The sequence below is a fragment of the Camelus dromedarius genome, chromosome 1 (genome assembly GCF_036321535.1).
Source record: "Camelus dromedarius isolate mCamDro1 chromosome 1, mCamDro1.pat, whole genome shotgun sequence".
Taxonomy (NCBI): Eukaryota; Metazoa; Chordata; class Mammalia; order Artiodactyla; family Camelidae; genus Camelus; species Camelus dromedarius.
Genome location: NC_087436.1, coordinates 6,315,044 through 6,387,132, shown reverse-complemented (window position 1 = coordinate 6,387,132; position 72,089 = coordinate 6,315,044). Strand labels below are relative to the sequence as shown.

The window sequence follows — 72,089 nt, the reverse complement described above, 5'->3', positions numbered from 1 at the left end:
TTGGCTGTCAGAACACACAGAAGGAGAATTAACAGTACAGCTTATATCAAGGAGGGCTGACTCTGCACCCGCCCCTCCAGGGCAAGAGAAGTTAAGATGGGAAATGGAACATGATCAGAAGGGAATTGAAAACATAAACCTACTTAGCAACTATGCCGAGATCAAGAGATACTGATTTGGGAATTTATCCAGACTGTCTAAGCAGATGTCTGATCAGCACGAGGTGGTATAAAATTCTAAATGGCATTCTTGTGAACATGTATGAATAATCAGAATGATTTTTGCAGGGCTGTTGTACATTGTACACTTTTACTAAAAGTTCAAGATTGGGCTTGATTCCTCTCATTTAGGCTTTTATCAGTTCAATTCAACAAAAGACCACAGAAATACTATTGGATTCCAGGCACTGCCCTGGCATTAAGAACACAAAACATTGCTGATGAAAATTAAGGCAGACCTGAAAAGATGGAGAGATTTACCATGTTCATGGTTCAGAGACTCAATATTGTTAAGATGTCATTTTCCCCCAAATCCCAAATAATCTGTAGATTTCGAGGCAATTTCAATTAAAACCCCAGGAGATTTTTTTTGTAGAAATTGACAAGCTGATTCTAAAATTCATATTGAAACACAAAAGGACTAGGGTGAGTCAAACCATGTTGGAAAGGATAATTGGAAGACATGCGCTACCTGACTAAAGAACTGTTGTAAATCTACGGTAGTTAAGACCCTGTAGCAACGGTGGCCAAATCGACCCATCAGCGGGCCATAATAAAGGGCTCAGAAATAGACTCACGTATGTATACGGTTATTTGAGTGTTGACAAAGGTGTCAAGGCAGTTTCAATGGAGGGAAAAACAGTCTTGTCAACAAATGGTGTTGGAACAATTGGATATCCACGTGCCAATCAATGAACTTGGCACAATATAACAAAACGCATACGGCAAATTCATACCTGACGCAAAACACAAATACTAACTCAAGCTGGATTATAGACCTAAACAGAAAAACTACACCTATGGAATTCTAGGAAGAGATCTTGTGATCTTGGGTATTTTAGACATGACACCAAAGATGGTGACCAAAGATTTCTCAGATACAATACCAAAAGCAACATCCGCAAAAGAACAGATTGATTAATTGGATTTAGTCAAAGGTAAGGACTGCTCTCCCAAAGGCACTGTTAACAGAGCAAACCAGTGAGCCAAGAACTGGGAAAAATATGTGCGCTACATGTATCTAATGAAGTGTGTCTACCCAGAATACGTAGAAAGTATTCAATACTTCATAATAAGAAAGTAGTCAACAGATTTAATAGATACTTCATCAAAGATTTATGAGTGGCAAGTAAGTATATGAAAAGATGCTTATCATCTTGTAAATTAAATCCACATTAGGATACTAATTAAGATCCACTATCATTGAAAAGGCTACCTGTGTCATGAATCGGCAAGGGTGTGGAAAAACTGGGACTCTCATAAACTCCTGGTGGGCGTGAACAGCAGTACACCCATGTAGGAGAGCAGTTTGGCGACAGTTAAACATTCACCTACCATATAATCCAGCCATTCTAACCTAGGACAAGAGTCACGAAAGCATGTGTTCATACAAATATTTCAAGACAAACCTTCATAGCAGCTTGGTTTGTAATAACCAAAGACTAGGAGCAGCATGAATGTTTAATAGGTGAATGACTAAACAAACTGTGGCCTAGCCATGCAATAGAACAATACTCAGCATGGGTGAAACTCGAGATCATTATCCTGTGTGAAAGAATCCAAACAAAAAAGATTATGTAGCATATGATTCTGTTTACGTAAATTTCTAGGAAGTGACCGAGGACAGAGGAAAGGCCATTGCAGGGGAACAGGAGGGTGGGTTTGTCAGTGAGGCACCAGGATCCTTTTGGGAGTGATGGATGTGTCCTTTACAGTCCATTGTGATGATGGTTTCTCAGAAGCATAAATATGTGAAAACATATAAACTGTGCACTTTAAATATCTTACTAAAGCTGATTTAAGACAAGGAAAGAATATTAGAATTGTTTTTGATATAAATAAACATTGTTTCTTGGTTTATAAATGGTTAAATTATAGTCATACATTTAATATAATTAAAAAACGTATTAAAGGAGACATTCCAATTTTGTGTCAATTTGATTTCTAATTAAGAAAATATCAAGCTCTAGTTTTAAAAGCTTTTCCCTTTGCATTTTGGAAAGTAAGTGATTTCAGAAGGGGCAAAAGAGCCTGGGTGGTGTTTTACAAAACTAGACAAATCTGGCAGAAAAAAAAAATGCAAAGATGTTTTCTATTATGACAGCCAGCGTCCAGTGAACATGTAGCTGTGACTCTGAGTCCCTGAGAAATTTAAAGAAATATACAGACTGTTCAGTGGGAAGACTGAAAGATTTTATTTGTCCCCAGAAAGCCCCATGTCATGGGAGTTGGGCCAAGTCCTAGTTTAATTCTGACTCAGACAGAGGGTCTTTCTCAAAGATTTTATAAGATAAAAATTTTAAAAAGTCCTTTCCCATGACACACCCGAACACGAACACCTAGAGTAGGAGGTGGGTGTGGAGGGGTACTTCTTAGAAGAGAACAGCCAAGCTAAGTCACAGTGTCACAGGCAGTTTGCTGTGCATCCCAATATGCAGACGCCATATTATCCAGTTTTAACATAAAGAAGCAGAAGGATTTTACAGATGAAAGACACGGGATGTCAGCAAGGATGCTCTAAAATAAATAGCTTGGAAAGCTGAAGAGACTAAAGAAATCTCATGCAAAGATGCTTGGCGTTCCAGCGCAGGGCAGGAGGAACCAGGCTGTTCCCCACCATGGACAGGTGATCCGCATCCCCAGGTAGCAGCAGGACCCCGGAAGTGGTTCAAACACAGCATCACTCAATAGCTGAGCTGATTTTCTGCGGGGTAAGCCAGCTTGTCTGTTACATATAGTACACTCATGGCGAAATACTTTCCTCCCTTTAAAATGCCCTGTACCACACGTTTTGATGGGCAGATTGCTGCTGTCAGAGGGTAATACGCACTGTCCCTCAGCCTTCTCACAAATTATGGTCTAGGGTTGGGTGCACGAGTGTACATACAGAATCCTACAGAAGAAGCAAAGGGAAAAGATGCAGAAAAGAGAGGAATATTAATAACACACAGGTAACGACTCTGTCCTGTAACAGAATCACACTGGTCTGTATAATGAGGTGACTAAGTAGGTGCTTAAAGCATTTTGCAGAGATCCCCTAAAGGAATCATCTGGAGATGTAGAAAGAAGCCCACATAATTTTCACCTTACATGCATGTTTTGTTTTATTTTAAGATTGCAGTTGACCCTGGAACAAGGTGGGGGCTATGGGGGCGCCGACCCAACACGCATTATAACATAGGGTCGTCCTCCGTATACCCGGGTTCTCACACCAGTGGATTCAGCCCATAGTGGGCCAGTGTCATATTTACCATTGAAAAATATCCGCAGATAAGTGGACGCAAGCAAGTCAAAACCGTGTTGTTCAGCAGTCAACCCTAATCCTTTTTTTAATTTGTTTTTTTGCTTAGTGTCATTTTTATTTTGAACTACATGTGGTAAGAAATCATAATCTTCAGATAGAAAGGGGGAAAAGAAAACGTTTATAGGTTGATAAAACCTAAACCAAAAAAGTTAATGGTGATGGAAGGTTTTACTCCATCGTAGCTGGTGACCTCAGTGTTTCCAGCCCCCATTAAAATCTTGTGCTTGATTTTGATTTAATTAATTGAACTTGATTTATGTTTTATCAAACAGTGTGTTTCCTTAAAAATGGAATCTACACACAAAGAGCACAAGAGGGTTACAATGAAAAGCAAGAGTCCGCTCTTCCTAGACCCTCAGTTCCCCGCCTGGAAGCTCGCTCTTCATGTAGCCTGGCAACTTTTACCTTTTCCTGCTTGAATCTAAATATCGTGGCTCTAGGCAGATTTTGCTCTGATTGCTTTCAGAGAGAATGTAAGTCAAGTCACTGGTCATGGTGACACTGAACATGTGACATTTATGCACATTTTGTTTTCTCTTTCATAACAACAGGTGTTGGAGACAATAAAAATTAAGTTGACTAGAATGTTTCATATTGAATAACAGTCCACTTTTATGAGAACTGTATCCCTCCATGAATGTAAGCATTCTCAGAATGAAGGCTGGATTTTTTTTTTTCTTTGAAGCAAACTGAGAAAAAAAGTATTTCCCAAGATCTTTGTCCCAACTGAAGGTTGGAGCACTGCATTTTTGGAGTTGTCTGTTAGCAGTACATGTGTAAAGCAAAGACTCTGTGCTCCACACGTATTTTTGGAGTCCTTTGTTCCCATATTGATTTACTAAAAAAAAAATATATATATATATATATATATATATATGATTCTCAAGCTGAATTAAAACTTGAGAAATTTGTAAATCCACTGAAATTTTTAATGCTTGATTAAAATAACAACTAGTAAGTATCTGGGCCCAGTCCTTGGACTTTTTTTGGCTTCATATCCTGAAGACTCTAAAAAGTATGCCTCTGTTCTCAGACTTTCCGAATCTCTTACATCTGACCATCTACACAGCATCTCTAGTTAGATGTCTAACGGGCATATTAAGATGTCCAACGGGCATATTAAGATGTCCAAAAGGGACTCTTAATTTTCCTTCCAAAATTCCTCTTCCAATTTTCTCCATTTTAATTTGTGGCAACACATCTCTCTGGATGCTGAAATCACAAGACTTCCTATCAACCTTGACTCACTTATCTTTTTCCTCATAAGGAAAAGTTGATCAAGAAACAACACTTAGCCTTCAAAACACATCTTGTAGTGCAGGGTTTCACCTCTCATGGTGCAGTGTTTCACCAGTACGATCCAACAAGCTCACTCCTAGGTATTTACGTAAGTGATATGAAGATATCTGTCCACGCTAACACTTATATGCAAATAATCCAAATTTCATAGAAGCTTTATTCATAATATTCATAATAGTTCCAAACTGGATGTTACCCAAATGTTTATCCACTGGGGAATGGTTAAACAAATGCAATAAATCCATATAATGGAATATTACTCAGCAATAAAAAGGAACAAACTATTGATACATTTAGCAACATATATGAATCTCAAAAATATTATAATCAGTAAAAAAAAAAAAAAGCTAGAGACGGAAGACTATGACTCTGTGGTTTCAAGTACATGACATTTTGGAAGAGGCATTACCGTGGTGATGGGAAGCAGATCAGTAGATGGTTACCAGGGTTTGGGGAGGAGGGAAGGGATTAACTGTCAAGGGGCTCAAGGGAACCCCTTTGTGGTGATGGAAATTTATTTTATGTACATTTGGTCAAAAGATAGCCTCCTTAGTTCAAAGAGGAAACACTTATTTTTAATGTATTATGAACTGAGGAATGTGCTCTCACATATTCCCTTTACTTTAAAAATATTTCTCAGTGAAGTTTATATCCCTTGTGGTCCTTAAAGTATGTAAGTAATTTTCATGTAATGATCGATACTTTAGAAAGGGAGGCATTCAAGGATGTAGACAATAATCACAGTGGAACTAAGATTCTCCCCATCCATAACTATAATTTTAATTTTGCTTAATTTATTCTGCCTGAGATCTGGTTTCTCAGAAAAGGGAAGCTATCAAAAGTTTTATTCTTTCCATCTTGAACTTACAGTTTTCTCATTTAAAGTCAAATATTTACTGTATAATAATATAGAAAAAAGGAAATGAGAGATGGGGGAGGCTTTGTCAGGCATTAACATTTGCATCAACAACTACTCTGTACCATAATAAATGTTAGCGTGCCTCAGAAAAAGTAAAGTACAATCAGATGTCAAGTAAAAATGCACTTCAACATTCCCATCCAAATAATCATATTATTCCTTAATTACTAACTTTGGAAGAGTACTCAATTAAATTAAATCTCCATAAAGTTAAAAACAATTTTTATTGAAGGATACCATAATAGAGAAAAGTGCACTGATCCTAAGTGTATACAGATGGATGAGTTTTCAGAAAATAACCAAACTTGTAAACCACACTAGGATCAGGAAACATACGTATTTTTTGATCATTTTATTTTGGGGTTTCTTGTCCTCTTTTTCTAAATGATTTTAGGAGTTCTGAATATGAGACCCTTGTTGTAATAGGTACTGCAGATATCTTATCCTACTTTCCATAAGACTCTGTGTTTGAAAGAATTTTCAGAAAAACTTGATTTCTCATGTGTTGGAATGCAGCTCATTACTTAACAGCTATTAGATCATCTCTGATATTTCAGTGTGAAAGCAGCCATAAACAGTATATAAACAAGTGGATGTGACCAGACTTAGCCAGCAGACCAAAGCAAGACAGGGGAAAAACAAGAGTAATTTGGTAGATACAATCTCGAATATTTGAGTGTTACATTAACTATAAATGGACCAAATACTTCAATTAAAACTATTTCCAATTTCTCTAGTCTAGGGAAAACACACTAGAACTAAGATGGTCAGATTGTATTAAAAAGAAGCTAACAAGTAATTCACCTTAAATACAAGGCTCAGAAATGTTGAAAACAAAAGGATAGAAAATCACTCCATGCAAACACCAACAAAAAAGAATGCTTTCAGAATAATGACAAACACGGTAGACATTAAGGCAAAAATTATTACTAAAAATAAAGAGGGGTATTTTAAACAATGAAAGACACCAACCACCAGAGGCTGCTGGCCACCCTGTGGACGGGCTGTCTCTGGGTCAGAGGTCTACCCTGCTCCAGGCAGCTGTGATCCAGGTACGTGTCCTGAGCTGGAGAGGCCTGTCAGTGGAGCAGGCATGCTGTGGCTTCTCTAGACAGGTGAGTGCCATCTGCCAGCAGCTTGTTTTGTCTGTGCAGCGCAGTCAATGAGCTCACCTAGCGAATGTTAAGGGACAAAGCTCTAAACAGACCAGAGGGCAAAGTGAATCTCAATACAGTATTTCTTGCATTTTAGAGTTCCTATACACTTTCAAAACATGTCTTGTAAATATAAAATTTTTATAGTATATGAAAGCTGGGACTCACTGATGTCACATTTGTCTTCCCTGCAGACCATTCTGTATTGACTAATCCACAGCTGCAACTGGTACCTGGCCTTAGTCAAAATTCTAAAACTTTAGGATAAAATGGCTCACATGTGACTAAATAAGCTTGAGTCCAAACACTCATTTATTTAAAGTTTAATAGTTAGAATTAACTTTTTGTAGAAAAAGCAATTCAGGAGGATCACCTGACATTGCTTTTGCTTAGCAAATTATCTACTGCATTACTGATTTTGCACTGGCTAGAGAAAACACCTTCAAAACAAAGGGAAGAAAATAATTCATTTTTCTTATACTTTATTTCAATTTTCTTCTTTATTGTATATACTGAATATTCTAGGGTGCAGCTAGAATAAAAACATCACAGCTATTCAAGGAAAAAGTAGGTGATGCAAATAAATACAGTTTGTTTCTGAAAGTCTATACATCCCAACTGTTGTAATTAAGAATAAAGGAAACGTCACATCGGTATTAGAAAATGTCCTGGATAGAATTAAAATTGGGGGATTTTAAAATCTCAACCTTCTCATTAACTGATGATTAGAATAAGATACACTTGTCATTTGGCAAACTATTCGAACCTCAACTGACTTTACTCAATAATAAACATTTCATGGTATTGCAGGTGACAAAGCCTGCAGTGTGGATCATCGCTAAAAGAGGTAGTCACTTTAAAACTTTATTGAAGATGGACTTTCAGCTTTGATCTATAAGAGGGTTATAGTCTACCTTAAGAAGAAATACACCATATACAAATTTGGTGCTAAGCTGTGGCCAGCTCTGCAAAACAGTTCATCATTCCAGCTCAACTATACAGTGTAGCCCCAGCTTGGAGTTCTGCTACCAATAAAGCAAATTATCCGCTATGCAATCCAAACTCTGAAGTGTGCTACCTGACTCTTGAGGGAGTGATAGAGATGCTGTGGCTCTTCACAAGGGCCTCCTCAAGGATGCCGTAGGCTGTCCTGATGCACTTGTTTGCCGGATGAGGAAGCTGACTTCCATCATGAAAGAGTACTGGGTGTAGGACCGAGGCAGGTTGCAGCCTGAAGACACACTGAGGCGGAACAATAACAAAAACTGACAGCAGAGCTTCATCTATGACGCACTGATTCCGCAGTGCTTTGGTGTGTAAGTTTAAGTCTTCTGCGTTCATTTTTTTATTGTACCAAGTTTTGTGATTTTGTGAAATTAGCCAAGACATAAAGACCCTTTACTTGTAGACTAGAACAGCATTGACAAACATACCTGCATCATCAAAGCTGATGTATATTTAGGGGGAAAGTTTGGTTTGACCGCTGAGGTAAACCATTCTAGGCTGGAATCTGTTAGTGACACTGTGACCAGTCCAGTCACATTCACCTATGTTGTCCTTTATGACAACAGACAGAAGCGGGGTCAGCTCCAGGGATTCCCCTGTATCTTCCAGCAACAAAGCCTGGAGATGAGCCTGGGGCATTGCTCCGTTTTGTGCAATCTAAACACACGTATATGTTATGGCTCACACTTGTTAGCACCAGACTGAGGCAATTCACCAGGAATTGCTTACCAGTGTTCAAAAGTCCCAATAAACCAAACTAAATAAGAGATTAAGGGCATTCCAAAGTCTGGTGACTTGATAAAATGGACCAAGTTGCTCAAGGACTTTTAACTACAATGTTTATGTATTGTAAAAAGGGTTATTTAGTGATGGCATAATCAAGGAAGGGGGAAAGCTACAGAAAGTTAATACAGTCACCTTGAGTGACATCTCTGGCAGGGCAAACCCAGAGCCCTCTAATGAGCTATGATGAAATAGCAGATGCAACATTTGCGGGCATTCTGAGGCATATTTAACCGTAAGGAAAAGGCAACAAGAATTGTCTTGCTTCAGCTTACATTTAAAGAGTAATGAAAGACGCAGTGATGAAGTAATACTTGCTCCTTCTTTCTGGTACTTATCAGATAACACCATGGCAGACCCTCTTCCTGTTTGGAGGATGGTGCTGTTTGGTAAATACTGAAAAGGAGGGAGCAGGCATGACTTTGCCCCGTTCATTCAACTCCAGGTGACTGTGCAGGAAAGAAAGTTGGTGTAGTTTTGTTAGAGCAGGCGGATAGCTAGATACAAGCAGAGAAAGGGGGCATGGGCCAAATGGCAGGAAACCACACATCTTATGAACAACGGGCATCCTTGGGCAGACAGAGGAAAGCAGGAACTACCAGACTGATAAGATACCACACATTTTGGGGAGACAAATGTCCTGAAAACCGACAAAGAAAAGTGGGAAAAGGCAGGAATCTCCAGTGTCTGAATGTAAATTCTTGCTCATTATGCCCTCATTTCAATAAAATTAGCCTTTCAGATTAGAAGTACCCCTCATGCACCAATGCCATGACACTTCTGATCCAGACTAAATAAGGACAAAAATCCTTTCTCCTCACAGAAATGTGGAGCTGGGACGAAAATCAGGAAATATGACCCCAAACCCATCCCTCTCCAGTGAATATTCTGCTGACTCATTTTTACACCCTATGTAACCAGCTTGTCAAGGAAACCCAGGGCAGCTGCTCACCTGAGTCTCCCTTGAGAGCATCCTATCACCTAATAATAAATTCTCATCTCTGAATTCTTTCTGCAACAAGACAAGAACCTACTCTCTGGTAGAAGTTTGAGATTAGGGAATAAAAAACAAAAGCAAATTGACTCATGTGGGATTGAATCCATGATTTAGACTCAGAACAGTACACCCCAAATTAGTGACTGCAGCCTTGGTAAAGCACGACTGAATTTCTATTGAATCCCACAGTCAGTTAGGGTTCAGTGGAGATGGAGCAGAAGTGTAGGGACACTGCCACCTCCAGCACCACATTCTAGTGATTATTTAGTAATTTTAACGAGTGAAAGAGGACAATCTAACATTTGCAGAAAAGCAGGCACCAGATATATTTTCCCTCCATTCTGTGGTGTAGCCAATAATGCCCCCATTTTTGTTAATGAGGAGACTGAGACATAGAGAGCTAAAGCAATTTGCCAAAGGTTATGCTTCAGGTCAGTAACAAAGCTGGGATTTAAACTTGGGTCTGTCTCCAAATATTTACATGTTATTCTAGACTAAGAGCGGCCACCAGGCTCACCTTTGGAAATTTAAGAAATACACATGCCTCATAAGTTCCTTTATGGATTTGAGAGGAAAGGAAGGGAACAATTGATAAAACTTAAATATGGACTAAGGATTGGAAAACAGCAATGTATCAATATTAAATTTCCTAATTTTGGTAACCGTACTGTGATTCCAAAAGATAATGCCTTTGTTTTTAGAAAATAAACACAAGTTTATGTATCTTCGTATGTGCATAGATATTCTATATCTTTGTAGAGATAAATACATAGATAGGAAGAATGATAAAATAAATGGGGCAAAATGTAAATAATTGGTGACTCTGGGTACAGAACTGCATTTTGCAAAAATGCTGACAATACTACCTCTCATTCCCTAGTTCTTTCACCGGTACAAGTGCTTTATTTTCCCCCTCTGAGTTTGGGGTGGGGCATGTCTGAGGCGGAAGTGATGCTACAGGACTTTCCAGGCTGGATAATAAAGGCGGTACAGCTGCTGTGCAGCTCACTCCTGGAGCCCACCACGCTCAGAGGGGGCTCACGCAGGTCTCAGCCCGGCTGGGCACTGAGCTCAGAGGGGCACTAACCTGCCAGCCCAGGGAGGCCCCATCCTGGAGTCAGGGCCAGTGGGGTCAGGGCCGTTGCTGCTGCTGCTGCCTGGAGCAAAGCCACGCCTTCTCTCTGAGCCGCGCCCAAAATACAGATCCTGAGCTAACAGAACAGATACTCAGAACTCTGGGCAAAGAATGGGGGGAGGGGGCAGTTGCTCTTTCTTACAGGTTTCAAACGACATGGAAATGGAAAATTCAAGGACACACACTGTCAACCGAGGGGGGCTGACGTGGGATTCTAGAAGGTGAGCGGCCCAAATGAAAAAATGCGCGAGGAGTTGCCATACCGCCGGACAGAGTTCAGCAGGAGACACCACGGGGTTAACAATGCTTTATTCTATTGCCACAGGGAGGTGCGTGCACCTACGATGCACCTGTCCTGCTTTTTATCTGTTCTCTGCCAGCACATGCACAATGTGAATTTCTTTGTTCTTGAGGCTTACAGAATATCTCTAGTCCATGCGTACTTCTGTTTTCTTTGTTCTAAATCTTATATAATTCATGCATACGTACAGTCATTATTTACTGCATACTACAAACATGCTCTCATCTTGGCCTTTGGTCCCACTGCCTTAACTCATCTCAAGGCCAGCTCACACATGCCCAGACCCTACTGTCAGAGCCTGATTTAGTACAGGTGGGCATGTGGACCCTGAAACAACAAGAGAAATCAGAAACAAAACAAAAAGACTTCTTGGGAGATTCTGATATATCTCTTTGTTTATAAATCCCCTGTTCAGTCAAAAAGAAATGAATTGATGATTACTATAAAAAATTATGTTTCAATATTATGTCAAATGAAGTTATGCTGGATTACTTAAGATATTCAATAAATTAATAACATATATAGATGAGTGAATTTTTAAGTTATCATCTGAAGTCTTTTTTAAAAACGTGATATTTCTTTCATTATTTGAGGTTTAAAGCCATTTTTTTTTTTGGTAGGGGAAGATAATCAGGTTTTTATGTTGTTGTTTTGTTTTTGTTTTTGTTGTTGTTTCTTTAAATGGAGGTACTGGGGGTCGAACCCGGGACCTCATGCGTATTAGGCATGCACTCTGCCACTGAGCTGTACCCTCCCCCTAAAGACATTCTAATGTGACTTTTTAGGTTCTTTCCAGTCTGTGTTTTCTCTTGTATGGATACTGGACTGTGGATTTTTTTTCCTATTCTACATGTGAAACTGGCATACTGAACACCTTTGTGGTGAAAATTTGGAGCACATGGGTCATGTTCTTGCTGTAGACCCAGCCTCTAAGAAAGGTGACTAGCCATCCAAACAGCGTGTCCAATTTTGGCATGTCTATGGATCAAGGCCAGCATCCAAGTGGTTGGGCTTCTCAACTGTACCTCGATTATCCTCCTGAGAAAGGGGTAAGGGTTGTGCCATGTTGCACTGACCAGGGACCCCCACCAGTGGATGAGGTAGATATTCGAGGCCCTTGACTGAAGAAACATGTCAGGAGCCCAGACAAAGCCAAATGAAGCAGGCATCCCGCCTGGTCTAGATGCGAGCAGATCCTGGAAGCAGGTGCAGGAGCCCCTTTACATTGGCCAAGGGAGCCGTTCACATCAAGCTCCGGGTTGTCCAACTCCACCCGTTAGTAGGGGCTGGGATCCCACATCCTGTCCGAGGGATTCATCTCCACTGTAGGGTCTGTAGTGTCTCCTCTTTGGTAATGATACCACCGCCTGCCCTGTAGTTCAAGCCAATATCTGAAGGGAAAACCCAGATTTCTCTTCTGTTCTTCAATTCCAGAGCAAATTTCCAAGTCCTTTGGTCTTCCCGGAGAACACTGGGTTCACCAGATGAATCAGAGTGTGAAGAATGTGTGAGAATTTAGGGAACACTGTGTGCTGATGTGTGTTTTCGCAGTGGGCATTCCAGGGTTGTGAGGCATTTGAGGTGAAGATACTCCTTGCTCGTGTGGGTCAGAGCTGCCTTAATGAGAACACTTGTGCATTCTCACAACTGTGAAGTTTCCTTCCCCTTCATTTCGGTGCCCAATAATACTCCTGTACATGTATTCAGTTTTTTGATGTTCACAGGGTATTAATATGTTGGATCACTATGTACATTTAAGGTCATAAACAGCATTTATTACCTTGGTTTAAAAAAAGTTTCACCTTCATTCCCACTCTCAGTGCCCGGGGTGAGGCCTTTGTGGTCTGATTACACGTGCTGCACCGTTACAGTGGCTTCTAACTGGTGTCTTGGCCTCAAGCTGCGGGCTCATTCTGATTCACCCATCCTTCTTCCCTGACTGCAATGTTTAATGCAGTTAAACTTTTGTATTCTGCTCTTGATCAAAGTTTTCCAGTGTTTTCCCCATGCAGGTTGAATTTCACGTCTTTAGGACTCAGGTGGCCCTTCCCAGTATGACTCTTGCCAGTCCTGCTTTCTAATGTAATGTTTCATCTCCTGTCTTCCTGAATTCACCACGCTCTCTCACTCTGCTGTACCTCTGGACAGGCTTTTCTCGGTCAAGATGCCCTCTGTCTATTTGCATCCTGCCTGCCCAGCAATCTCCTGTCAGTGCTTCAAGACTCAACCCAAATACCATCTTCCATGTGCAGCTGTCAGCGAACTTCTGCAGAACTTTGATCTCATCTCCCTTCCAGCTTTTATCATATTCATCCAACAGTCCGTATAGTTTATATATAAACGTATTGAGCATTTATATATATATAGTATATATAGTTTACATATAAAGTATATTGAACATTTACTGTATGCCTGGCAGTATTTCAGACACCAGGGAGAAAGAATGAAATAAAACATATCAATTGATAAGTTCCTGGCCTTGAGTTGCTGAATGACACTTGCAGTTGTTAATTTGCTCTCTGTCTCCTCTCTGGTCAGTATACACACCTGAGACCTTGTCTGAATTATCTTTGTATCCTGTCCATCAAGCACCGTGTCTGGCCCATAGCAGGAACTGGACAACAATTTACAAGTGACTACTGAATGAATAACCTGGTGCTAGTTTCCAAAGGAGAAGCTGAATCAAGGAGAAATGTAATAGGTGTCAAAGGGCGGATTCTTTTCCGAAATCCTTATTTCGAAGATTTCCTTTTAACACAAAGGAAATGAAATATTCCAATGATCCTGTACCCTAAGCCAACCTCTACATGATGGTTTTCTTTCTTTCTTTGTATTTGTATTATTTTATGTCCTCTCCTGAGTAATTCATACATCGTGCTGCCGTTTCTAGGAAGATATATAACTTCTAAGCATTGACGGTCCCAGGACAATAGCGAAGGAACAAATTCCATCGTGCTTGCCTTCAAACCCTCCTTTATCCCAGGGAAGTGCTCCTTCCTCCATAGCTAAACTCCCTTTCAGGGAAGGCTCTGATGTCATGGTATCAGGGGATTATTTACACCCCAGAATATGTGAATATGAATCTACTGGATTTGTCTTGATGCTAGTGGATGAATGGTAAGCTCTGATGCCGAGATAATTTCAACTAGTGGAATGTATATTTTTGATTCTAAGAACTCCCCCCACCTCCCTGAAATCACGAAAGAGAAATGCTTACATGTATATTCTTAGGACCTGTCTGCTATTTGTTTTTAGTGGTCCCCTTGGCAATTTTGAATATGAGTTGGTGGCTGGCAGTACTTAAAAAGTAAAGAACTGAAAAAGTGTGTTTTATCCCAATGCTAAAACACACGGACATACAGACGCGGAGACTGGAGGTTTGAGTGGAATCAGCACGTAGCCGCTCGAGGAGAAAAGCTGGCAGTGGTCACGGAAATAGTTACTATAATGGCCTCTTTCTAGGAAGATGCCCTCAGGTTTGATTTGCTGAAATGATTCTAAGTATCTTTGGAGCAGAGAGAGTCCGTCTCTCCTTGAGCAAAATTACTGTGGGTTTATTGTTTCAAAGTTTTCAGCTATAATGGTTCTATCCAGGACAGAACTGCTTGAAAGGAACAGCCATAAAACCCCTCCAGTGCTTTTACTTTGTAATGCAGTTTTGTCCCGTTCAATCCACTGAACTGTGGCCGATGACAGACACCATTACAGAGTTTCTGCCCTATGAAACAAGAGACATTAAAATTCTGTCTCTTGCGTTCCCGTTTTCTTATGTTTCCATGTTAGGAATATTTTTTCTTCTTTGAGTCCTCTATGTTTTATCAGAAACAAGGACGCTGATTTCAAATGCTGAAAAGGACAGAAAGGATGTCTCTTCTGGGCTCAGTGGATGCAGTCCTGCTGGGAACATTGGGATGGTGCCTGGAATCAATTCATCGATGCAGCCAGCTTGCAGTTATTATGTGAGAGGCAATTTCAATGTCCTGCTGTTGCCGGTAGATGTAGCCGGTGTCCAGGGTTTTGTCCCGTCTCAGAAAGAATTCAAAGACGAGACACAGAGGGTAAGAAGGTAAATTGGGGATTTTAAGGGATGGATAGGACCCTCTCAAGGGGAGAGACCTTAGGTGAGCAGTGGCCCTGAGTTTCTTTACAAGTTGGTTACATAGGATGTAAAAGTGAATGGTGGAATAGTAACTGGGGAGGGAAAGATCTGGGGTCATATTCCCTGATGTCCATCCCAGCTCCACCTTCCCGAGGGGAGTAGGGACTTTGTCCTTATTTAGTCTGGACTGGAAGTCTCATGGTATCAGTGCATGATGGGGACTTTTTATCTGCAAGGCTAATTTTATTGAAATGAGGGCATAATGAGATAAAGGTTACATTCAGACACTGGAGATTCTTGACTTTTCTCACCTTTCTTCGTCAGCCTCCAAGGCCCTTGCCTCCCCAAAATGTGTGATTTCTTATCAGCCCAGAGGTTCCTGCTTTTCTTTCTCTGTCCAGAGACCCCTGGTGCTTACATGATGTAGGGTTTCCTGCATTTGGCCTGTGCCCCTCCTTTCTGCCCAATTCCTGCCATTTGGGCTGCATCTCCTATTCTCTGCTCACATCTAGCTGTCTGCCTGCTCTGACACTATGACCTTAAGAGGAAGTGGGAACTGATGTCACACATTCAGTCATTCATTCCACCAGCGTGTGTGGAGTGAACACCAGTGATGTATGTGTAGGCTCTCCATTAGCTTCTAGACATTCAATGGGAGACAAAATAGTCTAATTCCTAGCTTCTTGGGGCTTCCAGGGAGAAGGCAGATATTAAAAAAAAAAAAAAGAACCTCACCAACAGGTAAAAAACCTATGTTCTAATAAATGCTGTGAAGAAGCTACAAGTGTAAAAACATTAGAAGTGATTCTCATTTATATCAGGATCACATAAATATGATCATGGAAATGTCTTCTTTAAAACCCCCAGGTGACTCGCTGCCACACTTAAAATCAAGTCCAAGATGCTGATGGATGCATGCAAGGCCCCCTGGCTCTGCGGCAGCTCACCTGCCTAGCCTCCCCCCTTGCTCACGCTCTCGACGCGCCTGGGTCCTCTGTCTGCCCTCAACTTTCCAGGCTGGTTCCTGCTCAGGGCCTCTGCTCCTGTGGTCCTCTCTGCCAGGATGCTCTTCCGTGGATTTTTCATGGCTGGCCTCTTCTTGACAAGCAGGTCTCAGCACAGTAGCTCCTCTGTGGAAAGTTCTTCCCTGATTACTTGGTTTGAATGGCCCCTTATCCACCTATCTTTTCACCATCAAATTTCCTGTTTGATTTTCGGACTATTGGACATTCTTGTTTGTGTGTGTGTGTGTGTGTGAGCGCACGCTCCTTTGTTGTTTATTTTCTGTCCCTTCTGCTGGAAGGTATCCTCCAGAAGACTAAGTATGAGACCACAACACTGACCCCAGAACCTGGAATCGTGTTTGGTATGTGAAAACTTTTATTACTCTGTCTAGAACCATCTCTGAGTCACATATGCTAAGTGTAACCAAACCCAGGCCAGTGCTCCCTAAGGTTTGCCATCCAGCTTGAATCAATAACCAAGTGGGAAATTCAGCTACTGATTGATAACCGTTGAGAACTTCTTGGCCAATCCCATGCATACATTTCAAAAAGATGAAATTCAGGACAGAGCCACTGTAGAGTTAAATCCACTTAGGGAAAACAGTCTCCAGAGCAAGCGACAAAATTATAGCCTGGTTAGAGCATCTATTCAAACTGCATTTTCCAAGCGAACACATGCTCCCCCTCTACAACAGATGGAAGTGGCCCGTGTCGAGTCCTAGTGTGTTTTCCCAGAACTGAGCAAGACATTGCTTCAGAGCTTAATCTTAAGATACAGAAAAATATTTCACAAGAAAATTCCTGGAGTTCACTCTCAATCAGGGCATGCTATTTGCTCTAAAAAATGACCCAGTTCTCTATCAATGATTGATATAAAGCACAACAACGATGTTTGTTTCCTTTTAATTTCAAAGGCATTTGTGTTAGTGGTCGTTCCCCTAATTTAGTATTATATGAAAATGACTAAACCACACCTGCTAACATTGTTTCAGACTATCAGTACACCTGCTGTGAACTTGTAACTGGTTGACGTCAAAGCAGAGAAACTAACTTTGGAAAAAAAAAAACCCCAATCTCCAGTTTCCCTTGGGCATCGTGACTGTTTTACTTGATCCGAGTATATTTAGAAGACTGAAGAAGAAACAGTGAGTTAATGTCTTACAAAGAATTAAAAAAAATCTTCAAAGCCAAATCAGAATAGAAAACGAAGGAGAAAAGAAATCCCTCTATGGTTTAAAACCTTAATATGTAACTTGCCGTACACACATGAATAACTGGTAGAAAAGACTCTTGGGTTCATGAGGGTCCGCACTGACTGGTTATCGCTTCCTCTTAAAGTGGGAAGGAGTAACGCCCACTTCCTTGTCGTGGTGGAGGGAGGGCTCACCCAGGCCCCCTCCCCAGGGTCTCTATATCCCAGAAAAGCGCATCCCGAGCGGGACGGCTCCCCTTGTCGGCTTCAGACACCCCAGCAGCCACGCCGGGGCGGGGCCTAGGGCAGTCGCCACGCCCTTACAGGGGGCAGGCCGGGGCCCTGGGGTCGGCATCCCCCCGCGTCACCCCGTGGGGGGCGCTGGCTTGGTCTTGATCGGCCGCCCCTGGGGCGCCGGGCAGACAGGGCCCTGGGAGGAGGAAGCAGCTTTGCCCGAGGACCCTTCCACGTGGATTCAGGAGGGTGGGGAGGAGGCGGGGGGGCAAAGCATGACAAGAAGCTGGAAGGGTTCTCCACCTGAGAAATACGTGCCCCAATTATGAGGAATTCCAGCAACTGGGGCGGTTCTCACTAACTTCTGCTTATGGAAGATCTTGGTTATAGGATCGAAAGAAGTTATTTTGTTTACCACGAGAGTATCACATCTATATTCTAACTAAGAGCGTATCTGGCGTAAGGATAGACAGTTTACTCTTCCCCCCCAAATAAGGCTTTACCAGGAACAACGAAGGGGGCGTTAAAGGGAAACAAAGCATCATGGGGTCCCTTCTCCGGCACCTCCTACCTGGGAACTGACAAGGTAAGGTCCGCTCGAGAGGCGGCCTTATTGCTAACAATTCTGCTTCACCACCGCCCTCCTTCTCTTCTCTCCGTGAACGGAAGCCAGCAGGTCGTGGACAACATTGATTGCTGTGACCGACGGAGCAGATGCGAGAAATCGTTTTCAAGTGTCCGTATCTAAAAATTACAAAAACAAACAGAACCACAGCAAAACCCCCAAACCTTTAAATGGATACTTGAGCTTCAAAGGAAAGGGAATCACCGGATAAATTAAGGAAGATGAAATTCAAAGCCAGGTCAGTGATCAAGATGAGACCCAAGGGTCTGCTCAGGAAGTCATGGCTAGAAGTGGGCGAGGGCTGGAGCCCCACCCAACTCAGGACACCAAGATGAAAAATTAGCACGAAGTTGGTCCTAGACTTGTGAAACCCACCCGGCCCTCGGAAGGAGAAAGCTCCAAATTACTCTTGAAATTCTCCCACAGCGCAGGCGACCGGGACTGCTTTGGAAAGTGAACTCCTCCCCAATATACAGTAAAAATGACAAACAACAAGCAGAAGCCAGTGACATGAACAAGAGTCAGAAAATACAATAAATGGGAGTGTTCACATGCATAAATATTGTAGACGTAAAAGCATCTGAGGGACCATGGGGCAACAACCAAGCATCTAGAAAACAGCAGGTAACTTTGGAAACAAACCAAAAAAAAAAAAAATTACTAAAAATAGTAACATTTACAGAGACTGAAGTTTTAAACACACAACTAAAAGTGTGAACAGCAGAATCATTGAATTGAAGAAGTTAATTGAAAGATTAATTTAAAAAAAAAAGCACAGAGAAAAATTAAACCTAGAGGTAAAGAGATAAAAAAAAATATGGAAGGGGCACTAAGATTTATAGAGGAGAAAACAAAACAGCCCGATGACATATGCATAAAATTCCAGGAAACAAGGAACAAGAGAAAAGGACAAGGGGTGGTATTAGAAGACAGGGTGGCTGAGAACTTCCTAGAATCGAAGACAGTTCTTGGGTTGAAGGAGTACACCCAGATCTAACAGGAAAGAGAAAAATAAATTACATCTAGCAAAACCACAGGGAAATTGCAGAGTCAAATAAGAGGAGGAAAAACTTTGTCTGCCAGAGAGAAAAGCCAGCTAACTCATAAAAGAAGGATGATTAAGCTGGCAACGGATTTCTCAGCAGCTGCAGGCAAGGCGACAAATGAAGGAAATGCGTTCAGATGTCAGAACTGTTGTTCACCTAGAATTCTGTACGGCTACACTCTAACCATAAGGCATGTTCATCTACCCACACGCGGAATTAGCCAAGGTGACCACTGTGTAAAGTATCAGCTTCTGCAACCCTAAACAAAGCAGACAAGAAAAGTTGTGCCTGCGGGGGAGTTTTGGATTTTAAACAACACAGTGTAGATCCCCAGCTAGAAAATCTAATCCCACCTGGGCTGGGGATGGTCACAGACTTCCCCGCATCCCTGGTGATGAAGCAAAGCGTTGCCCCAGTCCAGCTGCGGAGTTGACCTCTTCTTACACAGGTGGAGGAAAAAGATCTGAAGCAAATGTTTTATACAGATATCTATAACAATTAATAATTATTTTATACATAATAAAATATATGATGTATTATGATACAAGATACATCATTTATAAAATATGACAACCATAAGTAAATAATAAACTTGGTTCATTTTAGACCTTTTATTTATAGGTCAAGTGCTATTAAATTGACAGGGTCTCAGATTTGCTAGTGTGCACTTATTTCTCCTGATACTTAACTATATTTTTCAACAGGTGATATCTTAGCAGGGTCCATAGTTACTACCACATTTTTGTTATTTTTTAGACTGGCCAATGGATGGAAAGATAGAAATTTCTTTTTTTTAATTGAAATATAGTTGATTTACAATTTTGTGTTAGTTTCTGATGTACAGCATAGTGGCTTAGTTATACACATATATTCTTTTTATTATAGGTTATTATATGATATTTAATATAGTTCCTTGCGCTATATAATAGGTCCTAATTGTTTATCTGTTCTTTTTATAGTAGTGTGTATCTGTTAATCCCAAACTCCCAATCTAATCCCCCTTTTCCCCTTTGTTAACTGTAAGTTTGTTTTCTATGTCTATGAGTCTGTTTCTATTTCATAAATAAGTTCATTTGTGTCATATTTTAGATTCCACATGTAAGTGTTATCATATGACATTTGTCTCTGTCTGACTTACTTCACTTAGTATGATAATCTCTAGGTCCATCCATGTTGCTGCAAATGGCACTATTTCATTCCTTTTTTAATGGCTGAGTAGTATTCCACTCTCTGTGTGTGTGTGTGTGTGTGTGTGTGTGTGTGTGTGTGTATCACATCTTTATCCAACAAAAATTTCTTGATAAGAATGTTGAGATTGGCAAAGCTTCTACTTTCCAGGAATATTTAAACTTCTTTCAAAGACATTAAATTTTTCCTTAAAAATGGTTACATTTTTATCCTCTTAGGAAATCACAATGGTGATTAATTGCTATTGTTTTTTAATTCATTATGTTATAAAAATGTCATTGAATAGCCTTTAGCTGAGATATTTGACTTTATTTATATCTCAAAAGAAATAAGTTGCTTAATTCTTAACAAAACTTTACAGATGGGCTCAAACTTCAGATATCCTCTCATTTGGCCTAATCTCTTTTTTCAAACAAAAGGAATATCCTATTTTTTTTTAAGTATCAAAGAAGTGTCTTTGGAAAGAAAATTTTCTCTAAAATTTCAAATAAATCCCCAGTCCTTCTAAGGCATCTTCCTAGGCATTCATAAGGAAATTACTTTTCACGATACTAGGCTAGGAGAATTCTGCTTGTGGACCAATTTCAGAAGAACTTGTACCTTTCTCAGGAAATTAGAGTTGTATTTGGGGTACTTGCTGCAGTAATTGTGCTACTGTAATTTTTTTGAGGATAATGAGAGAAGGCAGTGGAGTGATTTGACCTGGTACATCAGTACATCAGTATCAGAGCAGCCTCCAGACTCTTCTTGGGCTCAGATCTCCACTGAGTTTCTGAGACAAACAGTTACTTCTCTTGCGAGTACAGGGTGGGGTTGCAGGATTCCACAGCAACAGATTCAGTGCCTTTTACAGAGTGAGTTTTTCCATCTTGTGCTCTCTGCCTCACACAGAGAAAGATGCGGGCATCTCGCTCTCTAGGTGGATGACCATTTGTGTTTGGAAATGCATTTCATTTTAGGCCAAGGATGTAGTAATATTGTGAAAATAAAATAGCATTATTTCTCACATCTGGTTTGATGCGTGTATTTTAATCAGTTTTTAAAGCCATTGCCTTTTCTCTGTGTGGAAGAGGTTTCAGAGTTCGTTATGCACACATTCCTCTAAAAACTGAAACTAATTTTAGCCCTTAAGAATTTCATGGAAGTAAATTTGGTATCTTCAATACATTTGTGAAACCTAATAAAATTCACGTTTAAATTGGTACAGTGTTTTGAAATCTTTCTCCTCCTTGATTGAATTGAAACTATTTTCTACTAAGCCTCAAAAACAAACAAACAAACAAACAAACAAATTAAACAAACCCTGGGAGAATGGAAGTAGCAAGTTCGTACAATGGCTTCCCAGGTCTTGATTATAATGCACTTTGTCATTTAATAGTTCTCTTAAAATAGAATAATTAAGAAGTCTGGGTTATGTGATAGAATATGAGAAACTTTAGCAAAACCTTGATTATCACGTCGCAGGAAATGTTGCATTGCGAATCAGTACAGGGATTTGACAAGACCCCCCCTCCCCCTGAGCCCCTCCCCACCGTGGCCCCACTGCCAGGGTGACGGAACACGACCCTTTACCCTCACCCCTTCTGCTGCACCACTGGAGACTAGAAGCAAGATACCCTTTATACTCCTTTTCTCATGTTTCTCTTCCCTGCCGATTACCAGGTTGCTTGTTTGTTTGTTTGACTTTTTTTTTCCCTTTAATTGAAGTGTAGTTGATTTCCAATGTTGTGTTAGTTTCGGGCATACAGCAAAGTGACTCAGTGATGCATATACGTATATTGTTTTTATGAACTGTGTTCCGTAAATGTTCAGGATCTGTGGGTCAAGAGCTGACTTTCTTTTTCTGGAAGGATTATTTCACACGGAATCCTCAGGATACGGTCTGTTTCTCTAAATTCTACTCTAGATTAAAAACAAAACTCATGTACTTACCTTTAGAAAAAGATCCACAAACGTCCAAAAAGAAGACCTTAAAAATGTTTCAACTTTACGAAACTTATGATATTCAAACTGTTTTATTTAAAATGCTTAACTCCCAAAATACCTGTCAAAACTATGACAGGGATACATTTACAGTGACTTCCATCCATTCATTCCACTGGTTTTGCCATAAAAAGTGGAAACCAACTTGGCATTCCCTTTCTGAGTGGCTTATATTTACTACAGGATTATTCAACATAAGAATTTACAAATCAGAAATAGACTCATGGACGTAGAAAACAAACTTATGGTTACCAAAGGGGAAAGGATGGGGAATTAATTAGGAATTTGGGATTAACAGATCCACACTACTGTATATAAAATAGATAAACAACAAGGACCTACTGTATAGCACAAAGAACTATATTCAATTTTTTGTAATAATGTATAATGGAAAAGAATATGAAAGATAATAGATATATTCTGAAAATATATGTATATCTGAATCATTCTGCTGTATACCTGAAACTAATACAATCTTGTAAATCAACTGTAATTCAATAAAAAAGGAATAGAAAATCCAGAAATAAACCCATGCATTTACGATCAATTAATCTATGACAAAGGAGGCAAGAATATACAATGGCGAAAAGATGGTTTCTTTGACAAGTGGTGCTGGGAAAACTGGACAGCTACATGTAAATCAATGAAATTAAAACTTTCTGTAATACTATATACAAAATAAACTATTGCTTTGCAACAAACCCAAACTAAGTAACTTCCAGAGTAATGTGTTATTTCCAGGGTTCCTGTGGATGGGCTGGGAGATTCTTCTGTTGGCATCATCTGCACTCAAGCAGGCACTGGAGGGGAGGACCACTGGGGTGGCTGTGCTGCTCTGTTCACTTGCCCTTAATCCTCAAGGAGGCTGGACCAGGCTTTCGCTGTGGTTCCAGCAGCCTTCCAATGGGGCAGGTGCCACTGCACACACGCTTACCTGCCCTCTGACTGTAGCCGTTCCTTTGTCGAGATCTCATGGCTTTGGGTAGTGCGAGGAGAGGTCTGGTGGGGCCACTAACGTAACAGTCAACCACAGGCAGTACAGTAGGTGATGGTTCTGAATCAAGGTTAAATTTTACCGATACGTTAATCATATTGTTGTGAAGCACAACATTCTAGCCTTAAGCAAAAAAGGCTGAAGTAGTTAAAGATAGTGTGACATGATTTGTGTCATGATGAGTGGAATGTACTTTCGGATACTCTAGGGAGAGAGGGAAGGAGGGAAGGAGGGAAGTGGGAGGGAGGAGGGGGAGGAGGAAGGAGGGAGGGAGAGGAAGCCAAGGGAACAAAATGTCAGCAACTGTTGGATGAGGGGGACGTAAGTGTCTATGTTACTATTTGTTCAAATTTTCAAACCTGGGTTTGTTGTCCAGATGGTCAGCAGGTTTGAAATTTTGCAAAACAAAACTTGGTAGAGTCCATGAGCGCCCCTGGCAAGCTTGTGAAGAGCCAATCTGCTCCTCCTCTGCCTTTGAGATCCTGGATCCTGTAGGTCTGGGATCAGCCTGTGCAACAAGGACTAAACTGACTCTACTAGTCCATGGTCCACGCTTTTAGAAACATTAAGTTGCTGGAGAGTAGTTCTTGTTGCAGAGAGAGTTTCTTTGACAAGCTGGTTACATAGAGTGTAAAAATGAATGGGCAGAATACTCATTAGGGAGGGAGGGGTTTGGGCTCACATTCCCTGATGTTCAACCCAACTCCACCTTCCCAAGGGGACGAGGGATTTTTGTCCTTATTTAGTCTGGATCAGATGTGTCATGGCCTCAGTGCATGATGGGTACTTCTAATCTGCAAGGCTAATTTTATGGTAATGAGGGCATAATAAGCAAAAGGCTACATTCGGACACTGGAGATTCCTGCCTTTTCCCACCTTTCTTTGTCAGCCTCCAGGACACTTGTCACCCCAAAGTAAGTGGTATCTTATCAGCCCAGAGGTTCCTGCTTTCCTCTGTCTACCCAGGGACCCACATTATTTACAAGATTGCAGTTTCCTGCCATTTGGCCCATGCCCCTCTTTCTCTGTTCACATCTAGCTAGCTGCCTTTTCTAACAGTAACCATCACCAAAACAACATAAAAAATAAACTGGGAAAAATGTTTATCAAAAATTATACCACAGACAAAGGATCCTTTGCTACACAAAGGAATCCTCCAAGTTAGAATTTTAAGTCTCGAACCATCCTAGAAAACATTGTCAGCAGGAGCAAGAAGAAAGGTCACAGGGAAGGCAATACCAATTGCTGGCACACAGGGAGAGAACTGATCAGCTCTGCCCACGTGTTAATGAGCACTCAGACACGCTTAGACACTAGTGCCATTTTAACCACATTACATCCGGAAAGCATTAAGAATCAGATAAAAATCATTTTGGCAAGTATGTGGAGAACCTCAGCAGGGTTAAAATTCAGTTACAACTTTTTGCAGAGCGTTATGGAAATACCTATCAAATTTATAAGTGTGTATCTGTCTCATGATTCAGTTATTCTACTGGGACTATGCCTTGTACATATACACACATAAGTGCCTAAAATATCTATGCAAAGGTACTAATGTTGGCATTCTATTTACCTTTTTGTAACAAACACAGGAAATACTCTCTAAGACCCTGCGTTCGTGTGCGTGAGAAGGCTAGAAATTGAGAAACTGGGGGAGAGAATGAAAGAATGAATTAAGGTGCTATTTAGTTTTTAGTTTCATATTTTTGTTTTTTAATTGGTTTCCAAGAAACTTGTTTTTTTTTTTTTAACATTTTTTGTTGATTTATAATCATTTTACAATGTTGTGTCAAATTCCAGTGTTCAGCACAATTTTTCAGTCATTCATGGACATATACACACTCATTGTCACATTTTTTTCTCTGTGAGTTATCATAACATTTTGTGTATATTTCCCTGTGCTATACAGTGTAATCTTGTTTATCTATTCTACAATTTTGAAATCCCAGTCTATCCCTTCCCACCGTCCACCCCCCTGGTAACCACAAGTCTGTATTCTCTGTCTGTGAGTCTATTTCTGTCCTGTATTTACGCTTTGTTTTTGTTTGTTTGTTTGTTTTTGTTTTTGTTTTTTAGATTCCACATATGAGCGATCTCATATGGTATTTTTCTTTCTCTTTCTGGCTTACTTCACTTAGAATGACATTCTCCAGGAGCATCCATGTTGCTGCAAATGGCATTATGTTGTCGGTTTTTATGGCTGAGTAGTATTCCATTGTATAAATATACCACCTCTTCTTTATCCAGTCACCTGTTGATGGACATTTAGGCTGTTTCCATGTTTTGGCTATTGTAAATAGTGCTGCTATGAACATTGGGGTGCAGGTGTCATCCTGAAGTAGATTTCCTTCTGGATACAAGCCCAGGAGTGGGATTCCTGGGTCATATGGTAAGTCTATTCCTAGTCTTTTGAGGAATCTCCACACTGTTTTCCATAGTGGCTGCACCAAACTGCATTCCCACCAGCAGTGTAGGAGGGTTCCCCTTTCTCCACAGCCTCTCCAGCATTTGTCATTTGTGGATTTTTGAATGACGGCCATTCTGACTGGTGTGAGGTGATACCTCATTGTAGTTTTGATTTGCATTTCTCTGATAATTAGTGATATGGAGCATTTTTTCATGTGCTTTTTGATCATTTGTATGTCTTCCTTGGAGAATTGCTTGTTTAGGTCTTCTGCCCATTTTTGGATTGGGTTGTTTATTTTTTTCTTATTGAGTCGTATGAGCTGCTTATATATTCTGGAGATCAAGCCTTTGTCGGTTTCACTTGCAAAAATTTTCTCCCATTCCGTAGGTTTTCTTCTTGTTTTACTTCTGGTTTCCTTTGCTGTGCAGAAGCTTGTAAGTTTCATTAGGTCCCATTTGTTTATTCTTGCTTTTATTTCTTCTAGGAGAAAATTTTTGAAATGTATGTCAGATAATGTTTTGCCTATGTTTTCCTCTAGGAGGTTTATTGTATCTTGTCTTATGTTTAAGTCTTTAATCCATTTTGAGTTGATTTTTGTATATGGTGTAAGGGAGTGTTCTAGCTTCATTGTTTTACATGCTGCTGTCCAGTTTTCCCAACACCATTTGCTGAAGAGACTGTCTTTATTCCATTGTATATTCTTGCCTCCTTTGTCAAAGATGAGTTGACCAAAAGTTTGTGGGTTCATTTCTGGGCTCTCTATTCTGTTCCATTGGTCTATATGTCTATTTTGGTACCAATACCATGCTGTCTTGATGACTGTAGCTCTATAGTATTGTCTGAAGTCTGGGAGAGTTATTCCTCCAGCCTCTTTCTTTCTCTTCAGTAATGCTTTGGCAATTCTAGGTCTTTGATGGTTCCATATAAATTTTATTATGATTTGTTCTAGTTCTGTGAAATATGTCCTGGGTAATTGGATAGGGATTGCATTAAATCTGTAGATTGCCTTGGGCAGTATGACCGTTTTAACAATATTGATTCTTCCAACCCAGGAGCATGGGATATCTTTCCATTTTTTAAAGTCTTCTTTAATTTCCTTCATCAATGGTTTATAGTTTTCTGTGTATAATTCTTTCACCTCCTTGGTTAGATTTATTCCCAGATATTTTATTAGTTTGGGTGCTATTTTAAAGGGGATTGTTTCTTTACTTTCTTCTTCTGTTGATTTATCATTAGTGTAAAGAAATGCAACTGATTTTTGAACGTTAATTTTGTAACCTGCTACCTTGCTGAATTCTTTGATCAGCTCTAGTAGCTTTTGTGTGGACCTTTTAGGGTTTTCTATATATAGTATCATGCCATCTGCATATAGTGACACTTTTACCTCTTCTTTTCCAATTTGAATCCCTTTTATTTCTTTCTCTTGCCTGACTGCTGTGGCTAGGACTTCCAAGACTATGTTGAATAGGAGTGGTGATAGTGGGCATCCTTGTCTTGTCCCAGATTTTAGTGGGAAGCTTTAGAGTTTTTCACCGTTGAGTACTATGCTGGCTGTAGGTTTGTCATATATAGCTTTTATTATGTTGAGATATGTTCCCTCTATACCCACTTTGGCGAGAGTTTTTATCAGAAACTTGTTTTTTTGATAAGTAAGCAAACCCACTTAAACAGAATCTGCATTCATTCTGGAGAGAATTTAGATGGACATCGTAGGTTACCTTAAAGGAAGAATCAGAATCTTGTTGTAGAAATGACTTTCTCTTATTGTAGTTTTAAACTCCAGCCAATATGCATAGCAATTTATGTTGATGTGTTTCTCTCTCTCGGACAAGTAAACTGCATCAGAATGGACCATTTTGGTCCTGCTGGATTTTCTCAAAAGTTGGCTTGAGTGAATAGTAAGTCAAAGAGCTGGGACTCAAGAACTCAGAATAGCACACCACACCTGAGGATAATCCCACTTTATCCCTTTGATTCTTGACCTTGAAACCTCTTTTCAGGAGGAGAAATCAGTCCCACAACGCCTCGAAGTTAAGCCGCGATCAGGCATTTAGAATTTTTGCAACAGTCATGTAAGAGAGACTCATATCTACCTAACATAGTGCAGCAACTAGGGACAGCCTGGTTTCTGCACAAACTCTCTCCTTTATGACAGTATCCAATACCAAGTCACCTTCCGACCCCCGTGCCCCTAAGAAAATGCACAAAAATCTACTGGAATACACTGGGTATCTCCTTGCCACATATTTAAGAGCTTTGCCATATTTCCATGTTAAAGTTGCTGGTTCTATTACTAAGACCACACCTATTGGTGATTTTGAATTTCAGACCTGAGGTCCTCAGTAGGGAGCACCCCAAGATGATGTAGGTGAAGAGACAGGATTCTCTAGGACTTTGGTCATTCATTTACAAAAGAAGGGAAATTAAGAAGATTCTGGAGAGCATCTCAGTTTACGATTTGTGCATTTCAGACACGTCCAACTTTCCCCTCTCCATGGAATGTGTTTCTCGGTAATTTTCCACAAGGCATCTCGGAGCTGAAGCAGACAGCAGGCTTATTTGCTAACCCCCTTTACGTCAGATGTTCACCTTAGTCAAACATCGTTTCATACCCAGGAAATGGGAACTGAGGACACACCTTCCCAAGCCAGTCTACCCGTGATGGAAAAACCCTTAAGAATCCATATTTAGCATCCATCCAAATGCAGCAGATGATTACTTAATAGCCCATTGGGAAAACATTTCTGCCTCTTGGTTGCAAAAAGTTCTTCAAAAATAGCAGGGCAAGTAGTCCCAGGTCTCTGTGACCTAAAATGTCTAACAAAGCTGAAGAATTATTAGAGCATCTTAGAGCAACCTGAGGCCATTCAGCCTGATGATTTAGTAATGATGTCTCTGCCATTGGTCAGAGAATTATGAGGCTAGGATTTATGCACCAGCGCTCACCCGTGTTGGCAGTACTGGCTGTGAGAAGTCATCTGCGTCCTGAGCATCCCAAGGCAACACACACTTCTGTTTGAATAACTCTAGAAATAAGTTCATTTTGTGATGTGTCCAACTTCCAGGAAACAAAGTGATATAGTGCAAATAATAGAGTTAAAAAGTATGAAAACCTGACGACAGTATGGAGGTTCCTTAAAAAACTAAAAATAAAGTTACCATAAGATCCAGCAACCCCACTCCTGAGCATATATCTGGAGGAAACTAATTCAAAAAGATACAGGCACCCCAATGTTCACAGCAGCACTATTTACAATAGCCAAGACATGGAAACAACCCAAATGTCCATTAACAGATGACTGAATAAAGAAGCTGTGGTATATTTATACAATGGAATACTACTCAGCCATAAAAAAGAATGAAATAATGCCATTTGCAAGAACATGGATGGACCTAGAGATGATCATACTGAGTGAAGTAAGTCAGGTAGAGAAAGACAAGTATTGTATGATATCACTTATATGTGGAATCTAAAAAAAAGGATACAAATTTTATTTACAAACCAAAAATAGTCTCACAGACATAGGAAACAAACTATGGTTACTAAGAGGGAAAGCATGAGGGAAGGATAAATTAAGAGTTGGGGTTAATAGATACAACTATATATAAAATAGGTATACAACAAATTTCTACTGTACAGCACAGGGAACCGTATACAATTTCTTATAATAACCGATAATGGAACAGAATCTGAAAATAAAATGTATGCTATGTATAACTGAATCGCTTTGCTGTCCACCTCAAACTAACATTGTAAATCAACTAACATTTAATAAGAAATAAAAATTTAAAAAGATGTAAAAACCTAAAGACTGAAAAAAGCACATCACACTGAGGATTCAACTGACACCTATAAGATATAAAATAGATGGTAGTTTTTTCCTTAGCTCAGGTTTTAAAAATCCATTCATGACAAAATATAGTCATTTCCCAAGACAGGTACAGGGCAGGGGTGGGGGGAAGGGAGGAGAGAGGAAGCCCAAAGGTAAAAAAAAAAAAAAAAAAAGTTTATTTTTTTAACCTAAAGACTATCACAACTAAACCTACACTTCCCTCTGGTGGTCAAAGATGAAAATGACTTTATAGAGATGAATTAAATGCATGATTATTTAACATACAACAAGAAAACTAAAGGTAAGGCCACCAGATGCCACCCTTTGTATAAATATTCCATTTTAACCAACTCACCTGACCACATTTGCCCTAATTATTAAGGCTGAATAACTCCTTTTTTGGCGAGCTCCCGATTCTTCTACACTTTTAAACCTCAACGCAAGAGTTGTTAAGTAGTAAACTGTTATTGGCTGACACTACTTACATACTAGGGATTTAGGTGTTCATCTATGTTGCAAATTACGCAGGAATGATAAGAAAAGATATTTTCCTTGATTTGTTAGACTACTTCATCTTAAAAAAGTAGACCATGAATTATTTAATGCCTTAACTAATTTTACCATGCATATTTTATCATGCGCATTAACATGAGTATTTTGGTAACCTAGACACACACTATTATCTTCGAATATCAGGTCATAGACTCTTAACCCAGCAACCAAACCTAGAGTTCTTAGGTGGTTACAGTATGTAAACCTTAGACTCATAGTGTTGATCCTTAAGGAAAAAAAAAAAGGTGTGTATAATTCATTACAGCTTTAAGAAAGATAATGAATTCCAACATTCCATGAAATATTAATTTTTCTGCCTAAAGAAAATTAAAGTTTTCATGTTTTTCTTGGGTGAATGTTAACATCTTCTTGAATAATTTTATATGGGAGTCAACAGAATTGCTTTTAATTAATGCACTCCTTGAGCCTCAAAGGAAAAAAAAACCAAAAATATATACGTAATTTTATTTGAGCCCTCTTTATATTCTAATCATAATACACCCTTTCAACTAAGGAGAACATGACAGGAGTTATATTTTACTTTGGTTCTTTCTAATACTTACAGAGGATTTAAGATGGCTTCCTGTTAGACTCTGTACGTTTTATCTACTGTATTAACTGGATATGAGCTTTAATTAAAAGACAGTGACACAGAGAAATAAAAAATTGTCTTGATTTAGTGTCTCAATTTTTTCTCGAATAATCTTCTTTCAATATGAATCCTAAACATGGGATAAGATTTTTAGCACCAAACGAAGCCTTTCGGATTTAGCTTATTTTCATCCATTCACTAAATATTTATGGTGCAGCTATATTTTATAAAAATGTTGTGTTGGCTCCCCAGATCAGTGAGGGGAAACTACAAAGATAAATCAGAAATATATCTTGAGGTTAAGATACTTGCAGTGTTGAGGAGAGATAAGGGTTTAAAGAAAGTGGGACTGTAAACTGGAAATGAAGAAATGCTCCATGTGTAAGAGATTTTTGAGAAGTCGGTGTCAAAGAAATGACACCCAGCTGGGTATTTAAGCTGAAATGCAAGCACCTTTTGAGGAATTTGTCAGGCGATGAACTAGAAAGAGGAGCACATATTTAAAAAAATTTTTTTTAATAGTAAGTACATGCAAATCCGGAAGAAAAAAAATTCGCATTTTACCAGATCAAAGGAAACAAAATTTCAACTTACTGAAGATAAAACCACTGCTGAAAAACATTAACACGAGTAATAAAAGAAAGGCCAATGACATGAATGACATGCTATTTTTAGTCTACTGCATATGAAGTTTTAAAAGATGCTTTAAACTTCCGATTGGGGAAATTTTCAAACACACACAAATAGCAAATAATTATGTGAAAAACGCCCTGGACGGACCCATCAACCACCATCCACAGTCATCAGTGAGCGTCCAACTCTGTCCATTAAAAACCCCACTCGCTTAACTCCCCCGTTACCTGTAACAATCCTAGACATCACTCGAATTTAAGTTTTTAAATTTTATTTAAATTATTCATAAGTAGTTTAGTCTGAATTCCTAAAAAAAAAGGACTGTTGTTTGTAAAGACAACAAAAATATCATTATCAAATCTAAACACACTTGAAGATAACTTGTTTAGTGAGTTTTCAAATTTCCAGTTGTTTTGTTGTTGAAATCAGGATTGAAATAAGGTCCACCTCCCACCACGGTCCGCAGGTCTCTGAAGTTGTTTTAAATCTGTTGTGCCTCCTTTCTCTGTATGTGCAGCTACAGACACACACAAATGTGTACCTACAAGCAGCTAAATATACAATACGCCCACGTACAGGCAGATACACATGCACACACCCACAGCAGTTTAAGGAACCAGGTCATCTTTGGTCCTGCGGATTTCCCCTCGCTTGGTATTTTGCAGATTTATTCCTGTGATGTCTGTTAGCATGTTCCTCTTTCCCCATCTTGTTTATGCTGCTAACTAGAGGGTGTTAGCAAGGAGACTTCGGGACTGAGGCCTGGGTCCGGGCGCTTGGGGAGAGTTTAAGGAAGTGCGGTTTGCTCTGGGTAGGACGCTGTCAGGAAGCGGGCGCAATTCCACGCCTGGGTGTCTTTGTGACTTTGTGACCCTGACCTGCGGGGAGGGAAGCCTGGAGAGGGGCCAAAGCAGCCGCAGCCACTCGGCTGGGCCACAAGACGTGCTTGGTGGCTGGGACTGTGTTTGTGTTTTATCCGCGTTCAGACACGACTGCGGTCTTCCTCTCGATCCATCCTGGCCCCGGACGCCGGCGTGTGATGCTGTGTTGTGTGAGATTGCTTCTGTTCCACAGAGCGCCAGGGCCCAGCCGAGAGCCCCAGCCCAGCTCCTGGGTAGCAGGGCCGCCTTCCCCACGTCCACTCCCTGCGACCCCGCAGGATGTGCCCAAGAGGAGTGACTGCATTTATCCACAGAAGGTCTTGTAAGGGAATGTTCACTGTAGCTGAAGACTGGAAAGAACCCCATGTCCATGAACAGGAGTGCAAATAAACCCATCGTGTTATATCCATAAAATGCAACGTGCTACTACTCGTTAATATAAAGGAAGACTGCTGATATAGATAGTAAAGTACTTGAGTCTCAAACACATTATGAAACAGGTCACTTTTTAAAAAAAATTATTTCAAGATACTTTATTTTATTTCTTTCAGATTCTATACTTTATTGTTTTATATAGTTTAGGGTTCACTCTTGGTGGTGTACATTCTTTGGGTTTCGACCAACGTAGAATGACACATATCAAGAAACTTTATTTTTTTTAAAGGTCATTTAAAAATTATTTTATGATACTTTATTTTTTAAAAAACAAGTCATTTAAAAATTATTTCAAGATACTTTTTTATAAAACAGGTCATTGTTTAAATCTTGAAATATATTTAAAAAATGATCTGTTTCAAACACATTTTGTAGGGAAAAAATCAAATATTGGGGAAACATTGTATGATTCCATTATATGTATTTTAAGGACAGGCAAAATTTACATAATAAAGAAAAGTGACTTAGACTAGTGTGTGGGCGGAGGGGGTGGGTGGTGGGTCGTGGTGGGGTAGGAGGTGCAGGGCTGGGGAACTGACTGCAAAGAGTGAGGAGGGGAATTTCTTGGATGATGGAAGCAATGCTTTATAACTTGATCTGTGTGATGGTGGCACCAATGTATTACTTTATAAAAATTGATCCAAGTCTGCATTTATTGTATGTAAACTGTGCCTCAATAAAGGAAATGTAATATTCAATTAAAACTGTCTATTTGGGGAGCCATTATTGTCGTCTCTCCAGCAGCCCTCTAACCTCCCCTTATTGTGTAGCTGTTAAGAACTCTGGCAGGCAACAACCCCACATGCAATGAGCTCTGGACGTAAGCCAGCTCTGAACCTCTGAACCGATCTTCCTTATTTCAGCGATTCTGGGAGGGTCTAATCAAAGTGGCTGTAGGAAGCGCGCTTCTGTGTCCCAGATGTGACTGTAGAGTTTCCTTGGTTGCTTCTAAGGGAAGCCAGCCTGACTCTGCCTCCTGATGTCTGGAGAGAGAGAACTTTGATTGGATGGCACTGGGTCACTACTTCAGTGGCCTCTGAGGGCAGGAAGATACAGGATGAAGACAGCCCTGTGCAAAAGCAGCTCTTGTAGAACAGTATGAGCTCTGAGGACAGTGGGCTCCCCACCAGATTGACAGGTTTGTAATCAATGGCTTGATGCCCCCCTCCCACCAAAACAGGGACCGTAGGACTACGCTCTGCCATACTTGGAAGGAATACTGTGTAAGTATGTTGATGGTCGTGAAAATATGTCCACGATATATGGAAAGAAAAAAATTGTGCATACAAATTGGCAATCGCAACTCAAGGACAAATAAATGCCATTAATATAAAAATGTAAAATATATTTAAACCAGAAAAATAGCTTTGTATTATGTTAATTTACTCAAAATGATCAACATAGTTAATGACATTCCAGGTCCAAATTAAAATGAATTTTTGTGAGATGTTACAATCCAAGATTTATTTATATTAGCAGCTCAACAATTAAAGAGAGACTCCAGTATCATTTTTAAATTGTACTCAGAGAGGAATAATAAGTGGTTGTTTGGCTGGGGTGGTGGTAAGGGCAGGAGCGTTTGCCAAGTTCCAGACACTCATGAAAATACAGATTTCCATTAATTTGAACCTCGCAGTAACCACATGAGATGCATGTTACCATTATCCCCAGTTTAGAGATGAGGAATCAGATGTGGGGATTAGGGGAGCACAGGACCTCATCTGAAGTCACGTAGTTAAAATGAAGAAGAAGTGGGATTTAAGCCCACACAGATCAGCTAGAGGACCCACACACATTCTCCCTCCCAACAGCAGAATAATGTGCGATCTGGTGGCAGTGGGTGAAATTTACACAGCACTATCCTCTTTTTTTTCTTTTATTTTAAGAGTTGGGGAACCATCGTGAAATCGTACTAGCATAGTGCCATTTCAGCTTTCTTAAAGAAAACTATCATTTTCTGTGACTTTCTTTTATCCAGTGGAAACCACCAGTTAAAACAGGAAAAAAAAAGGAAAAAACCAAAACCTTTGAACCCAGGTTCAAAGAGGAATTTTAGAAACATATATTTCAGCAAAATAAAGTGTACATCTTAAAGAGTGTGCTGGTCCCTTAAAATTCTCACTGTGATAAACTAGACCCTGACTTCAGCAACTCTAGAATTTTCTGCCAATTTGGAATAGTACATACATATGTGTGTGTGTACTCACAAGTGTGTACTTGTGTGTGTGTGTATATGTATTGTACACATATTCTCAAGGGTGGGAATGGATTTTATCTGGAGACTATCACCAGCACTTGGAGCTAAGTAGGGTGGAAGCCGGCAAAATGGGCAACATTAATTTGAAGTAAAAATAAGTCTGGGCTAAAAATAATGAAACGGCCTTTTTAACATTCAGTGGTCAACTCTGACATTTACTTTCTCTAGCAAAGGATCCAATATCTCTGGATTTGAATTCCATCATAACATATCTCCTCCCCACTCCTCCCCCCACATTTTTTGGCGTCTCTCTTCATTAACGAGGGTACTATGTTGCAAATCTGGACGTGCACGCCCTTCTTTGCACGTGAACTCCACACCATTTTCTAGATTACACGACATGAAATGCAGACTGTGGTAAAGGCAGTGCCATCAGATGGAACGCTGTCCTCTTTCGTAAACGGTTCTTAAGAAGAATTTTTCATTTGTATACTCGCCCGAAACTCGATTTTCCTTCCTTCTCACATCTCTGAAAAAATCATCGCCTTCCCTAACCCAAGACTGGTTGTGAACCACTTGCTGGATGAAAACAACTCTGTTCTCCGCATCCTCTCGGGGCGTCCCGGAGAGGCGGTCTCCCAGGTCCCGCTGCCACCTGCTGGTCCAGCGGCGCTTAGATTTTAGAAAACGCCGTGCACAGCGCTCCGGTCAGGATGATGCAAAAGGCAAGTATCATCAACAGGTAGTTCTGGCGACCCTGCGTGATAAAAACGAGCAGCTGTGATTGAGAAAACCCGAACCGGGGGGGAGGCTATAGCTCGGTGGTAGGGCGCATGCCTGGCACGCACGAGGTCCTCGGTTCAAGCCCCAGGACCTCAGAGATGAATAATTACTTCCTCCCTCTAAAAAGAGATTAATTTAAAAAATTAAAAAAAAAAAAAAAAGAAAGAAAGAAAACGTGAACCAAACACATAAAAAGCACACACTCTCGAGACTGCGAGGGACCTTACGAACCATCTGCTGTGCCACCCGAGTGCTTTCTCGCTCCCCCTCCACAGAACCTTCCAGATTCTCTTGAAACCCCACCACGCCCTGGTCATCTACCCTCTCAGGAAATGCACGGATGCCCCCACCAGGCATCCGCACGTGCTGGGGTTAGAAGGGGGGCAAAAGTGTGCCCTTCCTTATTCAGCTAGTCACATAACGCGGGGGACAGGAATTCACGAAATAATTACAGACAAGAACGGCACGCAGCCAGAGGGGTGCGGATAAGGAAGCGGCCAGGCGTGTCTGTGAGTGTGTGCGCCACACAGGCGTCCTCGCGCGGCGGACGGGAGTCGAGCTGAGCGCCCAGCTGTAAGTGTCGGTGACCCGGGCGGGGCGTGAAGGCAGCGCGCACGGCTGGGCGTGGCGCGAGGACGCGACGCGCGTTTTGAAAGCCCGCACTTTGGCAGATGGTGAACAGACAGGAGCGCGCTGCGGCGGATGCGGGGGGACCAAGGAGGAGGCGACCCCAGTCCTCCTGGGAGGAGACGATGAGTGCAGACAGACGGAGAGACAGTCAACCTCAAGGGCAAGGAAGAAACAGGGACGGAGTTTGGCTCCCCCAGCTACCTGTGGTGCCCCGTCTTACAGACGGAACCACGGACCGCCCCCTCCTCCCCTCCCCCCGCAGCCAGCTCATCTTTAGACTGACCAAGAAATACCGTCCTGTGTTCAGTAGAAATACTTTATTTCTCGTAAGTTCCATCTCTAGGGGTGCTGTGGGTCAATTCCGATCTCCCTCCCACAAGATAAACTCTCAAACATTGAGATGTAAGCGTCTTGCTTCCCTGGAGCATCTTTTTTCCTGACCAATATTTTCTCTCCTTTGACAAACTATCTTTCATATGGAAGGGTTTCAAGCTTCCTCACGGAGCTGACTGTTCCAGTGAGTGACTGCCAGGGTGTCCACAGACCTCTTTACATACAGACCCAGGGCTCTGAGGCAAGTGAAACAGGGTCTCAGTTACAGTGAGACCTCCACATAGTCAAATCACACGATGCTCCTAGTGGCTTCTGTTAAGATTGACAATTAATATACAGACAGAATGTCAAAAACGGTATATCATCTTTTTTTCATCTTAATAAAGAGAGTGGGTGACTTTGCCTCTATATTTGATGACTAGAGTGGTGTTTGTAAGGTGGGTTGGGTCAGTTGAATTGTCTGATACTCTGTCAGTTACCAACACTATCAGAAGTCACTTAAGTTCTAGAAGTCAGACAAGTTCTAGAAGTCACTCAAATTCTAGAAGTCACTCAAGTTCTAGGAGGCACACAGATTCTAAACATGAAAGCTCAAAGCCTTGTCAAACACAAAGCAGCTTATTTACACACACACACACACACACACACACACACACACACACACACACACACACACACACTTGCATGAAGGCTTTAAGGGTCCCTGACATCTTTTTCTAAGTCTTAAAGACTACAGCCTTTGCCTAGATACCAGTAATGGTGCAGAGTAGACAATAAATGTTTAAAGAATCAGTACACTCTGGCAATTTCCAAATGTGCTTTGTGAATCAGACAATTCATGCAAATCACTGAAATAAGGGGAAAAAACACAATATATGGGGCCTCACTTATCAGCAATTTACAACCTAATTATGTGACCATGTTGTAAGTACTCTATTTTATTGTCTGTGTAGGCAGAAGAACAATATTCTCAAGAAGTAAATATTTTTCCCTTTTAAGGTTAAGAATCTGCCCAAACTGCCTAGCTTCCTGGAGAAAAGGATTGATTATATTTGGGCAAAAGCAATAGTTTTCTTTTGTCAAAGGTGCATGTTTTAGAAAGATCACGGTAACATTCTCCCCAAAGCAAAAATGGTTTAACTTGGATTCTGGAAACGGCTACTAAGATGACAAATCATCTCATTCTTTATCTGGGAGTTGCTACTGACCTGTAAATTGTTGTAACAATCCCGTGTGCTGGGATTACTGTGGACATACCAACTGAAGTGTATTGCTAAAAATATAATGGATATCTAGCTTAAGATAGCTAAATATAAGATTCTAAAGCAAACTTCCCAAAGAGGAACAGATGCCAGATAGAAAAGAATGTCAACTAGAGAACTGATGACATTAAAACTAAATAAAATCATGAAACTCCCATACGAAAAGTGCTTGGATCCTGATTAAATCACCACGGCTACAGGTCATAGACTTCTTTTTTCAATTGAAGTACCGTCAGTTACAAGGTGTCAATTTCTGGTGCACGGCACAATGTCCCAGTCACGCATATACATATATTCATTTTCATATTCTTTTCCATTAAAGATTATTACAAGGTATTGAATATAGTTCCCTGTGCTGTACAGAAGAAAATTTTTTAAAATCTGTTTTTATATATAGTGACTTTTAAATATGTTTTTTGAGGACTGCTTCAAGACAGCTACAGGACCTACAAGTCATAAAGATAAATGTTAGCTCTTGTTTTCCTCTAGGATTTTAGCTTGTTTTTAAGAAAAATAATTTTAAGAATTCTGGGAGGATTTTGGTTTCTGTATTTAGTTGATAACTCCCTCAAACTCGCTGGCATGTAAAGTATTTAAAACTTTCCTCTAAGTCAGCTGTCAAGAGCCAATTAGGCGTCTGCGCTGAACAATAAGAACCCCCCGGCACCCCTTAAGTTTTGTGTGTAGACAGATTTGTGAGGCTTTTTAACTCCAGAGAGGTCAACACAACTCACTCTGCTTCCAGATTTGCCTTCCTTCTGTTTTTAACATACACACTTGGCCAAACGTGAGCACTCACTCTGAAAACTACAAATTGAACTCCACTGGGATTTTATAGGACCCCCACTGCAAGTAATTGGAGAGCACTGCCTGTAACCACAGTGAGTTGTCCCATCAGGAATATGGTGAGTCTCCCATCTGTTCTGAGTCTTTTATTTTCTGTAGTAGAGATTTTATTAAATCCAGCACATTTCTTGATAATTATTTTCTTACATTTTTATAATTTGTGTAGGTATTAATAGCATTTATTTTCCTCTTTTTAATTGGTTATTGGTGGTATATTGGAAAGCTATTGATTTACTATTATTTATTTATACCTATAATTAAATACGCTATGGTCATTTACTTGTGATTTTCTAAGGTTTTAATATGTTACCCTGGATAATATCCAATTCTTAAATAGAAATCATTATCCTTTGTGAGGGAGATGAACTATTTGCAAGGAGATATACACTTTAGGCATGCTTTAGGCAACACTAACCAAAATAAATAAGAAACATGTGCATGAAAGTAACTTATGGATCTATAATGTTTTAAATTGTCTTGTACGTTTAAAAACACAAAAATTAAGATCATGAACCAAATATCTTCTAAACAAATTTCTTGTTCATTTAATCTGAGAATCTTACTTGTATTAACATACTAAGGCTTCATTTAGAGTGAATGAAATGATGTTTTAAATCTAAAATTGAATAATCATTTTAAGAATTATCCAGGGACAGGGATTCACTTTATGGTCCCAGAGATGAACAACATCAGATCTTAGAAATAGGAATTCTTTGTTCCTTATTGAGACAAAAAATATTGTCTATGATGCCTATAAATTAGAGGGTCTCTAATTTCTATTGTTTTTAGTAAAAACTATTACAAAATACTATTCACAAAGATTCCTCAACTGAAGACTTTTTCCCCAAAGGTAGAGGGGGAAAATTGTAAAATAATTGTTCATGAAAATGCACACACACACACATCCTAGAAGTATTTGATAAATGCAATTTTAAATCACCACTGTTTACACTTGAGAGGGAAATGGTAGCAGTCCCCTGGTAGCATACTGTTTTCTTACAAAGTTGCTGGTTTGATATGGAGGACTTTGGGAGGCATGAAACCAACAAAAGAAATCGACTCCCAAATTCCATTTGCCTCAGGGATATTTTAATCTTTGGGATTAAAAAAAAATCTTTCATCTTGTTTATCTACTGTATTTCACACTAGATAAAATTTCCCTCTTTCATCTTTTATTGGATTATTTAATCAAAATCTATTAAGGGCAAATAAAAGCAACTAAAGCATTTTCCCATGGAGATTAGCTGGAGTGGAGAGAAACATGTTAGAAATAATTCTCATTATCTCTAGTATTTTCTTTCCCAGTTAGAGAGGATAACATTTTGAACATCTGGAGGGGAGGGGATAGCTCAGTGGTAGAGTGCATGCCTGGCATGCATGAGGTCCTGGGTTCAATCCCCGGTACCTCCATTAAAAAAATAAATAAACCTAACTACCCGCCCCCCCAAACACATTTTGAACATATGACCCATTAAATTCATTTATGTGTTTTTTGCCCTGGGCTTAGGAGTCACATGCGCTTTTCAGAAAATGACATAAAGTATTAAATAACATATGGTATTAAATACCCTTCTTAACTGGATCCACACTTGTTTTCCACATCTGCCCTTTCTTGTACATACCTGTATTTCCTTAAACATGAAGACACCCCACATTGCAGCTATCAATCCTGGACCCTTAAATAAAAACAAGAACTTCAGTTAAATTGTTAATATGTCTCACTGTACACTGCAAATACAGTAAATTGGAGAACTGACTTGACACTTCAATCAAATAAAATTTTTTTGTAAAAGCAATAGAACAATATTATCAGGAAAAAAACTATTCATAGTCTCAATCCTAACTCAACATTAAGTTAAACTACGTAGCACTAGGTGAAAAACGAAGACTTTTTTCCTTTTTTTCTTTATAGCTTTCATTTTTATTATTTTGTTGATGCTATAATAGTTTGTGCCATAGAATATTTTCCTTCAGTGTGATTTATAAAAAGATATTTAAATAAGCACGAAGTTTATTTTTTTTAGTGAACTACTTCCTTAGGGTACTAGAAATGGGCTTAATAGGAAAAAGCACATGAATAAGTTTATAACTTCCTTTAGCATGAGATAATCTCATAACTGAAGAAATTTTAGTATATTCTTTTGGATCCGAAAAATAATGTGCATACGGGAGCAGCATGCTCTTTAGTTTTTTTTTTTTTTTAATCTGAAATTTCTGCACAGGTAATCAACTACGTCTAACATTAAACTTTAATGAATACTAAAGGTGGCATCATGGAAAGATAGAAAAAACCATGTAAGGAAAAATAAACAATGGGTTAGTAAGCAGAACACGAAGACAGAAATGAAATAACATAGGAGAAAGAAAAGGAGAAGAAATGAGCTGGAAAAAAAAGATGATTCTGCAATTTGAAAACTTTAAACTATTAAAGTTTATTAATTTTTTATTTTTTAGCTGAGAAAGGAAAAAAAGTGGAATTTGGATTAATGGTGGTCTTTGTGGAGAAGGTGTGCTATCTCAGCATTTTTAGCATTCCTATGCAAGCCCTGCACAGACTCTGGAAAAGTTTCAGGTCAACAATTCCAACCTGTTTTTCCCCCTCCACCACTCCAACTGTCTACCTGACGGGGTCAACAAAGTTGGACTCCGCTCCTGGCATGTGAGTGAAGCAATAAAAACACATTACTCTCTGTTTATCAGTATCTGGAAAAGTCAGAATCAAAAAAGACAGAGAAATAGGTCAAAGGAACTGTCTTTGACCAGTGACGTATGGTCCTAAACCTCAAAATTCAAACCAAACAAGAAACATCTGAGCCCTTTAGAAATTCCATGCTGCCTTTGGACAGGATGGGAAGAAACAACAGAAGCAGGGGTATAACGTTAATATTACCATGCCAACCACTCAAGAATTTATCCTCCTTAATCTGGAAATTCATTTCCCTTCAGAGTACATGGCAGAAGACAATACCAAGAGTTATTTTGACCTTTGATGCTTTTTGGCTGGTGACTTTCTAAACATTAGTTAGACATGGCCTAAGGGTTACTGGGAGAAGCAACGTGGTTGCAGGAAGCAGTTTTTTTGCTAACAGTAACAGGAGGAGAAGTCAGGGTGCACGGTCGCTGAATCGGGCCGACGAGGGCCCAGCAGGAAGGACATCTTAAAGAGAGGGCACCGTTTTGGGATTGGGAGCGTGTGCTTTTCTTTTGTAAATTAATACAAATCACACATTTATAAATCAGCCTTTGAAAAGAAGGTGAACTTGAACCATCTGGAGAAGCTGATTCAGCCATTCAACCCCTCAGGGAAGACTTGGAGCAGAGTAACCAGCCCTGTGTCCTTCCTGCTACATTGGTTTTTTTTTTCTTCCTTTTTTTTTTTTTTTTTTTTTTGCTTTTTAATTGATTATCTGTCAATAAAAAATATACATGCTGCTTTCAAGAAACTCCTGGTCTAATCACTAATGGATACGAACAATGGAAATATATGTACCTGAGAACAGGGTGTTGCTGGGATTTGAAAACTGTACTGTTTTTCTTTTTTTTTCTCAATTTACCTTTTTAAAGGTGAACCATAGAGGATTTATAATGTGTTAATTTCTGGTGTACAATGTAGTGATTCATTTTTTCATACATATATATATTCCTTTTTGTATTCTTTTCCTTATAGGCTATTACAAGGTATTGAATATAGTTCCTTGTGCTCGACAGTAGGACATAGTTGTTTATCTGTTTTATATATTAGTGTGTATCTGCAGTTCCTGAACTCCTAATTTATCCCTCCATGATCTCCTTCCCCCCGATAAACATGCTTGTTTTCAATGTCTGTGAGTTTGTCTCTGTCTTGTAAATAAGTTCATTTGTGTTATTTTTTTAGATTCTGCATATAAGTGATATCATACGGTATTATTCTTTCTCGGCCTGACTTACTTCTTAGTACGATCATCTCTAGGTCCATCCATGTTGCTACAAATGGCATTATTTCTTTCTTTTTATGGCTGAGTAGTATTCCACTATATATATGTACCACATCTTCTTTGTCCATTGATCTGTTGATGGACATTTAGGTTGCTTCCATGTCTTGCCTATTGTAAATAGCGTTGCTATGAACACTGGGGTGCATGTACCTTTTCAAAGTAGAGTTCCCTCTGGATATATGCCCAGGAGGGAGATTGCTGGATCATATGGTAACTCTATTTTCAGTTTTTTGAGGAATCTCTGTACTGTTTTCCATAGTGGCTGCACCAAACTACATTCCCACCAGCAGTGTAGGAGGGTTCCCTTTTCTCCACACCCTCTCTAGCATTTATCGTGCATGGACTTTTGAATGATGGGCATTCTAACTGATGTGAGGTGATACTTCATGGTAGTTTTGATTTGCGTTTCTCTGACAAATAGCAATATTGAGCATTTTTTCATGTGCCTATTGGCCATGAAAAATGTACTCTTGATAAAATAAGATGAACCATATTCATAATTGTTGAAGCAGGGTGTGGGTGTGTTTAAAATTTCCCATTAAAAAAAAAATCTACCTCTACCAGGAAAATAAAATAAGGAAGAAGGTAGGATTCTGGAAGGCAAGACTGAATCTTTTCTGCATGTGGAGAAGGTTGTCCATGAACCGAGTAAGGACGGTGAAACCAAGCCAGAACCCAGTAGCAATAAGGACCTAGTTCCTCATCTCCCAGAAATACCTGTTCTTCCCAGGAAACAATCCTCAGGCACCAGAGGAAGCCACACCTGGTGGGTGAGAGGACTACTGATACCACAACGGTTGAGAAAACTCTTCTGGTGGCTCTAGGCTCCAAACGCCATAGTCACCACCCACGCTGGCCCTCTGTCCACACCCCACCATCCTCAGCAATTTATTTACACTGTTAGGCTTGTCCTAGGTCTTTGCCATAATTGAGTACAAGAGGCAGTAGCAGGAAAACCATATCTCTGTCTACTATAAAATTTTGTGAAGAATATTATTGATCATTGCCCCATGTCCCCTGTAGAAGGGCGCATAGGTTAAATTCTGCTAAGAACTTGGTGTTTAAAAAAAGTAAAAAACAAAGAAAAAAGAAAAAAGAATATAGTATTAGAAAATAACTGGTCTTTTCTGAGGAACTAATGTTACCAGTTAAATTTTAAAAAAGAATTAGTCATCCCATTGACTTACCCTCTTTTGCAAGCACAAAGCAAAACAATATTTCATCACATAACTATTTCCCTGTTAGTTTACTTTCTCATTTTTCTCATAGTTTGGATTTTCTATTTGTGTTTGTATTTCTGTTTGTCTTGCACAACTTAATTGTATCCGTGTATTAGTTACTTCAAACTCATTTTGAAGAATCTGCATTTGTTCAAGACTGTAACTCGATTGAAAGACAGAATCACTATCATGTGACAAGGTTTAAATTGGATGTGATTGATGTCTTGATCTATTTTAATACGTGTCATTCCTCCTCATGTAGTCGGATATCACTGTCAAGTAATATTTGCATCCTTAGTTGAAAAGCGTGTCACACTGCATACTTTTCTCGACAGTTTTACTTTTAAGCATTTAACTGATTACTGTCCCACCCCATTACCAATTATGTTTTCTGTGTTACATGGTCATTTCTAGCATTAAACACCTTTGAAATAATGAGAAACACACCCATTTTTGGAAAGAATTTGAGTCTTGCCATTCCAATGATGAAGACTTAAACTTAAAAAATTCCTTATAACTCAAGTTTGATGACACGCTCTCTCAGTAGAGTTTAAGAATGTCAAAATGTGAGTCCTTCAAATAAAAAAAACCCCAAACCCTTTATTTTTGAATTTAGTTGTACCTTAAAGCTAACTACTTTATGAGCGCAGCAGAACTGTCAAAAACATACTGTTTGAAACTGAGAATTTATATCGAAATTTAAGGATGTCTCAGACTTTTCTGCAATTGTATTTTAGACTAGACAATGTGTTTTAAAAAAGTCAATTTTGGAGGCTTGCACAGGTGTGTTGCTAACATGTTGTAGGCAAATTTCATTTATGATGATGATTCAGGAAACAGGGGAGGCAGGTAAACAACTTAACTGTCTAAGGAACTTGGAGTAGAAATAAGAACCCAACATTAAAATGAGTAGTTCGGTGTGTATATGAATGACCTAGTTCCACAATGGACATGAAACAACTTCTAAATGGGCTTCTACACTGAAGGCAGAAAGTAGCCTGTGTACTGAGAAGCCCTGAGATCTCCATGAAGCTGTGTCGCTTGAGATAATGCTCTTGGTATGACCCCAGTCTTCTCATCTTCAGAATGGGGACCATCCCACCAATACTCGTCCTGCCACTGTCAACAGAAACATTTTTGTTTTTCTGTTACCCGACTGTGCTACTGGTTGGCACCTAAAACACTGGATGCAGCAGGTTGTATCATGTCTGTCATGATGAACATTGTCCAGAAACAGAACTTTGCTTCAGAACCTTCGAAAGCCTTGGTTAAAATGCTGATGTACTGTAAGAAGAAGGGACAAAGTACTTTGTCTCTCAAGGTGGTCATGAGTTTCAGGTGCGATAATACACACAAAGCATTGTTGTATTTTATAAACTCATATAGAGATGGATATGGTTACAAAAGCAAATCGTACAGTATCCAAAATGAAATTAGGTAAATGACCGAACAAAAACTACAAAGGTGAACAAACCTGCTCAAATGAGGTTAGCAGGACACCCTTGGTGGTCAAGGACATGAGACGAGAGGGTGTTTATCTACATAAACCTGTTATATTACTCGTCTTCCTGGAAAATCAAACCCTGTGACAGTCTCCAGTGATTCACTGAGGACGCGTCAGGAAAACGAGGTTTACAAGTGCACAACAAAAATCTGGAGGAGCAATCCAGCTACTTACAGCAGTGATTATCGGGAAACTGACCACGGCGCTGAGGGACCGATTGGCTATAAACCAGCAGCAGGTGGCTACGGCCCAGAGTCCTCCCGACAGGAACCCTGAAACACAGACAGCACACACTGACCTGCACGTCCCTCTCCTGCAGAGCCCAGCTCAGGGAGAGCAGGGACATCCCAGTGCACGTACCCGCACCTTCTTATCAACTGATGCCCAGCACGGGTTTCTGAACCAGGTCTTATGACCATTTTGGAAACCAAATGATTTCTCTCTTTTTAAAAAATTGAAATATAGTTGATACAATGTTGTGTTAGTTTCAGGTGTACAGCATAATAATTCAGTTACACATGTATATTCTTTTTCATATTCTTTTCATTATAGGTGATTACAAGCTACTGAATATAGTTCCCTGTGCTATACAGTAAGTCCTTGTTGTTTATCTCTTTTATGTACAGTAGTGTATATATGCAAATCCCCAACTCCTAATTTATCCCTCCGCCACACACTTTCCCCTCTGGTAACCATACGTTTGTTTTGATTTCTCTTTTCTTGACTGCTGTGGGTATCATATAACCCTTCACTTTATTGACATGAAATCAAGTTCCCAAATATTAGTTGAGGTAAAGACTGAGGTGGAGAGGGAACTAAGAAGATACTGGATCTGAATGTATCCTGCAAACACCATTTACTCTAAACGACGAACATAAAAATATGTGAAATTCAGGATCACTCTAATGGGAAAAAAAAAAGAAAACTCCTAGAACCTGAATAAAAATACCAGCTAAAATTTTCAGGATACTTTAGCTAAACATTCAGTAAATATTCTACCATTTTCTAAAATGGTATCATGGTGTAGAGACACACTTGGGCTTAAATCAGTCAGGCACTCAGACTGAATCTCTGACATATGCTTTATTTTGTTCTTTAAAAAATTTTACTTATACCCCTATATTCCATGTTGAATTATAGCAAACTGCTAAATAAGTGAGAGAGTATAATTTCCTGTTATATATATATATATATAATCATCAATGCTTAATGGACTAAATCCAAAAGCATGTGCATTTAATATACCTTTTTTAAACACTAAAATACTTTCTCCTAACTTTTTGAAGAAAATCTTTGCTTTCCCAAGTGACTGCAGATTCCTATTTGTTGATACTTAAAAAAACAGTCACAGGACTGTGACTTTTAATACGAACTCTGAGTGAAGAAGAAATAGTCTGCTGATCAATACACAAGCTGTTTTGGCATTGGAAACAATCTTGGATCCATTGTTCAAGTTCTGAGTTCTGTAATAATGACTTGGCATTTCAAGCCCAGTTTCACGGTTTTTAAATCCATCGTATTTGTTGGTGAACTGGACCAAAGCAACTGAGGGAATGAACACAGACAAAAACAGACGCGCACACAGACAAAAACAGACGCGCACACACAAACACACACACACACAGGATGACGATTTACGCTAAATGAATACAGGATGCTGCTTTCACAGAGTAAGCAGACCATCTGTAGTAAATGCTCTTACCTGGCAAGACTGCTTCAGGATACAGTTTAGGGTTATTTTTCATGGCTATACAGTATGCCAAGAAGTAGACCGTGCTTGTAAGAAAGATGCCGCTAAAATGTGCAAAAACGTAGTCCAAATCTGAAAAGACAGATTACAAAGCTCTCAAGCATATCACATTAGTCATTTCAAATATATTTAGAGTTCTAAGAATGAGACTAGCTCACCACAATTAACCTTACAGGTAAAGGAAGCGTTAATTCTACTTTATCAGCCTAGTGTTCTCCATGCTGTTTATATAGAATTTTAATGTATCTAAAATACTGAGACGTAAGTTAGTCCCTATAATCAAAATCTAAAAGGTTTGGTTATCTTGGAAAGCTAATGGTTATCTTGGAAAGCTAAATAAGAAACAACAAACATTAGTATGACGTTCATATCTCCTTTTGTAAGAATAGGTATTCGGACCTAATTTTACTGATTTTACTAATGGCTACAACAATTGTAGCAAACCTCCAAGTAGACTGTAGTTAGGAGGGTAGCGTGTGAAAAACTGTGAAGGTGCTAATTTTATACGGTCTATGGATCTGGAGACCAGCATCTGGGTTGTAGGTGGTAGCTACACGGAAGCATATTCAGGAAGTTATTCCAAAGAGGATTTTATTTAACTATTTACCGTAAACCTAATTACAGGGGGGAGTTAATAACACAGATGGTGCCCTGGTATCTGAGAAACCCCAGCCCCACTGACTATTTACAGCAGATGGCACTTTGGCCATACAGATGGGTGTACAAGGTTCTTGGCTGTGAAGGTCACACTGGGCTCAGTGTTTCTCTCAGTTAGATCTGGAGAAAGATGGGTGGCCATGTTTAGGGAGGAAAGTTTGGAAGACAGAGAGTCGGTCTATTCTCTAAACTCTTACATCCTACTTCTGAATCACATCAGAACAACACGTCCATCTTAAGACCATGGCAGGAGGCAGCATAACACGGCGATTAGAAACAGAGGAGCTGGTGGGACTCCTCAAGCCACTCCCTGTTAACCTGTAGACTTGGGTAAATTCCCTAATCTCTGTCTTAATTTTCTCAATTTTTTCCAAGATAATAATGGTACCCGACCAGGAAGTTTGCGATGAGGGTCAAGTAAGTCATTACTGTCATGTGCTTAGAACTGTGCCCAGAGCACACACTACTTCTGATTGTTAAATAAATGAAGTGAAAAATGAAATGCCTTGCCTCCTTGAATTATTTTGGAATAAACTGGAATAAAGTGCATTTCTATCAGACCACATTTGAGTTGTCATAAGAAAGACCCCCATGAGCGGATTGTACTATTTATACAAAGAGATTGTTGGGGACATTGCTTATTATGTCCTGGTACCAAGAACAACTGTGCTCCTGAACAATGAGCTGTTTTTATTTTGTGTTCGCTGAATTGTGGGGCTGGTCTGATTTCCCTTGTGACTCTAAGAAATCTGTACTCATTGCTGACAAGTGTACAAGTGTGGTGTGGTTTTGAGACGCCTTCATGGCTGCATTTGATTTTTTTCCCTCATTTTTCCTTCTCTCACTTTATCTGATGTTCTTCTATTTTTATTCGTTTGCAATCCTTTCAAATGAAAAGAATAAAAATACAGAAAGCGTTTGTGCAGAATCCTACGCACTGACACACGGGCATAAAGGCTTTGAGTCCCGTGTGTGTGGCTGACTGTAAAAGGGAGGCACAGACTATGGCATCTACCCAGTCTGTCCTCTCATCGCAGATCGAGTTCGAATCCCAGCTTCTCCACTGACCTTTCCCTCGAGACTTGCCCTCCAAGCCTCTCCCTTATCTGAACATCAGTGACTTCCATTTTCTGTCCCATCTGTGTAGGACTGCCTGATCCGCGAGCTCATTCTTTCATCACTTCACGGGTGTAAGCCACGTTTCTGTGTAGTTCCAGGACCCTGAACAGACACTCTTTCATTTCCTTCTGAGGCTGGGAAGGCTGTCACACACAGCGCGGAGGGGACGCTGAGAGAGGAATTCTCCTGCTCTTGCTGGAGACCGAGATAATCAGGGAGCATCACTTTGGGCCTTCAGTGCACACCTCCGTGCTTGATAAATAATATCCTCACTAAGTAGGCTAGACTTTGACCTTTCCTTGGTTTTAAAATACCATGTGCTGCCCTTTAGCGTTTTTTTTTTTTTTAAGAGGAAAATATATATTTTCCCAGAGATCATCAAACACAAAAATAATCTCCAAATCTTGCTGGAAAGCCAGAGACCGTGATAAGATCTGAGCAGCTGAAAGAAATCCCGATGAGAATACAGCTGATCATATTTGTACGTTAAAGATCACAGGGAAATATTCAGATAGTCCTTTCTTTCTTTCCGTCTTCAGCGACCTTCTAATTTCTCCCTTAGGATGAAAAAGTTGGATCAAATCTGATGAATAAATAAAATAAATGTCTATTTTAAGGCAGGACAAGGACATTTAAACATGAACGTAGCCCTCTGGGTCTGTGTGGGCCTCCTCCCCACCTCTAATGTCCAGTGTGAACCTGTATCTGGTAGCCAGGCCTCCTCAAAGATGGGAGTGCCCACCTGACTGTGGAGACCGATTTATTTACTTTTCTTCTGACGCTAGCAACGTAACTTCTTACCAGAATAGCATCCTTCCCCAGCTCCGCGGGGGGTCATGGTGACCGGCTGCTGGCTTTGTATGTGCTCAGCTGGACTCTATATCTTTGGTGAACTTTATGTAAAATATCAGTATGTCACTTTGATGCACGATCTTTTGTCTCAAAAATGTATGTGACTCTGCCTTCAATGGCTAACAGGTGGAACAGTCCTCAGCGCTTCCGAGAGTCTGTCTCCTAGGTTATTATAATCCTCAGTTTGGCGCAAATAAAATTCCCTCTTTTTCTTCTTACCTTGGTTGTGAATTGAGCTTTTGCTGACAAATCTAGGTACCAGTATCGACTACAGTCACATTCTTTCCATATTCTTAAGTAGAAGACCAGGTACTGAGTCTATCTGGAAAGGGAAACAAGTGTTCTCCTCTCACCGTTCTGGCTGGCTCCCGCGTACGCACTGCCATTTCTCTTGCTGTGGTCCTTGATGTAAATGACCGGCACAAATGTGGACCCGTAGAGTATTCCAGATACCACCGCGAGACTGCAGCCCCTGAGGAAAACAAACAAGAAACTGATCACCTTGGCCCAAAGCAGCGTTGCTGCCACACACACAGGTGGGCTCATCTCGGAAGCGTGCTTCCAGACGTAAAGCACCAGACACTAGGAGGCTGGTGAGTCCTGTTTTGAAATCAATTGCGCATCTATTTCAAGCACGGTGATGAGCTGAAGTCACAGGGGTGCCCTGCAGTGTCCGTCCAGGTGGCGTCAGCGCTAGGACGCAGCTCCAGCCCTCCACCGTCTAAGGGTGGAAGGACCTGATTTATAGACGATAATGGGTTATCATTGCAAACTGTCAATCCAAGGAGGAGAATACGGCCATCATATTATACAGGTGATGTAAATCAACCTGGATCTCTAATTAAATTACGAAGTACTTGTGGACTGACCCTGGGCCCTGCGCTCCTTTTTAAAACACCCTATAGTAATAACCCAGGGCTAGAACAGACCGAGTACTCAACCCATGTTTGTTTAGAACAACCACTGAGATCCACGGACTCGTCTACGTCTTAGACGTGATCAACAGGGAGTGATGATTTCATAAAATGATTCGACTATTTCAGGCAAAGCATTACTTTTTTGTAAGAAGGAAGTGTTTTGCTTTAAGCATTTGAGTTGTGTTGACCCCTCAGACTTGGGTTACATCTGCATGAAGCCAGCATTTCCAATGATTCTGGGGGGAGGTGAGTCGTATTTGGGGACAGTCCCTTTTAGCTTGATACAAAGGACCATGGCATGAAACAGGAAAGAGTTTTTAGGCAAAAACCATTCCTTTCCAAGCTTAAAGACACATTCTTAAAGTCTAGTTTAGTAGTGCTTTAAGGAACAGGAGACTGTAGGGTGTCACAGGGCCAGTGAGCCCTGGTCACGCTGGAACCCCTGCGTCCCAGTGAAGCCTGGACCTCGTGGTCCTCACGGAGGGTCCCAAACACAGACCAGATTAATACACTAGGCCCAGGTAATGAGACAGCTCAAAACATTCTTCTTAGCACATATTCCCTCAGCGAAGGGGATGCTTGGTGAAAAAAACGTTTTGTTTGCAAGATCTTAATTCTAAAGCAAAACTAGCAACGTCTTTATTTCTTCCAAAGCTCGTGTGTTAGTTCATTGTTTCATTCATTCAATTTATTCAGCTATTTGTTGAGCATTTATTATGCACCCAGTGCTCTTTCCCACTGTAAGGTCAGTGTATATACCAACGAAGAAGAGCTTTCTGTTCTTGAAGTGTCACCCTGTAAAGGTGTAGCTCAGTGGTAGAGCACGTGCTTAGCATGCACAAGGTCATGGGTTCAATCCCCAGTACCTCCATTAAAGTAACTAAATAAATAAACCTAATTACCCCCCCCCACAAAACCAAAAACAAACAAAACCCACAAACAAAATACGTAGTCAATAAATAAATCAATCTAATTACCCCCAAAATAACAAAACAGCTGTCAATTGAAAAATGCAAGCTATATACTATTACAGACTCATATTTCTTGTATAAAACATATAGCAATTTCATATATAAAACTTTTTCCAGCTTTTTTTTGCTTTCTTTTTATTGACATATAGTCAGTTTACAATGTGTTAGTTTCTGGTGTACAAAATAGTGATTCAGTTGTACATATATATATATTTTTTCATATTCTTTCTCATTATAGGCCATTACAAGGTATTGAATATAGTTCCTTGTGCTATACAGTAGGGCCTTGCTGTTTATTTTACATACAGTAGTTAGTATCTGCAAATCCCCAGCTCCCAATTTATCCCTTCCCACCCTCTTTCCCCTCTGGTAAACATAAGTTTGTTTTCTATCTTTGTGAGTCTGTTTCTATTTTGTAAATAAGTTCATTTGTAAATAAGAAGCTGTGGTGTATGTATACAATGGAATACTACTCTGCCATAAAAAGGAATGAAATAATGCCATTTGCAGCAACATGGATGGACCTGAAGATTATCATTCTAAGTGAAGGAAGTCAGACAGAGAAAGAAATATACCATGATATCACTCACATGTGGAATCTAAAAAAATGACATAAGTGAACTTATTTTCAAAACAGAATCATACATAAAACATATAAACATTCTAATATTTCCTTGCCAGCCCCTAAACCCTTAAAATATAGGGGCTGTTGTTAACCATCACCCTTTCAGTGTTTATGGAGACAGCAGGGGAGCGGGGTTAGGGCCTACATGGACCCAAAATAGTCTACTGTATTTGAAAATAAACATCTTGGGATTATAAAACTGTCTTTAACCACGAGGGGAGGGACTTCCAGTGGAGAGCGGGCCTCCCAAGCCGTGCCATAACAGAGATGTGCGTTGCCTAATTCGATTGTGATTGTACTCTGTGATCAACACTTCTATGCTACTTTATTTTGCTTTTTTTCTTTTCTTTACTTTACCCTTTCATTTTAGGCACAAAAGTCTTGCAAAACGAGACTGCCTTTGCCAGCTGCTTATTGGCCAGAGACACTGCAGCAGCTTAGGAATTCCTTGAAGCCCTGAGACCAAAGACCTCTGTAACTTTAAAACTCAGCCGGAGACCAGAGAGTCCCTCCACTGTGGAGGTAAGAAGCCAAAGCCTGTGTTACCATTTTCTCCGTGAACTCAGGTGCATATAACCTCACTCCCGTTATCCTGGCTTTAACCGACCATGAAACAGGATAACGGGACCTCGTCTTACACTAAGCGGTGTTGCGCTGTAGAAAGTTTATCCACCCAGGAGTAATCAGGATCCGGATCTTGAATTTTGTTAATCACCTAGTGAAAACATTGGCAAAAAGCAGAACAAAGATCAATTGATCATCACCCTGGAGATGAAAAGCTTTTCAGTGTTTTTCACTTCTCTCTCAAACACACGTTAAAACATGAACACGTTACCCGGCATTCTGACTCTGTGGGCACCTCTAGACTCAAATGTTTCTGAGTCTCTCTTTCACTCGGGATGGTTTGGCAGTTGACAACTTCTCCATTTGCATTTTTTTCACAATTTAATATATGGCTATTTTGATATGCCTATCAAAACTAACAAAAGTTATTAATGCTTGCATTTATTTGCATATTTTAATAATCTGTAAAGAAATTAGAACTTAAGAGTTTTCTACTACGGAATTTTTAAGATCAATAGGCATATTTTTATTCAGACTTTTTTTTTTAAAGTAAATTAGTTGATAAAACATTTCCAGCCTTGTTTCAAGATTAGCTAATATCTGGAGTCGGGAAAAATTAGGAACCAATTCAGAATATTTCTACTATTGAATGGAATCCTCTGTCTCTTACCTGAAGCTTCCTCACTGTTATACTCTCACTACTTTTGTAGGAGAGAAGAAACTAGATTTGAATTCCTCCCACTTGCTAAGTCAAGATTTCCTTTGGCAATAATGCTTTCTTCCACCCCGGGGACCTTGCAACGTATGGCCGCACACTAACAGAGACTGTGTATGTATCTTTAGACTTAGTTTACTTACATCCTTCCATCTTGATGGAAACATCTGAGGCAATTAGCCTACGATGTAGCTTTTCCCAAGCTGCATTTACTTTATTTTCTTTCTTTCCCCCTTTGGGTGAAGGGTGGCTGGTTAGGAAGTATCTGTACCCCCCAAATCGGCAGGGAACACCAGACATCTTTCCCCCACCTCACTCCTCCATCCTCTGATTACAGATACCTGTGGATTCATACATCTCTTTCCTCTGACATCTAAGCCAATTATTGTCTAACTGTAGTGTCAATTGAACTAAGGTTGCAGTCACTTTAGTTGTGAACCTTTTGGATTGCGGAAGAAGGGTGGGGAAGAAAAGATGAATTTTGAAGTACGGAGTAGATGCGGCACCTTCTGGAGAAGCAATACCTCGGTGGGGGGCAGGGACGCCAGGTTTAGAGGGCAGCTGGGTAGCCCTGGTCCCATGGCAGGTGGAAGAGACACCTGGCAAAGGAAGGACCGGAGTCTGGGCTCACGGCGATGAGGGCTGGCTCCGAGGTTGCTTTTGTACTTGGAGCCACTGGTCAAGGGTGTCCCTGCTTAATTTCGATTTGCTTCCCAGACTAATTTAGGTTCTTCAAAGTCAAAGCAGTGACTCCTTACATACTTCCTGTCTTTGCCTTTGAGTGGAACCAGATACGGCAGAAAAGAGAAATAGGAGAAAATCCAGTCTAGTTCCTACTTTCAAATGACTCGATTTACCCTTTCACTGACTTCCTCTGGTCCACTGCCCCCTGCCCTCCCGGGGCATCCTTTAAAGCCGCCTTCCACCTCTTTTCTAAACTGACTTTCACATTCTTCATCAGCATTTAGGGCTCCCCTTAAGTTATTCCAAAATATGGGGTTGTATGTCCATCCCCTAATAGAGATCTACTGTTAATAAAAACAGACCTCTGTGTTTGTTGAGAACCTTTATCGTGGAACTACTGATTGGTTACTTCATAGACCTCGCCGGAATAAACACACTAAGATATTTCAGAGAGCCCCGATTAAAAACAAAATTCCCCACCACCTTCTCATCCGTGTTCAAGTTTCTGCATTTTCCTTTGGTCTTAATTTCATGCTTCGGATCACGCTGTCTCTCTCACTGTACTCACATGCTCTGTCATCAGTGGGGTGGTGTCCACGGAACGTGTGTTATTTGGTATTTCACTTTTGATGAACAAAAATATGAAAGCACTGTAAAGGAAATAAATTTCAGTGATGTCTCTCGTAACCCTGGTTCATATCGAGTTGCCTGATATTTAAGGGAAATTTAACAGCTTAAATCCAGTCCTAATGATAATGAGATTATTTCTGAACTGCCTCTTTGAGGGTCCTGCCTTTTTTCTAGCACTGCCTTCTCTCTGACATCTCTCGTTATCCTTAACTGCAACTGGTTAAAAGCTAAACTCAAAAGCTTACTCCCCAAATCAGTTCTTTCCCTTGATTTTCTTGTTTCACTCAGTGGCCCCATCTTTCTTTTATTTATTTTTTTCCTGCTTAATCCTGTAATCACATGGTAAAAAATACAAACAAAAAAATCTCCCTTGAAATAATATTTCTCACTTGTTGGATTGACAAAACCCTCCAAAGCTCAACATCCTCAGCTGGACAAACTCTAGGAGGCGGGCCCCACTGGTGTGAGTACAACCCCCACGGAGGGGACTCTGGGGCCACATACCACAGCCACAGGCATGTCCACCCATGACCTGACCAATCCTGCTCTGGTCCCTGTAATACAGGTACAGCCACACTCAGGTGAGCCAACCTTCAAGGTCACACTATGGAATATGACACACCTGTTAAAAAGGAATGAGGACACCCTCTATGCTCTGATATGGAAAGTTCTCCAGAGTATAGTTTATGAGACAAAAACACACATCCTTAGCCTAACAAATTTTTGTCCTTAAACATCTCTCTCATAATGATAGTTTTACCTCTTCTTTTCCAATGTGGATCCCTTGTATTTCTTTTTCTTGTCTAATTGCTATGGCTAGGACTGCCAATACTGTATTGAATAGAAGTGGTGACAGTGGGCATCCTTGTCTTATTCCAGATCTTAGCAGAAAGCCTTTCAGCTTTTCACTGTTGCGTTTTGAATGTGAACCACTGTGGCTAATACCGTCCATGAGGAATAGGTTTTCAGAGAAAGCTAAAATAAGAACAGGAGTTCTGACTGGGAAATGCTGAAGGCAAAGAGCAAGGAACCGACGTCCCGGTGCTTGCGGACCGCTGACCCTGCGCCTGACCCAGCGGGCCACCTCCCCTGGGGCGTCTCCCTTGAGATGTGTAGCCTGGTCCGTAGTAACAGGTAAGCACAGTGGCTCTGAGATAGGAAAAGGCTAGAAATGGAGACCTGGGTTTCCTCCTGGCACAGCTCTCCAGAGACAGCGTGTCAGGTGAGATGAGAGCAGAATGGAGAGCAGGTTCAAGAGTAACCCGAAGCATTTTTGTTTAGTTGGGGAGTGAACCTGCCTTTCTGTGAACTCCGACTCCTGGATCTTCAGAAGAGCATCTAAGAGAGTGTCCTGGACTTTGTTTCTTGGTGTCAGCGCCACCTCCACCCTGAACCATGGGGCCTAGAAGACTGAAAACGACATTCTCCCAAACTGTACTTGCATCTGGGTTTTGCTGGGGGAGGCACATGAACAAGGCAGGGGTGGGGGCGCTGTCCTGCCTTGGTGGTGGCTCCCGGGGCAGTGGTAGCTCAGGGCAGAGGCGTCTGTCCCCCATCGCCAGCTGGGGTGGGGCTTCAGGGCTCCCAGTGATGCCACCTCCCTTCCTTCGCTCCACTGAGCCTGATAACACTTGTCAGCACTTCCCTGTATTAGATCCTCTGCTGTTTAAGGTACCTGGAGCGGTCTTGGACGTGGAGACTGATTGATGCTTACCCAAGACATACCACGGGGAAAATGGAAGGCTGGACATGGTCTAAGCTGCCCTTTACAAATCACTGTATGGGAGAAGAGTCATTTCAATTTTAAAAAGAGAAGCAACATCCTAAACCAACGTAACCACACTCCAAGTTTCCTAACACTGATCACGAAAACTGCAAGCCATTTCAATGAGTTCCCTTCAGAACAAACTGATTTAACTGAGTTAAAATAATGAAATGAAAGGTTCCAGGAAAGAGTGAAAAATGAATGAACAGAAACCTCAATTACATAGTCGGGAGACCAGAAGGGGGAGCTCACATGCCTTGTGATGATCGCAGAGCCCAACGGCAAGAAGAAAGGCCCCTCTCTTCTGTCCTGGCAAGGACTCAGCCCGTGAAAAGTCACGGACCCTTTGTCTAAGACAGCCCTCCTGACTTCTTTTCCTTGTCTATAAAAGCATTCTCCTTCCCTTGCCCTGTGGAGGGGGCTTGCACTGGCTCACCATGTTTAGACCCCCACATTGCAACTCTCTGTTGATCCTGAACCAACCCATTTTGCTATTTGTTTCAGGTCAACAATGAAACACACACGGCAGCCAGGATGCTCCCCAGGGAGAGACCACTGCGTCTCCCTGCCCTGGACCGAGCTCCAGACCAAGTGGGGTGACTCCCCAGGGGTGCTGACTGCTCCCTGCAGAGCTGGACAGCAGGGGACAGCAGGTGAACATGAAACAATTATTAATAAAAAGAGCGCCTGTTCTGCTTAAAATGACCCCACATGCAGGGCATCGGCCATGCAGCCAGCCCTGTACGTAGCACTGAACACAGTTTTATTTCATTTATTGCTCAAAAAATCATAGGAGGCTGATGCAATTAATATCCTCACTTCAACCCCAGATGAAGAAAACCAGATTTAGAGAAATTAAGTGGTTTGCCCAAGGTCACACAAATAAATGTGGTAGAACACAAAGAATTTGTAATTTTCGAGACTGCACACTTTCTTGAGGAGAAAGAAATATGGAGAAAAACAATGCCTGATGGACTGAGTAAAAGGGCCTTAAATTACCATTAAGTCAAAACTAGGGTGCTCTCCATTACAATTCTGGGGTGTAAAGAAATTGATTTTGAGAGAGCTAACTGAAGCTAGAAGGCTCCATGAATCGTCCAAAATATACAAAATTGCCTCTCACCCCAAATGTCAAGAAATCTGCTATTTTAGAATAATCTATGTTATTTCTTCTCCAATTGGCCTGGAAGCACTCTCTTAAGGCAACACTTCAATGACAAAGAGATTGTTCGCGAACGTGGCTGGGGAAAAGCTATCCTCGCGGAGGAAGAGAAACATCGTGTTCTCTCCCTGAAAAATAAATGAGCCCCAAAATCCTTGCCGGCAGGGCTGTCCGTTACGCAAGGCACGGACGGGAAATACAGATGAAGCCCAAAGAGGACAGGGGACTGAACTGGAGGTGACCTAATTCTGCTGCCGTTGTATTGACTGAACACCGCCATACAGAGGTTCAAAGTCATCCTCCTCCGCACTCATACAGCGTGTACAGCTAGACACAGATCCAGCCCCAAACAGGTATTTACATGCGTGTGTGTTTTCACAGGTGAGAGAGTGGTTATCTGAGCAGGTTGAGAAGAGGTGAGCAAGGTGGCAGGAGACTGGAAATTGAGTAGCAGAGTGTCCGTGAGGAATAAGGAGAGCGAGTGGGTACTGGCTTTTCTGGGGCATCAGGAAGCCAGCATAATAACTTTGACTTACAGAGCATTTTCTTGTTTGCAACATACTTTAGTGGCCATTTGATCCTGACCTGGGAGCTATAGATGATGACTTTCTAAGTACTACAGATAATGAAAGTGAGGTTCACAGGAGCTAAATGATTTCCCAGGGTCTCAGAGCTTTTGAGCCATGAGGTTGGGGCTCCCGACCCCCAGTGCTGCTACCTTCTGCCCTCTGAGGCCAAGTCTGTCAGCATCAACGAAAACTCTGAGAAAAAAATCGTGTCGATGTATGAGACGTGGGTGGAAAACTGTAAACACATCAGGATCTCTAAGAAGCATTCTAAGTGTTGGGAAGAAGAGCTAAACATTAGAAACGGCCGAGTACCTTACTACTGACAGCCCAGCTCCGATGTAGTTCAGCAGTGGCTTGGACACTTCCTCTGCATCCATCCCAAACCAGCCAAACCTGGAAATGGAGAAAGTCACGTCAAAGCAGATCTGGTTCAATATGTGTTCATCACAGTGTTTAAAGCCGGGGCTCCGGGTCAGATCCCTGGATTCAAATCCTGGGTCCCTCACTTACTAACTGTGACTTGGATAAGTTAATTATCTCAATTGTGCCTCAATTTCCCATGGTTAAAATGGGGATAATTATACCTACCATATATATTTCTGATGAAGATTAAAAAGTTAGTATCTGTACAAGTACTTGTGAGTGTCCTTTTTGTCATGAGACTAAGGAAGAAGGAAGGAAAAACAGACTAAGTGGCCAGCTGAATGCTGATTGGCTGGTTGCAATTTTGTATATTATCTGAAATAGACGTTAGGAGCTTGGTTAAATTCCTTACTCTTTCGCATCACTTTAAATTCTTTCCTTTTTTCATGCCTTGATGTTGTGGTGGTCGTTACCGACAATCCCTGGGAAGCATCCAGGGGCAATAGAAAAGGAAGTAAGAAGAAGAAAAAAGAACTTGTTGACAGCAGCGTGGGAATGAGGGAAGGACAGGAAAGAATGTGTTGGAGGTTAGTTCGCTTTGTTATAATGGAGGTTGTTGCAGGGCTTTGGGTGGGAAGTGGAGCCCAAAAATTAACCTCAGAGGAAGAGCCTCCTTCTACTCATTGGTCCAGACTCAACTCGAACGTGAATCTGAACGCTGACGGAGGGCGGAGGCGTCCACCCGGACTCTCCCTGCCGGTGGGGCTGCTCCACAGCTGCACTGGCCACTGGGGTGGCTTCCGGCCGGACAAGGCTATCGAGCCCCTGAAATGTGGCCAGTACAGCTGAGGAACTGACTGTTTCACTTGATCACATTTCAATTCGTTTAAATTTCAACAGACGTGGCCACACGTGGCTGCCACAAACTCTACAGGACAGCTCAGCTCTAGAGCTGGGGGTTGGCAAACTTTCCCTTAAAGGGCCAGGGAGTGAAGAGTTTACGCGTTGGGGGCCGGGTGGCCTCTCGCAACTACTCAGCTCAGCCACAGACACTACTTCAACGGGTGTGTTCTGTTTGTTGACCCCGGCCCAGACCCTGGAGGGACGAATATGAGCTTTAGCACCAGAAGATCTGGGTTTGAGCCTGGCTTATGAGCTCTGTGACTCTCCCAGGTTCCCCAACCCCTGCGTGTATCAGCTCTCTTCCAGGATAGTGCTCACCTCGTATGTTTGGGAAAACGGGATGAGAATTGTGCATTTCACGTGCCTGGCAAATTGTCACCCAATGGAAGGGGAGAATGCGTCACCAGTGCCCTTTCTCTGTCCCTACTTCTGCTAGAGAGGATTCTTTACCTTTCCTTGGTCAGATGGCGAGATCACTTCCTTAGACCTTAAGGCAGCACGTTTGATGTGCGTGTCTCTGGGAGGAGATGGAATCTCTGGGAGCGGGGAGAGCCCTGTGCGGCTCCGCTCAGTGAGCCGGGACCTAGCACTCGCCTTACAGAGGGTGGGGATGCAGGGAAACAGTTTCCTTGTGTTACCTGGAGCTGGCCCAGCCGGTTAGGGCATTAAATGATCCCCAGATCAAGATGCCAAGGCCTAACCCGATGGTTTTGATGATTGGGACAACGGCAATGTTCCCTGTAGGTGGGATACAAAAAAGAAAGGTGTTATTTCAACTACAGAAAATACATTTACAAATTGAATTAATTTTTATTTTAACTTCAGTGAGAGCTTTTGGGATTTGGACAAACTTAGTAAAGCACAATCCCTCATTTTTCAAATAAAATAGCCGTGTTTTCTGGCATGGAGCTCACGACTGTGATTGCTGAGAGAACCAGGCTTAGGGCAAAATCCTGAAAAGAAAATGTGGAGTTAGCTCTTTCCCTAACTGCACCTGTGTTCTCCATCCTTCACATGGGGCTCTGTTTTATGGCTTTTTGCAGAAGCCGGTCAATGATAAAATTAGTTGTGACCATCCGCTTAGACTTGAACCAGGGCCCACCACTGGCGGGGTCCTTGGCCCAATATGACCCCCAACTTCGCTCTCCCGTGCTCACTGCCTTGTTTTCTGGAGTCCAGAACCCACTGCTTTGTGTTCTTGAGGGTCACTCAGGGCCAAACTCATGGTCGGTTTCTTCAGTTCTTAACCTCTCAGCTGACTGGCCTCAGACTTGCAATCTCCTCTTGGAAGGTTTCCTCTCTTGGCTTCCAAGATGCCTTCCTATCTGAATTCCCTCCTGTTTTTCTCTTTCTTTAGCTCCTTCTCATCAGACCATCTGGATGTAGGTGCTGTTTAAATACTTTCCCTAGAACACATTCTTCCTCTTGCTATATTCTTCTTTGAGCACTTGACTCATTCCATGATTTCAGCAATCAGCTGGAGACACATACTCCCAGAGCTAGCCTGGACCGTCTCCAGAGTTCTGGGGCCAATAAGAGATTTCCAACCAGATGTCCCTTACTTGTGGGAACACCGGGAACTTCAAGCTCAAAAGGTCCCAAGATGAACTCATCATTTTCCCTTTGAGACACATTCTTTCCCTCATACGTGTCAGTGGCGCCACCACTCTCCCAACCACCTGTGATAAGATCCCTGCAACCCCGATGGCTCCTCCCTTTCCTCCGCCGCCCACACCCAGTCAGTTACCGTGACCTACGGCATCTGCATTTGCAAGGCTTCTCAAATTAGACCCTCCTCCACTGACTCCCAGTGGAACCTGCTTGGGGGATGTAAGTACTACGGTGGGTGTCAGGACCTGCAGGGTGAATGGCTGCTTCCTCCGCTCCCTCTCCCATTAGACGTGATCATCAGAATCGTACTAAGGTATAAGTGAGGTACAGGAATGGAAATTCCAACGGAAACTGAAAAGTTTGTCCTCCAACTCATGAACATCATTAAATCACTCAATTCTGTACCTACTTCAAATGAATTGGGTACCCAGTACATTTTTAACATTTTAAAATGTATTTGCTTTTAATCAAGGTACCTCTAGAGATCCCTGATACTTGGGATTCTGTTTGCTGAAGAGAAGAAAGCTCTCCTGGGGTGTGTTTATATTAACAGAGAAGACACACTCCTGATTGGCAAGCAAAAGCACAAACTCTAGTTATATAATTTCAGGCAACAGAGAGAAGATGACTGTTTGCTTTGGTCTTTCTGCCTGTGCTTCTGAAACGATAATGTGTCTGCGTTTGTCTGCTTTTGAGAACACGTCCTAAAAATGGTATTAGTAGAGATGACTATTTAATAAATATTTTCTGATCAACATGCTGGAGAAAGAAAGGTCAGAGCACTTAGATTAATATATGAGTTATGCTTGAACAGACAGAGAGCAAGTAAAACATTTTTGCTATAATAATTTTATATAATAACATATATAATATACAATAATAATTTTGTTATGACAATTTTCTACCAGGAACCAAGAAAAAAATCATTAAAAGGAAAGAGTCAAATGTACCAAAAATATTTATGAAAGAAGCTAAATTTTTAAATTCTAGTGTCTGTGACTAGGGATTATTTAGAATTACTCTTTGTGCTGTTTCCTTGTATTATGAATCATATTTATTTTGATCACAGTAGAAAATGATTAAAGGATAAATTACATTGTGCATTACCTGTTGCCCAAATGCAGCCCCCAACCATTGCAAAAGGCCAAAACTTAGGGCAATGTAATATCAGATTGACCACCAGGGCAACCAACCATATGGCCGCACAAAGTACCCACTGGAGAAACATTCCTGGAAATAAAAGAAATTGGTGTCAGTGGTTCAAACTGACTGAAGGAAATTAGTGCTTAGGAAGATCATGGAGATATTACAGGATGGCCACAATTTATTGAACACCTATATGCCAAACACTTTGCACATCTTTTATCATTCTTACAACTACTATGAATCATAATTAACCCTCATTCAAAGACAGAGAAAATCAATGTAAGATGAAGGAATGCATTCAAATAGCTAACAGTTTGTAAAGCTGGAATTTGAACTCAATTTGACTGAAGCTTGCTCTATGCAGTGCATTCCTGCTTAGCAGGAATCTAGAATTTTCTACCAAAGAGGACTGGCAAGACCAAGTCTATATATTTTTATTCAGATGTGACAACAGTGCCATTCCTCACCAAAGACAGGGCGCTAAGAACTTCAGGATAGCACATGAGTAATTTACACCCGTGGGGCTCCCATGTGGCTCTTTGGGATAAAACTAAGGCCAGTTATGGGCACGTGGAGGCCTCGTGCACTTAGAGTTGGGTGTCGGCGATGAGTCAGGTGCTCCAAAATCGAGCATTAGCTTCTAGGTCAGGGCTCATCTACTTTCCATGCACTGGGCTGCCATCTGCCGGTTACTTGGCCATCACATGGTGATATGAAGTATATCTGTACTTTTCTGAGGCTCAGAAAGAGGGTTTAGGGATTAAAAGGATAAAGAAAAAGTCAACATTGGGAGAAATACTAAGGCAGTTATAACTCAATGGGGCACTTTTGACTCTATTGACTTTACATTGAATCTCCTGGTGGAGGAGAGGAAAAAAAAAAAGTTGTTAACCTCGAAGACAGAAAAAAAAAAAAACAAAAAACTAGGAGCACGGAGATAAAAGGGAACTTCATTTTACAAGTTCTGCATTTTACAAATCAGAAACTGAGAACAAAAGAGCTGTTAAGTCTTGCCCGGGATCACACAGTTCTCATAACGTGCACCCCCAACCCCAAAGCCATATCCTCTACCCATTAGTATGCTTTTCTGGGTTTTTTTTTCAGTTGTTTTCATTCTTTTTCTAACTCTAAAGGGAAGAAGAAGCAAGGCTCTAGAGGAACAAGATTTGTAGGTCTGTCGTCTAAGTTGTATAAAGATGGGGGAACTGGGATGATAGCACAATGCTTCCCAAGAGGTGCGTACCATCACATCCCCAACTCCTTGCCCCAGCTCTGAGATGAACGGCAGGTAGACAAAGAGAATTATTACTTCCGCTTCCCTAAAATTCACATTACAGCCAATTCTACTGCGTGGTGACATGTGTGTTCCTAAAAAATCACTGCACTTCGTAAAATCACATGATAAAACCTGCAGAGCTTGCGTGGAAAGTGGGGCTAAGGACATAACACGTAAAAACTTCATCAGCAACGTACTAAAGCAAGATAAGAGTCTAACAAAAAATGGTAGCACAGTTTTACACTGGTTAGGTGGTGAGGAAATTCACAAATGCAGCAATAAATACGCCACTGGATTTTGGAAAAGACCTGACGTTTGCTCATGTGAGTGATCATCAGAAGTGTTGCAGCTTGTGAGTTATTGTGAAGGTGGTGAAGGAGGTTCGTAACACTGGAAGTGGAGAGATGTGGTACTAACAGAGCCAGTGGGTGTGTGAGAGGGGGTGTGTGAGCACATTTTGTGCCGTACTTTGCACCTTTCTTCATCTGGGTGTAGTTTTCTGTGTTCACCTAATGTTCCTGAGGCAAAACTGCACCTAAGCAGATACAAAATTCATGTGATGCCCAAATTGTTCTCTATTACATCAGCTGTGTCGGAAATTTGTGTTTGCAAAACAAGTGTTATTAGCAGAACTGACTCCTTTCCTTCTTTTGTAAGCATAACAGATATGGCTAAAAAGCTACCCCCATCCCAGCTGTACTATGAAACGCAGTCTGAAGGGTATCCTATACTGAACGCTTGGATAACCTGGCATGCACATCCTCAAATGATTGGTTTTAAGCTCTATTCATTTGGCACCAGGTACAAAAAAAATGTATTTTTATAACCATTATTTTAAAAAGACCCCAGAAGTGAACTCCCCATTTAAAAACAATTTAAGGTTCACAGAGAAGGAAAAATAATTACCATCGCCAGTATCATATTTTTTCAGCGGCACAAAGTTGGAGCCAAACAAAAGGATGGCTGCAGACGAGCAGATGAAACCAGCGGTCAGGTCTGTCCCGTTAGTGCTCATGGTTCCCACTACTGCCAGACCCAAAGGCCAGCTGATTCACCTGAGACTTGGTGTGCTTTTCAAGTGCTTCTGAAATGAAAGAAATAAAAATGAAACAATTAAGAAGTGGTGAGTCCACGAATAAGCTGTGATCCAGACATGAATTTTACTGAGCTCCTCAAATGTACGGTAAGAGTCCTTCTTCCAGATAAAAAGCTAGGACATTATAAAATGATGTATGATGTTCACAATCATGTTCATTAATTCACTCATTTTCTCGTTTATTTTCTCAACAAATATTTCTTGATCACTAAACTACAAAGTGAACGAAAACCAAACAAATTTGTCTTCAGAGTTTGAAAACCTAACTTCTTCTAAGACCTGGATACAATTTTTATGATATTATAAAGGAATTCTCTTGCATACAGGGACTGGTAGAATGATGATTGTGGACCAGGATTCTGTTCACTTCAACTGGTGGTTGTGACCATCAAAGGAGAGAGCACATGTGCAGACTATGACAACTATCAGTTGCCTTCCAAGCAAAATCTCCTTGAATATTTGAAACATGAATGTAAGCACACTTTCAGCTATGTACTCACAATCCCCTAGAGGTAAAGGCACTTTTCTTGATCAGTGGTACACACCCTTCAGTGTGTAGTTTAAATGGTTCATGAGCTCTCTATCTTTATAACTTAAAAAAACAAAAACAAAAACACAAACAGAAGAATCTCCTGAAGAACTTTTGAATAATCCCCTAAGCCTCTTGAAGGTGACTAAGATGGTGGAGTAGGAAGACCCTAAGCTCACCATGTGCACCAAAATTACGACTGTTTACAGAGCATGTATGAATGACCTGAAGACTAGCAGAAAAGATCTTCTACAGCTGAAGATATAAAGAAGGAATCACTAGGGGTTGGGTAGGAGGGGCAGAAACATGGTAGAGTCAAGACCTACACCCTTGGGTGGGCTACCTATAAATGGGAGAATAATCACAATTGCAGATTCCCTCGAGGAGTGAGACATTCAAGCCCTATACTGGTCTCCCCAGACGGGGTTCCCTCATGGGGAAGATGAACTCTCAGAACTTCCAGCTTTGAAGGCCAGCGAGACACGTGTCTGGGAAAACCAGAGGGCTAGAGGAAAGAGAGATTCCACTCTTCCCCGACCCAAGGCAGAGCAGTAATTTGAAAGGAGCCTGCATCAGACCCACCTGCTGATCTTGGAGAGCCTCCTGGAGAAGCAGGAGGCAACTGAAACTCACCTTGGGGAATAGATGTTGGCAATAGACATTTTTAGGAAATCATTCTGCCAGGAGGACACTGGTGCTAGCAAGCACCATTCTGAAGTCCTCCCACTAGCCTACTGACAGTGGGGCCCAGCCCCACCCAAAGGCCAGCTGTCACCAGTCCTCTGGTGCCCCAGGCCAGGGAGTCAGTGCTGCTTTCATACTCATTGTGTGAGGCCAGCATCCCCTTGATATCAAACCAAACACATCACACAAAAAGAAAATGACAGGCTAATATCCCCGATGAACATAGATGCAAAGATGCTCAACAAAATATTAGCAAACAGAGTTCAACAATACATGAAAAGGATCAGACATCATGACCAAGTGGGAACTTTCCCAGGGATGCAGGTCTATTTCAATATCTCCAAATCAATGCGATGCATCACATAAACAAACTGAAGAATAACAATTGTATGATCACCTGAATAAATGCAGAAAAAGCTTTAGACAAAATTCAATATCCATTTATGATAAAAACTCTCAACAAAGTGGGTATGGGGGAACATACCTCAACATAATAAAGGCCACATATGATAAACCCACAGGTAATATCATACTCAACTGTGAAAAGCTGAAAGCATTTCCTGTAAGACCAGGAACAAGACAAGGATACCCACTCTCACCACTTTTATTCAGTACGGTATTGGAAGTCCTAGCCATGGGCAATGGGAAGGAAAAAAAATTAATAAAAGGAATCCAAATGGACAGGAAGAGGTGAAACTGTCACTGCTTGCAGATGACATGACACTGTACACAGAAAACCTTAAGAATGCATCAAAAAACAATAGTTTTTTTTGAATAAATGAATTCAGCAAAGTTGCAGGATACACTAATAATGAACTATCAGAGAAAGAATTTAAGAAAACAATCTCATTTACAACAGCATCAAAAAGAATGAAATACCTAGGAATACACTCAACCAAGGAGGTAAAAGACCTGTGCTTGAAAAACTATAAGACACTGATGAAACAGATTGAAGACAAACAGAGGGAAAGATATACCATGCTCATGGATCAAAAGGCTATTGTTAAAAAGACTATAGTTCCCAAGGCAGTCTAGACATTCCATGCAATTCCTGTCAAAACGCCAATGGCATTTTGCGTAGAACTAGAGCAAATAATTCCAACATTTGTATGGAAACACAAAAGCCTCTGAAGAGCCAAAACAATTTTGAGAAAGAAGAACGAAGCTTGAGTTATCATGCTCCCTGATTCCAAATTACAAAGCCACAGGCATCAAAACAGTATGGTACTGGCACAAGAACAGACACATAGATCAAAGGAACAGAATAGAGAGTCCAGAAATGAACCCACACACAGACGGTCAATTAATCTATGAGGAAGGAGGCAAGAATCTCCAACGGGGAGAAGAAAGTTTCTTCAGCAAATGGCAGCGGGTAAACTGGACAGCTACACGTGAAAGAGTCAGACTGGATTGCTTGCTCAAACCATGTACCAAAATGAACTCACAATGAATAAAAGACGTAAATGTAAGGCCTGAGACCATAAAACTCCCACAAGAAAACACCGGCAGTACGCTGTCTGACGTTGGCTTTAGCAATTTTTTTTTGAATCTGTCTCTTCATGCAAGGGAAACAAAAGCAAAAAATTAAAAAAAAAAATGGGACTACATCTAATTAAAAAGCTTTTGCACAGCATTGGAGACCATCAATAAAACTAAAATGCTGCCTACTAAATCAGAGAAGATAGTAAAAGGTTAGTATCCAAAATATATGAGGAACTCATAAAACTCAATGCCAAAAAAAAAAAAGAAAACCTAATTAAAAACTGAGCAGAGGTCCTGAATAGACATTTTTCCAATGAAGACAGAGATGGCCAACAGGCATACGAGAAGATGCTCAACATCACTAATCATCAGAGAAATGCAAATCAAAAGTATGATGAGGTATTACCTCACATCATTCAGAATGGCTATCATTCAAAAGTCCACAAATGACAAATGCTGGAGAGGCTGTGGATAAAAGGGAACCCTCCTACACTGCTGGTGGGGATGCAGCTTGGTGCAGCCACTGTGGAAAACAGTACGGAGGTTCCTTAAAAAACTAAAAATAGAACTACCATACCATCCACAAAATCCAATTATTGGTACCTTTCTGAAAAATTTAAAAAAAACTAAAACACTAAAACAAAAAAACCCCTAAAATTCAAAAAGATACATGCACACCCATATTCACTGCAGCATTATTTACAATAGCCAAGATATGGAAGCATCCTAAGTGCCAGTGATGGCTTAATGAATAAAAAATATATTATATATATACACACACATATATACACATACACACAATTGACTATTACTTGGCCATAAAAATAAGGAAATCTTGCGATTTGCGACAACGTGGATGGACCTAGAAGGTATTATGTTGAGTGAAATAAGTCATAAGAGAGATAAATATCGTGTGGTTTCACTTATATGTGGAATCCAAAAAACAAACCAAAGGAACAAACATAACAAAGAACAGGCTCATAGATACAGAGAACAAATAGGTGGTTATCAGAGGTGAGCAGGGTTGGGGGCTGAGTGAAACAGGTAAGTGGGTTAAGGGGTACAAAATCAGAGAGTCATGGAGATGAACTGTACGGTATGCGAACTGCAGTGAATTATATTGTAATACCTTTGTGTGGTGTCAGATAGTAACTAAACATGTTGTGGTGATCATTCTGTAATGTACAGAAATACCAAATCACTGTGTTGTGCACCAGAAACCAACATAGTGTCGTAGGTCAATTATACTTCAATTGAAAAAAAAAACCACTCTGGGAGGAAATGTGTCAAAATACTGAAGACAGCGATCTCTGAAGGGTGAGGAAGGTGATGGTAATTTTTTACTTCATGCTTTTATGTATTTCTAGTAGTCTGCAATGAACAAGTAGCCCTTGTAAATTGAGAAAGAAAACAATAAATGTCATGAAAAATGAAAAACAAAAACCTTAGAATCTCTTAAATCCCTTCAAAATTAAAGCTCTTGGAAAACATCTTCAGGACTCCCAGAAAGTACAAGGTCAGCAGTGTCTCTTTCACAATTCTACCAGCCAGTCAGCAGGACAAAGGAAAGCAGCTGATCAGCTGTCTGTGCAATCTGGTAGCCACTGGCCACATCTGGGTAACGAAATTCTCACTGAAATTAACTAAAGTTTAGTTATCTAACTACATTTCAAGTGCTTGATGGTCACATAGAGCCAGCAGCTACCATATTGGACAGTGCAGATTATATACAGATTTCTATCATTACAGAACGTTCTACTGGACAACGCTGCTAAGTTTATTCAGAAGTTCCAGTTTTCCACAAAGAAAAGGACCAAAACCCAAACAGCCAAGAATCAGACATTTTTCATAAGATAATTCAGAAAAGGCTTTTTTGCACATAATCCACCTTCTTAGCTGCACAAGGTACACAGGAAAAAGCAACACCACGAGTCATTTTTATCACAGGAGGTAACCAGAGCCACACCCTGATACCATTCTGAAATCATATTTTGCACATTGACCTTTTGGTTCATTCACTTTTTGATATAGGTCCTCTGGAATGGAATTGAAAATAATGCAGTCTTTTTTCCCCCCGAACTGAATATGACAGTGATAATTTCTTATGGTTAAGTATTGAATAAAGTATATCTGAAATCACTTTTCCTTATTACTCTATCTTACAATGATAAATATTTACTTTAAAGGTGTTTCATTTTTTCACATACTGTTCCTTATATGTTCTTTGCAGAGAACTTTAAATGTGCAACTACCTACAATTTATGGTCTTTGGTATTATTAAAGATGGTTTAACCAAAACTAGGGGTAACTTCAAAAGTGATCAATAAATTGGAGTAAGAAAGGTATGTTTGAAACTTTGTGTGCTTTCTTAAAACAAAACATTTTAACCAAAATCAGCTAAGCGAAACAAAACCTTTATAAACACATTGCTAAGAGAACGCCTAGCCCTGAGAATTAGCAATGTTAGTGAAAAGATGGCTTTACTGACGAATATTGGCAGCCCTAAACCTCTCATATTTCACTGAAAGAACCCTCTGGTGTGTTTATCAGAGATCAAAAGCTGCATTTTGACTGCTGGGAGAACATTAACCAGTGTTACTTAAAGTTCTTACTTGCAGATAAATGAACATTATTGCATGCACCTCTGGTACATTTCAGAAACCATGTGACCTAATATCATCCTGGGTTGGCAAAGTTTACTACCTTTAAGGAACAGTCTTTTTCAATCAATGACATTTTTGTGGAAAAGAAAAACAGTATCACGTTAGCACATTGGTCCCAATGCTTTCTAATGCAAACCTGTCCGGTCAACAAATCTCAAACTACTTCAAAATAACTTTTAAATTAATTTAGTATATTTTAGATTAAACTAGTTTTCTAATGGCTATTTTAAGTATCCACTGATACTTTATTAAACTATATTTATTTATTTTTGTTCTAGTGCTTTTGTTTCATTGATGAGTATTTTTCCTCTAAACCTCTCCCAACAATTTAAAGTTTTCCTCCAAATCTCCCCTAGCAATTTAAACTTCTCTGCAGACCTTTGTTGTTAGTATTCGGTGTGTTCTGATCAATATTGCTTGTTCCACTTCGACGAAGATTTCGGTTTTAGTTTCATGTTAATTTCCTCAAATCTCCTGGCAAGCTCCCCTGGTGTCTTGGCTAAAATGAGCAGCGCTTGATTTTACTTATTCTGAGCCTTGATTTTTACGTTATCTTATTTCATTTTCTAAATTACGAGCATGCTTTGCAAAATCATCCGAGGCTCCCGGCAAAGCTGCTGGGTTTCCCGGAGCCGCCGTACTCACTGCGCTGCCGCGGCTCAAACTCGCTCCTGCTCGGCGCCAGCCGCCTCCCCCGCGCCGGCGCCGAGCCTGCACCCGCCCCACTCCCTCTGCGTTCAGCCCGGCTCGCCTGGACTTCTCGTGGGACAATTACCTGTGCTCGGGCGGGCAGGAGGCGAGGGCAGGACTCTGGCACGCAGGACCCGGAGGCCTCGTTCCCACGGCTCCCCTGGTGGCCCGGGCAACCGTGGCCTCCTGCGGAGACGACCACCTGCACGCCTGGGGGAGGGGAGGGCTGACCCGAGGCCGCAGGTTGGAAACCACCTTCCTGGCAGCTGGGCAGCCGCACCGTCACGTGACTTGTGTGAGGTCATCGGGCCTCTGTCAATCAACCAGCAAACCAGAAAGGCTTTTGTGTGTTTTAGGAGGTGACTGTTGAGGGCACTCTGAGCCTGTCACCCTCTCCACATGTCCCAGAGCTTGGTATGATGTGTACTGTTTACGGATAAAACAAAAGGCCAAAGAATTTCACACAATTGTTAAAAACTAACTAAAGCTGATTTTTTTTTTTTTTGCCGAATATCAAGAAAGTCATCTCAACCGCAGATGTTTACTAGCATCTCTTGTGACATCACAAGATTTCACCTGTGATCACGAATCCTTTATAAACGCCCTCAGACCATTTGTCTGTATATTTATCTGTACGTACTGAGAGCCACCTGAGAACAGATCTAGGCTCTCAAGACTGCCCGGGGGAGGTTCTCTGTTTTGTTTCATTTTACAAATTCTAATACCTGGAACCCAGACCCATGGAAGTAGACTCTCCAGGCGGGGTGGCTGGACTTGATCTCTTCTAAAACCTCCTCCAGGTGATTCTACTGTGAAACCAGGATGGAAAATCACATTCTAGACCGAGTTGTCACATTTTATTGCTGGGAAGAATTCCCTGGAGGGTGGGTCAAGAAGCAGATACCTGACATTTTGATTCAGATTTTGAGAAACATTGCTCTAACCCTCCACTGTCCAAAGTGTAGCCACCAGCTGCCTACAGCTATTTGCATTTAAATTCGGGAAAAAATATTCAGTAGTTCACTCATACTGGACGCGTGTACGGATTACAGAACATTTCTATCATCGCAGAAAGTTCTACGGACAGCGCGTGACCTAGACTGT

The 72,089-nt window shown here is 40.7% G+C and overlaps 1 protein-coding gene and 2 non-coding genes across 4 annotated transcripts; 1 reads left to right on the top strand and 2 right to left on the bottom strand.

Moving 5' to 3' along the window:
- Window positions 1-11,797: 11,797 nt before the first annotated feature.
- TRNAI-AAU (transfer RNA isoleucine (anticodon AAU)) lies at window positions 11,798-11,870 on the bottom strand. Its single transcript has one exon. It is a non-coding gene; the product is annotated as a tRNA-Ile (tRNA).
- A 22,803-nt stretch (window positions 11,871-34,673) lies between these two features.
- Window positions 34,674-71,295, bottom strand: TMEM144 (transmembrane protein 144). 2 transcript variants are annotated; one of them, XM_010982620.3, is made up of 12 exons: window positions 71,071-71,295; window positions 64,748-64,925; window positions 62,527-62,649; window positions 60,447-60,546; window positions 58,855-58,935; window positions 54,985-55,066; window positions 53,092-53,168; window positions 50,294-50,412; window positions 47,265-47,384; window positions 45,737-45,834; window positions 40,487-40,540; window positions 34,674-35,767 (listed from the first exon to the last, which is right to left on the bottom strand). In XM_010982620.3, exons 2-12 carry the CDS (start codon window positions 64,854-64,856, stop codon window positions 35,684-35,686), a joined length of 1,047 nt encoding a protein of 348 aa, XP_010980922.1. In that variant the 5' UTR covers window positions 64,857-64,925; window positions 71,071-71,295; the 3' UTR covers window positions 34,674-35,683. The 2 variants fall into 2 exon arrangements, with proteins under 2 accessions (XP_010980922.1, XP_010980923.1); XM_010982621.3 differs by lacking the exon at window positions 71,071-71,295 and adding an exon at window positions 70,674-70,967.
- Window positions 40,202-40,274, top strand: TRNAA-GGC (transfer RNA alanine (anticodon GGC)). The gene has a single exon. It is a non-coding gene; the product is annotated as a tRNA-Ala (tRNA).
- Window positions 71,296-72,089: the final 794 nt, after the last annotated feature.

What these genes read in the sequence shown, in the direction of transcription:
- TMEM144 (XM_010982620.3), bottom strand. Translation starts at nt 64,856, where the DNA reads ATGAGCACTAACGGGACAGACCTGACCGCTGGTTTCATCTGCTCGTCT. An exon ending in CGCGGGAGCCAGCCAGAACG is followed by an intron (nt 47,385 to 50,293) that starts GTGAGAGGAGAA and finishes CTGTCTTTTCAG; the next exon opens with ATTTGGACTACGTTTTTGCA. An exon ending in TCCTGAAGCAGTCTTGCCAG is followed by an intron (nt 45,835 to 47,264) that starts GTAAGAGCATTT and finishes TCTGTGTTTCAG; the next exon opens with GGTTCCTGTCGGGAGGACTC.